Here is a 72,089-nt window from a genome sequence, read left to right on the forward strand (position 1 = left end):
CTTTGCTTGTAACTCTGTCCCTTCAGGATATATAAGGAGGGGCAGGGGTCCCCTAGAGGACAGATCATACTGACATTATCTCAACACAATTCAATACAATCAGACGCAGGACGTAGGTATTACGCCCACACGGCGGCCGAACCTGGATAAAAACCTTGTCCGTGTCTTGCGTCACCATCAAGTTCGTAGCTTGCGCACTGTCTACCGATAAACTACTACCGTGGGTATACCCCAAGGTAGACTGCCGACTAGCTTTCGTCGACATCCTCCTTGAGGTCGCCGTTGAGAAATGCGGACTTAATGTCCATGTGATGGACGCGCCACTCTTCTTGAGCCGCCAGCGTGAGGACTCGAACAGACTTCATGCGCGCCATCGGAGCGAACGCATCGTCGTAGTCGATCCCATCCTGCTGACGAAGTCGTGCGCCACGAGCCTGGCCTTGTGCTTGATCACCGCGCCCAGCTCGTTCTTCTTGGGCCACTTCAGAGAGATGGGGCGGTGGCCAACAGGGAGATTGACCAGCTCCCAGGTGCGGTTCTGCTCCACCGACGCGAGCTCTTGCTCCATTGCAGGGCGCCAGGCGGGGTTATCCTTGGCCTGTGCGTAGCTGGCCGGCTCTCTGGCATTCGTCAGATGAACCTCGGCGAAGAGGCGTGGAGGTGGCTCCGACGTGGGCGCAGACCCAATGAGGTTGCCGACGGCGCGGTACCGCAATGGCTCGTCGTCGCGGTACGCGTCGAGGCGGTCTTCATCGTCGTCAAGTGGAGTGGCGAACTCCACATGATTGCCATCCTCTGCTTCAGCCGGTGACGGAGTTGGCGATGCAGGGGAAGCAGAACCAGCGGAGGCGGGTGGAGTAGGTGCAGGCGGAGTCGAGGACTGCAGCACATGCGTAGGTGATGACGACCCCAGAGCAGAGGACGCTAGCGAGACGGCCGCACTCTGCTCAGGCTCCCCCGGAGCTGGAGGTGACGGCGATGCGGCGCCGCCCATCGACGGTGAGGCGCTTTGCGCTCCCTCTTCACCTCCCGTTGTCCAGTACTCGACGGTGAAGTCGTTGCTTGCCGCCGTCGAACTCCCTGCAGCCGGGGATGACCAATCCCAGCCGCGACTTTCATCAAACACCACATCACGGCTTACCTTGACCCGCTGCGTGGCCGGATCAAGAATCCGGTAGGCCTTCGCCCCTTCTGCGTAGCCGATGAAGATGCCTGACTTGCCGCGATCATCAAGCTTGCGTAGCTGGCCCAAGTCCTTGACATAGGTGACGCAGCCGAAGACCTTGAGGTGGCTCATCGACGGCGCACGCCCGTGCCAGGCCTCGTACGGAGTCTTGCCCAGCAAGCTCTTGGTCGGCGATCGGTTGAGCAGATGCACCGCCGTCACGACCGCTTCTCCCCAGTACTTGGTCGGCATCCTCCTCTGCTTCAACAGCGCGCGGGCGGTGGCAACAACAGTTTGATTGCGGCGCTCGACCACACCGTTCTGCTGCGGCGAGTGAGGCGCACTGAAGTGGCGTCGAACACCTTCGTCGACGCAGTAGTCCGCGAGCTCGGTGACGGTGAACTCCCCGCCGTTGTCGGTGTGCAAAACCTTCAGCGCGTGGCCGCTCTACTTCTCTGCTTCCGCCTTGAGCAGCTTCACGGCGTCAACAACAGCGTCCTTGGTGGGCAGGAGGGCGACTCACATGTAGCGCGAGGCGTCATCAACCATCAGGAGGAAGTACCGGCGCCCGCTAGGGGTCGCTGGCGTCACCGGGTCGCACAGGTCGGCATGGACCAGCTCCAATGGATCCTCAGCGTGGTACTGCGCCTGTTGCGGGAACGGTCGCCAGCGCTGCTTGGTGACGACGCAGGTGTCGCAGACCTGCTCCGCGTGCTTGATGACGGGGAGGCCACGCGCCATGGAATGTTGGCCGAGCTGGTGTAGCGCTTCGAAGTTGAGATGGCCGATCCGCTCGTGCCAGAGCCAGTCGTCGTTGTCCTTCCTTGTCGCGAGGCAGACCGGCTGCGCGGCGTCGAGATGAAGCACGTAGAGGCGGCTGGGCCCGCGGTTCACCTTGACCAGGAGGTGCCCGCGTGGATCCCAGATGCGCAGCACACCATGGTTGATCTCCACCTTGGACCCGCCTTCATCGAGCTAGCCCAAGCTCATGATGGAGTTGCGTAGCGCCAGGATGAAGTAGACGCCTTGCAAGACACGATGTTCACCGTTCTTCACCTGGAGCACGATGGAGCCGACGCCTTGAATCTCCACTCTTGACGCGTCACCGAACCGCACCGAGCCGCGCACAGTCGTGTCGAGGTCGGAGAACAACTCGCGACGGCCGGTCATGTGGTGGGTGGCGCCGCTGTCGAGGTACCAGCCGTTGAGCATGTCTTCATTGTCGTTGTTCAGGAACGCGTGTGCTCTGGCTCGCTGATGTGGACGAAAGCCTTGGAGCAAAATCCACGGTCCGCATCCTCCGTGAGCATGAGCTTGCCGCCGACGGACACAGGCTTGTGCGCAGGCTCGTCGTCGAGATCGTCCACCGTCTTCATCCTCCTGATAACCTCCTCGATGGTGAGGTCCTGGAAGTCGAGTAGCGTCTCGATCGCGATCTTGAGTTGGGCGTACTTCTTGGGCGTAGCTCGAAGAAGCTTCTCCACCGCTCGCTCCTCGTCGAGGTTCCTCTCGCCGTGGAGGATCATCTGCTGCTTCAGCGTGGTGCAGCGTGGCGCGGCGGACGTGGTCGACGCCGATACGTGTCGCGGCAATGGAGTCCCACGCCTCTTTTGTGGAGGGCTTGTCCGCGAGCGACACCTGCATCTCCGGCGGAACTCCGGCGATGATAGCCTCCAACGCACGCCGATCGTCGTGGTACGGGAGGTTGCCGTACTCAACGGCGTCCCAGAGTTGGCGCGCCTACATCTTGAGTCGCATGAGCGTGCTCTATTCGTGGTAGTTGGACTTCGTCAGTTGCGGCCACGGGGTCCCTGCGGCGCCGTCCTTGTACACCGTCTGGATCGCCAGCGACCCGTGACGGCCTCCGCGTCCGCGACGGCGAGGAGGCAACGGGGATTGAGCCCGGCGATGCCTCTCTGGGCTCCGCGACGGGTTCCCGCGGTACGGATCAGGGCTCCTCCACCCATGCGCGCGCAGCTCCCAGTCCATCTCCGCACGGAGAGCCGCGGCCGTGGCAGCCACCTCCTGAGCTGCTGCTGCTGCTGCTGCCTGCCGCGCCGCCTGCGCAGGCAGTGCGGCTGCGGCCTCTGCTGCTGCCAAGCGCCTGGCGCGATTGGCCCCTGGGTTCACCACGGCGCCAGCCTCTGGGTAGGCGTCCACGGCGACGCCGGCGGCGGCTGCAGCAGCAGCTGCTGCTCTGGCTCTCTGGCTTGAGGTAGACATGGCCCCTAGGCTCTCTCACCCTGGCTCTCGATACCAATTGTTGGCATGAACTAATTGCAAATCTTAATCTGAACTGCCTGAGGGCAGCTTGGCCAGAGGCCGTTTGGATTGAATTGAATGCAACAAGAACTCACACAGATACAAGGGAGAGGGGGCTGCTGCATATATAGCCTAGAGGGCAGACAACACCCCCAACATGTCCCTGACAACTTCTAACTGCCTAAAGCAAAACTGTCTAACAGCAACTTGGCTCACAAGGCACCATGTTCAGCTTGGTTGCCAAGGAACCTATTAGGTAAAGTAAAACACAATTACAACAAAGTAAATGGTAACTAGGCTAACACTAGGCTAACCTTGTCACTACCCCTATTGAATTCGGAGGACTTGGAATTCATAATTTGGAGCTTCTGGGCTGGGCACTTAGAATCCATTGGTTGTGGGCGCAAAAGACTCAAGGCCACGGGCTGGCCTCCCAATCCAAGCCCCACAAAATGCCCAGGCTCTTTTTAATGTTTCTGTGGATGCCATAGTTGGCAATGGGGAGAAAATTATGTTTTGGACTGATCGCTGGTTAGATGGCAATATCATGGCAGAGGTGGCTCCCAACCTGTTGGACAGTCTCGAAGCGAACTGCCAAGAGGCGAACTGTAGCCCAAGCTCTCCAAAATAGAAGATGGGTCAGCTCTTACAGTACAAGTTTGGGTTGAATATCTTCAAGTTTGGGACTTGGTGGAAGGTACAGTCTTGCAACAAGATGTACCTGACCAGTTTAAGTGGAAATTGACCCCGTCAGGCTCATACAGCAGCAAGTCCGCTTATTCTGCCTCTTTGTCGGAATGATCAAGTTCAGTCCTTGGAGAAGAATTTGGAAGACTTGGGCTCACCTGCGTTGCAAAATTCTTCATTTGGTTGGTGGCTCATAACCAGTGTTGGACGGCCGACGGCTTAGCAAAACGGGGTATGCCACACCCGGAGGTCTGCTCCCTTTGTGATCAGGCTGAGGAAACGATCAGTGATAATGCTCAAAAAAAAAAACGATCAGTGATCTTTTGGTTGGCTGTGTGTTTGCTCGCCAAGTCTAGGTTTCGATCTCTCTTGGGCATAGTACAATTAGCACCTGATCTTTCAGTGGGTCATTTCTCTGGATGGTGGAGAAAAGTTGTCAAAGCTGTACCAAAAGAAGCGCATAAGGACCTCAACTCCTTAATAATCTTGGTGGCATGGGAGATCTGGAAGCACTGCAATGATCGCGCGTTTGAGAATTCATGGCTGAGTCTTCAGGTGGTGCTGAGGGCTGTGAGCATGGAGGGAGGTCTCTGGTGTTCAGCAGGGGCTTCGAAGCTCCAAGAGCTCATGCCCAGGTTGCTGGCCCTTGGTGCTTAGGCCCTTTGGTCGCTGGTTGTTTCTCTCGTTCTTTGTGACTAGTATCTAGATTAGTTCATGAGGTGTGGTGTGTGTGTTTGTTCTTTGTACTCGGGTTTGGGTCCTTCTGGACTCGTGTACTGTTTTTTTTTCTACCTTAATGAAATGACACACAGCTCTCTTGTGTAGTTCGAGAAAAATAACAAATCTTTATTTGAGCTCCTCCATTGTTTTACCACCTATGGAAAAGATCATGAACATCTTTGGGACGTTGTAAGCCTAAAACCAAGTAAACAGCATGCTAAAGGAATTTAGCATAAATTCAATCAAAGAAGAGGTGATGAATTGTTTCATTCATGTAACAGAGCATACACAACTTGCTGCATTCCAGTTTATTATTGCTCGCTAGCATCTCCTAATCAGAGATTCTGTAAGGAATATGTTTAGCAGAGTTTAAGGCCAAATTGATTTTGAAATTCTGAGACATGTTTTGCTTCCTTTGAAAGGGAAATTGGTCTATAATGGTAATGCTGCTAATGCAAAAAATCTTCTAAACTTATTCAAATTGATGAACAATCTAAAATGCATATTTTCAACAGAATATATGGATTGGATTTCACAAATAGTAATGAGATAGAATGCACGGGCAGTTTAATAAAAAGGGTTCCCATGTAAAAGCACTTTACTCTAAAAGAGATTTCATTGAGAAGTCATTATTATTTTCTTGTGAATTTATGATCTGATTGGTCCAATATTTATTAACAATTACAGGCTTCTGAAGCAAATTCTGTCTTTGATTTCAAAGACTGGCAAATTCCACTTGGGCGACGTTTTAGGTGAAACCCACACTAGACAACTCGATCTATTACCATTTTTCATATGCATTATTAGTTCCTTATGTTCCATCTCATTGTTTCAATATCTTTCTAGAAATTGGAATGCAACCATGCTTCCATTTATTTGGTTACATAATGAGTAACAAGGGGGTTTTTTTTTCTGCTGCCTATACCATTGATTGAATTTATATGCCAGACTGCAGTGGAATTGTCATAAATAAATTGCACTCCTTTTGGTTAGAAATAAGTGATGCTTAGATGTTGTCTTGACTCAGTCGTCCAAATGTTGACTTACAAAATACATTTTGTATATTGGGTTTGAATGTTTGAAAGTGATGTGAGTAGATTTGTCTTGAATAGTTTCATAAAATCATATATATTTTACACACATATTAAAATAAAAGTAGTAGTCGGCACCCTCAAAACATCACTTCTTTGTGATCAGAGATAGTAATACCTCTGATAGGTCATTTTTTTTATTTAGAACTTAGAAGTCCTTCAGCCATGCACAATCAATTTGCACCTTTATGGAGCATTTCCAATCAATAATTTTAGTCAATCAAAAATAAATTTCTTCATATTTTATTTAGTTTATAAGTTGTTTCTTAATAATCTTTTCCCTTCCCATAGCATCCAAAATATGTCACAAATCATATGTTTTTTTTTATGCTGCTTAGCCCATCATATATTTCTATCCTTAATGCAGTGTTTCTGACTCCCTACAATTCTTTCAGATACTATATATTGTGTCAAATTGTATAAATTTCTCTTACCAATTGGTGCTTCCATTTCAGATCACTTAAGTTATGGATGGTCTTGAGGCTTTATGGCGTGGAGAACCTTCAAAGCTACATCAGAAAGCATATAGAGTTAGCCAAAGAGTTCGAACAACTTGTGATCTCTGATTCAAGATTCGAGGTAAAATGAATAAGAAACCAGCTAACTTCTTTTTGGTACTAGTAAACTCATCAGAAATCACAATTTATTTTATTCTCTACCATAACTTGATCTATGTCCAATTCATTATAACAATTCAGGTCGTGACTCCAAGGACCTTTTCACTTGTTTGTTTCCGCCTTGTGCCCCTGGCGTCTGACCAAGATAACGGTCGCAAATTAAACTATGACCTAATGGATGCTGCTAATTCAAGTGGGAAGATCTTCATATCACATACGGTGGGTCTCTAGGAAATCCTTCTGTACTGTTTGTACTCACAAAATGTTTTATCCACTGATAGTGCTTTGGTTTCTCCCTACTTCATTGAACAGGTTCTTTCTGGCAAGTTTGTCTTACGATTTGCAGTAGGAGCACCGCTTACAGAGGGGCAACACATCTTTTCTGCTTGGAAGATTCTACAAGATTTGGCCACCAAACAGCTATTGGAAAGTTCATAGATTAATTAGAAAAATTGTACAGATTAGTACTTATTTTCCTCTGTGACTGACTTCCAAGCATACTACGCGCGCCTACATATGTTTGTTGCCCGAACATGCGTGCTGCACTTGTTTGGAAGCAGATTTGGAGGTCTTCATTCATTGTTATGAAATGCAACACAATCTGTTGCAATAGCTTTTTTTTTTTTGAGAGGAATCTGTTGCAATAGCTAAAGGGCCAAACATGATGATGGGCCAAATTTGTTCACGGAGCAGTGTTGGGCTCCAGATCCGGCACAACGCTCAGCATTCACAGAGATTACTGGACAGCTTCGCTCCATGTCAGCTGCTGTAGCAAATCAGGCGAAGGCAACCAAATAAGATACACCTTTTGACGTCGTTATACTCCGTTTCAAATTGTGTCGCTCTGGTTTTTTTTATAGGTACATAGTTTTTCTTATGCATACTATGTGTAAATACATATGAAAACTATCAAATATAAAAAAACCCAAAACAACTTATAATTTGAAATTTACAAAAGAGTTTATAAAAATCTCCTACATTACACTTTTGGTCCTGGTGTGCAGTCTTCCAGAAAGATACTAAGTAAGGCCTTGTTTAGTTCTCACAAAAAACTTTTTAAGATTATCCGTCACATCGAATCTTACGGCACGTGCATGGAGTATTAAATATAGATGAAAACAAAAACTAATTGCACAGTTTGCCTATAAATCGCGAGATAAATCTTTTAAGTCTAGTTATTCCATAATTGGATAATGTTTGTTAATTAAAAACGAAAGTGCTACAGTAGCGAAATTAAAAAAAATCAAAACTAAACAGGCCTAAGGCCAGGGTTTTACCAGGATGTCATGCACATTTATTAGAACGTCATGTCAGTAAAACTACACTTTTTGTATGAAACAAAGAGGAGAGAGAAGCAAGTAGTTTCACCATGGTGAAATCCTGCGGGTGTTGTTTCCCACGCTGTGAAACAAGAAATCCCCACTAAGGGCTAAATCATTTCACTATCTTGCATGTGATCCAATCATTTTGCAGTAATTAAATATTTTGCCCAGCCTAGGAAACGTCAAGGTGAAACTCATGCATTGTGGAAGTTGTTTCATTATTTCTTTCATTTATGCTTTGTCAACGGATTTGTTTTGGAAACAGTGTATTGAAACGGACCATTCTGCAGGTCGTAGAAAGTCAAGGTTGAACTTCCCTTCATGGAAATCGAGGCGACCCACCATAAATGATGAATCTTATCTTGCTCTCTACCCATTTGGTGCAAGAGTCCATGCATGTGGTGCATTTTATATACTATCTTCGTTCACAGGAAATCGATCCGTTTGTGACCGTACGTGCCAAAACATGATACTTCATTTCCATGAAAAATGAAAAACGTGCAGTGGACAAGTAGTGCATCCTCTTGTATGCATTGTCAATGTCACGGCACATGCGCGCGGGCCGAACTATGGCTGGAATGCACGCTCGTCTTTCTAGGGTTGGCCGTGCACAAGAGGAAAAACAGGACACTATGGTTTCGGTCTATGCATCTAGGAAGACGCAAGGAATGGTGAAATTTTCAATAATTATGTGTGGGAGTCGTCATGGCTTAACTGAAGTTTGGCACACAGTAGTCGGATGGCCTGATACGTGATGTGGATAATTATATTTCTTTGAAGTGTAGTGGAGGTACGGTGGAGTATGGGTGTGTTTGGTTCGTCCAGATGTGGCCAAATCTGCCCTGGGCTAGATTTCACATGTTTGGTTTCTTGTTCTGGGCCTAGGTATGGTCAGGACGGGCCGGCCGTACGACGTTGGTATGGCCAGCCTTGAAAGGCCAATTCGGCCTTCCCAACTGAGCTCCTACCTAGGTTCCCGTCACCGCTCCTTACCTTCTTCTCCGCCTCCTCCCGGTCCCCAACCCCACCTCCTCAGCAACTCACATCCACGCCGGCGGCGGCAGCGTCCGCGAGGGAGGCCAGCGCGGAGACGAGACGCGCGAGGCGACGGCGCCGGGTCGCCACATCAGGTAGCACCCCGCGTCGGCGTCCCCCAGAGGAGCTAGCGGTGGCGGCGCCGGGCGAAGCCAAGCGCGCGGTGGCCGGAGATGCGGATGGGGAATCTCCGGTCAAGGCTCTCGGCGACGGCGCGCATTCGTGGGCGCATCTCGGGGTCGGGCTCCTCGCACCGTGGGGTCGACTCGAGCACGACGTGGAAGACGGCCAGGACCTTCTTCTTGGCGTGCACCTCGCGGAGCAGTGTGGGGTCGACCACCTCCGAGCAGCGTGGGGTCGCCCAGGACCTTCTCCTTGGCGTGCACCTAGCCGTGCATCTCACTCGTGCTCGCGCCCGCTCCGTGCGCCAGGCCATGCTCCGTGCACGCCGCGCCTAGGCCTCCAGGTTTTCACTCGTCCGGTGCTGCTCTCTAGGAAGCTGTATCCGTGTCCATGTGGTGCTCGCCAGGTGTTCATCAGGTGGTCTCCAGGAAGCTATGCAGTCGTAGATGGGCAAGTGCAGGGGAGGACATGATGGACTGCTGCTGGTGCTATGTTCCATGTTTTTTTTGTATGTTCGTGCTGAGCACCTGAGCTGCTGCCCGTCCGATGGCGTTCGTGAGAATTGGCGCACAGCAGGTGTTCGACGAATTATGTCAAAGGTGGTGAACTAACCTGTATAAAAAAGAAATAACTCTATCCAAGCCAAACAACCCAACCAAACACACTAAAAGTTAGACGAACTTAGATAATTCATGCAACCAAACAAGTACATCTTGGCTCACTAGAGACAGGCTTGATCTAGCCTGGCTTATTTCCTAGCCAGGCTAGAAGAGAGACGGGAAACCAAACACACCCTATATATCTTAGGGCACTCACAATACAGACTTTTATCATAGAGTCTAAAGTTATTTATTACCTCGAACAACGTAGACTTAGAGTCTAAATAAGACTTGGTGTCTTATTTTTCTACCTCTTTCTTCAATAAATATGCTGCCACATCAGCAAAATACCATAAATAATTTGTAATTGATTGTTTTGAACTCTGTGATATAGTCTTGCATTGTGAGTACCTCTATCTCACTCACCGACCAAAGGTTTGCTTTGCTCACGCATGTGTAATGCAATTGCTTATATATACTGAGTGTTATTAGTGGCCGGGATCGGAATGGCGAGGTACGGTGGAGTATATATCTAGAAAGATCTTCGGAGTGACACTAGCTTAAAATGTAATGTTACCGGAGATTTTCTCTCTTCACTCAATATATAGGGTGAAATAAGCAGGTTTGCTCGTGCCAATGAGGACGAGGTAGCTAATTTTTTTGCTAGATTTAATTGGATTTGGTCCACAATAAATGCTAATGCAACAAAGGACTAATCTCGTGTAGTAAGTTGACAAAAGATTGAAACAACTTAAATGTGTAGCTATAATATACACATGATGTGAGTTTATAGAAAAAAAAGGTGAAAGACGAGTCTTCTGTATGCGTGTTGAGACAAACATGGACTCAGAGGGTCATACTGTACATGAATGGTGTGACATCACATCAACGAAAAGTTTGTAGCATCAAATTCAATTTTAAAGCAATAAGAGTGAGAGAAGATATCAGTTAGCAAATGTCCCTTTTTTATTACAAAGAAAATTCCAATGCATTCGTGGCGCTATTATATTTTGGACATAACAATAATAGGCACCCGAACAAGACGCCGCGATTATATAAGCGACCACCGGCTCCGTCGCTCCTCGCTCCTTTCCCGCCATACACACCAACAAAACCAGAGCGTCGTTCCTTCCACTGCACACGCACCCCCCCTGATCTTCGTATCTCATCTCCCCCTTCGCCGGCGTGCCATGACGACGACGACGCGCCCTTGCGCCGCCGTGACCGCGTTCCTGCTCCTACTCCTCCTCTCGTCCGCCGCGGTGTCCCTGGCGGCCAAGACCGCCGGCAAAGAGAGCAAGCAGGCGGCCGCGACGAGCGTGTACGTGGTGATGGTGAAGGCCCCCGCCCAGGGCGTCAACTACAAGGCATACCAGATGCGCATCCTCGCCACCGCGCTCGGCAGGTATTTGCGCATGCCATGGCATGGCACCGGCCGGCACCATGCCATGCCACCACCAGCAGCTAATTAAACATTTTTCTTTGGTCGTCTCCGTGTCACCTTGATTGGAGGATCTGATTTCTCTGCCATTGCCATCGAATGAATTGCAAGCGAGGAGAAAGCCAAGCAGGCGCTGATCTACAGCTACAAGGCCGTCGCCAGCGGGTTCGCCGCCAAGCTCACGCCGGAGCAGGTCGCCGCGTTGAAGAGTGAGCTCCATTTTTTTTTATTCGATTTCCCGGTGTTCTTTACTTTTATCGATGATCCTTGCCTGATGTCTCGTGCAATTCATGGCGCAACAGTATCTTCGTCTGATGGTCGCATTTATTCCCAATTTTATCTTGTTATTAAGTAATAATCACCTTAATGTAAACTATAACAATCCCCCACATGGTGTTCACATGATCGATCGTGTCAATCCATGGTCTGCAATTATTAACTACGTGAAGTGGTAAAACTAAAGGTTTGAAGCCCAGTTGACAGAGAGGAGTGGAAGGGAATCCTCTTGGCAATTCCGAGGTCAATGCAACGCGTGCTTCTTCAGTGGTTTTCAACTTTGCTCTGCATATCTACGCTTCTTCATCAGTATATTAGTGTAAAACATTGTCAACATCCATATTTATTTGTTACCTGCGGTCCCGTAGCTTTAACTTTGAACATCGTCAACTTTTCACTTAGTAGTAAAGTGAAAATCTTCCTTGACGGTTTCTGTTTTCCTTTAGCTTTGCGCCTTTCTTGCATTGTCACACAAACAAGACAAGCTTTTACCATTAATTACTTTGTGTTTCCAACTCCGCAAGTCTCTCAAAGTGTAAAGGTAAAGAAGATTAAAGAAGAGGACGACCACCACCATGCAAACAACAGAATTGATAATATTATCCTGATTCCCTCTGGTCGTCCTTGAACATGCTATTAAGGACCTCACCTTATTTGGAATGCTTTCTTTTTTTTGGTTCCTGGAAAACACAAACAACCATTTTCTTGTGTTTCTACAAAATTCATGTAATTTAATTTCACAGTTCACGAACAAGGTCTGGACATTGGAAATGCATACTAACTCTTGTGCTAATTAATTTGTTTCTTGGCCAGAGCATCCTGCCGTTCTGCAGGCGCTGCCTGAAGTGAAGTACAGCCTTCAGGACAACCGCCTCACCTGAACCGAGCGAGTACTTTCAGACCGTCACCAGCAAGATACATACCTACATACTTCAGCACCTGCCATCTTCACCGTGTATTACTATCTCGTAATTATGTGCATATGTTAGCAAGTGTGTGCACACACCATAGGTGTCTGACAGTAGAACAAGTTACATGATCAGAATTTATCCGAGTATACAGCATGTGTGTACTAGTGAAGGCAATTTATCCTCTTCATAAATACTGAATGTTGTACATGTAATTCCAAGCATCAAGTGCCATACATTTATATATACAAACTGGTTGATATCACCATGCTGAATCATTTGTTTACTCTTGGGAGAAAAGCTATGGTTGAAAGCAGTGTTCGCTGATTTGTTGTTAGAGAAAAAAACTGCTGAATGGCTGACAGATTCGGCAGATACGCTCAAGCGAATGTTCATTGTTTGAAATCACCATGGATGCACCAGACTGCACGTGATGGGAGTTAGAGTAGAAGATTTCAGAACATGCGTGTGGCCAACCAACCGAACCAATTGCACATTTCAGGGCTTGCAAACGTGCTGTTCATCTGTGCTTGTGTTTCCCCTTTTCGGAAACGAGAGCACCTTGTACCTTGAGCAGTGTTTCTGAGCACGAATTTAGCCTGAAAATGCAATAATACATCCGTAGAGTTCTTATAGCGGCATATTACACACTGCCTGAAAGTTGAGGTGGCCTCCTTGCACGAGCTGAGGCTGTGAATCCCACATGCACAAGCTTTGCAATAGAGTGAAGGGTTGCTTTCCTTACCTTTTACATGCATGCATGGAAGAATTATCTCGCACAGGCTGTGCTTCAGTGCGTGCTGTGCTGACCGATGCAAGGCATCAGTGTGGACCATGTGTAGCCAACGTGCGGATTCGATCAATTAATCAAACCATGTTTCAGTTGTTCACCTTCAGCATTCGTCACAAAATGTCCAATTGTATTACATTACACAAGCATTTATTTGTGCCGCATTTCGTAATCAACAAAAATCGGGAGCAGCATGCATGGTTAATTTAAGACAAGGAATAAAACAAGTGCTGCCCGGGTTTTTAATCTAATCTGGCCTGCCTGCGCTTCGGTTGAACCGTCCCACTACACATCCTGACTGATGCTGCAGGCAGCATCCAGAGGCCACCGGCCAACTCCGAGAGAGGCTGGCTATGGACAACATACAAGCAGCCGGCGGCTCCAAATCAACGACGCGACAGACCTCATTCATGGAGCCATACATTATCGTTATTCTTGCCTGAACTAACTGCTCTCTTCTCATCATCAAGTCATCATATGCCATGTTGTTTAATTTTGTCATCATTGTGAGGGTGGGAACGCTAGTGAGGGGAAGAGGAGGGATAACGTATTCCATTCAGGCTCTTGGAGGTATGAGCATGCGGCCGGGTTTTAAAACGCCATCCAGTAGCCGTCTCTGTTCCTTTCGGCACACAGCAGCATTTGCAGAGACAACTTTGAGTTTGAGGGTGTCATCAGCTGTACGGAAAAAGGGTCTTCTTCACTGGAATTTTAAAAAAATATACATAGGCTGCTTTTCTTTGGTTGCAACAAATTTCTGCTGTTGCTCTACGTGTGCTTGTAGCTGACTCGCTGTCCGTGACGTCCTGGTAAAACAGAGGGGAGGGGAGGGGAGGGGAGGGGGCCAACTGCGCCACACCAGAATTCTAGCAACGAATTTCAGAACATATGCATATTTATTTAGGGCATGTTTAGATGAGCTAGAGATAGTTATTAGTTGAGTTAAGAATTAGTTCAAATCAGGTTAGCTAGTTGGCTAACAACTAGCTGAAGGCTTGGATAAAAAATTAGTCTTCCTATTTTTTTTTAGAAAGCTAGAAATTAGATGTTGTATCAAACATGCCCTTAATAGAGCACAATAGGATTAGTTAATTTGATGATATACATTTTTCACAAGTATGATCATAGCTAAAAGAAACTTGATCTACAACTGAAGGACCGAAAATGACGACCAAAGGGGAGTGAATGGGAGCCACAAATATTCTCTTGAAATATTTTTGGTTACTGTCCCAAATCACCACAAAACACAAGTGGGTATCAAAAACTAAATTACTCAAGTCAACCGGTGACAAGAGCACTTAGAAAAAATTCTCGCAGCAGTAGAAGATTAATGTAACAGACGGAATACATTTCGGAGCTCAAACAATTAAACTACGCAAGAACCAAGAAAAACGTAGCTGCAAAAAGGACTGAAAAATATCAGAAAATTTAAGCCTAAAGAATACAGAGAAAAACTGCAGGCAGCAATTGACGCACACACTGCAGTGCAGTCAACTTCTAATCAAAACTTAGCAATTTCACTGAAGCAAAAGCACACTCTTGTCCAATCAAAATTAGAGACTCAAAGCAAGTACGTACTACTGCTGCTCTTGCTGGTCAACCAACACCTGATGGGGAGCAACCAGACGAGGACGAACTAGTACCACTGCAGAAGCTTCCTGCTTGCTGAAATAAAAACTACGATTGAAACACAAGCAGTGCTGAAAACTGACGAACAACTCCGGTCAATCACCCAAGGAACAAATCATCACCTGGATGAGCAGCTGGCCACAACAGATGAGCTCAGAAAAAAAAAAAGCAAAGCAAGCAGTACTGGGAGAGCTGAACTCCACGACAGGAAGCAAGAAATAAACTTGACCAACCAGAAAACAGAGGCTCAAGACAGGAACGAACTGCTGCACTTGCGTGAGAGAACAAACGGCCAAATCGGTCTAGGCACCAGGCGCTGATTGAGTGCATCACAGCAGCTCTCTAGCTTGGCCTCCAGAAGACGAACGTCCAAACTGATCCTGATATAAAAAAGAACCTACATGGTAAATAAATAAACCAAGCCTGATCTTTAGATTGAAGCAGCAAAGCAAGCACAGGCAAACTACCAAAAATTCTTCGAAGTGAAACTGCGATCTCGTTTTGTAGGCACCATCAAATCTAATAGATCCAAGCTATGCACACAAACATTTGTAAATTGCAAAAAAAAATATAAACATATCAGGCCTCAAAAAATTTATCATGCATTGAGGCATTCCCTTCACTGTCATTGCTCAGCTGCCGTGCAGCACTTCCTTCGCCGTCACTGCCTTGCGCTCCCAATTCCTGCACCACCGTTGCCACTCTCTAGAGCTGCATACGCACGCCTCTGGCTCCGGTCAACCAGAAGTTGTGCATCTCTAGCAGCCACCGTCTGTCGCGCCATACTCAGTGTAAACAAATAATCTCATGCCAAATTGAAGACTAACAATGTCGTGTCCCCAACAAAGCTTCATATTAACTGAAATTTGAAATTTGAAAGCACATATATATCCCTCATTTAATCCTAGCCATTTATTTCCCTTGCACTATCCCACCGCTTATATCCCAATATCCAAAGAGCACCTAAACATTTAGCAGACAATTATTCAGTTCAAAACTTACTCAAGTTTCTCACGTCAAAGATGCAGCAACACATTAAGAGCTTGTTTGGCACAACTCAACTTCACTAGTAAAGCTGTTTTTTTAGAAAATAGCTTCATGAGTGACTTTCTAGATGAAGCTGAGCTGTTTTGGAGAAAGTGTTTGGCAAAATAGCTTCACCAACTACTTTCATGCATAGTTGAGAGAGAGAAATGAGGGAGAAGCTGCAATAAGAGACTTTTTTCCAGCTTCATCCTAACTTATGTCTTTGTGAGAGGAGGGGAAAAATAGCTTCACCCATAAAGCTGTATTGGAAATAAGTATTTGGCAAAAAAAAAAACAGCTCACAACAGCTTATGAAGCTGTTTTGAGCTGTAGCAAACAGACTCTAAAGTAACCAGCCAGCTGCTCGTCCTCGGGTGCCGCGGGAGCCACAACTCCTGCAGATATCAACGCGGCAAATAAGGGTGAAATCACAAGAACTCACGCATCTAGGAAATGAGCAGACGCCTCACCTCGGTACAACATGGCCGTCTCATTGTGAGAGATGGAGACCACTACATTCCATTTCCTGGATGAGCGACGGTTGCCAATGAACGAATGCCTCACCTCGGTACAGCATGGCATGATCCTGTTCGCGGCGGCTCGACTCTGAATGATGGGCGATGGCGGCGTAGATCGGGGATGGGCAAGGAGGTCGTGCCGGCGCGGTCATCGTGGATCCCCGCGGCTCGGCCATCGTGGGCGCGTTGGCCCAGCCGTTATGGGGCGTGGCTGCAGCGGTGTGTGTGCTGCGGCGTAGGGCGGGATGAGCGATAGGGCGTGCAAGCAGGTAGCATGGCGAGCTTGCGTGTGATGAAGCGTCGGGCTGGGACCATCGCATGGCCATCGATAGAGAGGAGCAGCAGCGAAGATGAGGCGCGGCTCCTCTAGGATCTGCAATGGGTGGTCAGCGGTGTCGGAGCAAGGGCGTGGAGAGGTGCCGGTGTCGGTGCCGGTGTGAAGGCGCAAGGGTGCGGCAGCGTGGGCTAGCGTAGGAAGGGAACGAGTGTGGGTTGCGGTGATTGTGCATCATGGGCGAGCGGCAAGCGAGGCTACGACGATTCCTTTCCTCCCGGGGTGCGGATTGCGCGTCGTGCAGCGGAAGGGGATATGGTCAGCCTCTTCCACCTGAGTTATTCCAACCTATACAACCTGTCAATGCTCCTGTGAGTTTGCCTTCTGTTTATAACGTTTGTTAAGTCCATATATCTGTTGTTAGACAACACTTCTATTTATAACCTTTGTCTAACACATGCAACATATTTAACTTTGTGTAGAATCAATCGGCGGCGTCAAACGATCCACCTCCTAGGCAACAAGGAGGATCGGGGTGGGACGCATGGAGTGGGCCGAGGTAGGTGGACTGTGATTCATGATATGGGACGCATGGAGTGAGACTTGTGATGATTATGAACATTATGTGATGTTTGTGGGTTTATATGTGTTCATGGAGTTTATGTGTTGTTTGTGGCCTACATGAGATGGACATGGAGTTTATGTGATGGATTTGTCGTATTTATGATATATATGATCTATGATGCTTACGAATGTATATGTGTGATCTGTGATATATATCTGTTTGTTTTGATGGCGAAGCAACTACAAGCAAAAAAAAATTAACCATAGAGGCCGTGCGTTGCACACAACAAAGAGCTTGTTTGCCGTGTGCTGTATCCTAAGGCACACGGTAAAGATGGTGGCCAGAGCCACCTGGGACTGGCTTTGCCGTGTGCCTGGCCAGGCAGCACACGACAAAGCCTCTCATTTTTGCCATGCTCCTAGTCAGGCAGCACATAGCAAAGCCTCTCATTTTGCCGTGTGCCTGGTCAGGCAGCACACGGCAAAGCCTCCCATTTTGTCGTGGGCCTGGTCAGGCAGCACACGACAAAGCATCTTTTCGTGGTTTTTAAAAATAATTACTTTGCTGTGAGCCATATGACGTGGCGCACGGCAAAGCTGGCCGTTACTGCGATGGCGGACGTTACGTTGCTTTTGTGTGCCGAGTGGCAAAAAGATACACGGCATTAGGTTTTGCCGTGTGCCCGGCGGCTGGCGCACAACAAAGATAGTCCTCACCGTCAGCTACTGTGTCGTGCACTCCGTGTGCAGCGCACAGCAAAGTCTTTGCCGTGTGCTTTGGGCATTTTGCCGTGTGCTTGAGGCACACGGCAAAGCTCCTGAGTCCGGTAGTGAGAGGCGGAGCAACGTGATGAAAAGTCGCACCAAAAGAGAGTCATAGTTTTATTCTTTTTAGTTGTAGAAGATAGGAGATACTACATACGTACGTCGTGCATATCTGTTGAGATTAATTAATTATTTAAATTACTGACATCATATTTTCCTATATGTAACATTTTTATACAGTAGAGGACGAGGACCTGATGTATAAGTAAGTACCCATAGTAACTCTATATATCTATATACCAAATTAGTATATGCACATATATACTTGTTGATCAATTAATAAATCATTTTCCCTGCGCGCGTCACACATTATTTGCAGTTGGCTGGTTTATCTGTTGGTTGCTACATGCATACTCTGTTTTTCAAACTTGTGTTAGTATATTTGAGATTTCGCATGTAAAGAGTATGTGTATGTACGCGGCTTGTGCAGTATGTGTGCGCACATGTTCAGTGGAAGTACGTCTACATACATGGGTAAGAGGAGTATGCAGATATACATGCGAAGGACCGAAAGCGGCGACCAGAGAGGGTGAATGGGAGCCGTAAATTTTCTTTCGAAATAATTTTGGCCACTGTCCCAAATCCCGCCAAATACAAATAAGTACCCGAAACTGAATTACTCAAGTCAACTAGTGACAAGAGCAATTAGATAAATTCCTTATAACGATAGAAGACGAATGCAACTAACGGAAATCAAATCGGAGCTCGAACGACCAAAATACGAACGAAACAGGAAATCAAAGAAGAATAAATTGGACAGAAAAACACCTAAAAAGACAGACAAGAACATCACTTAAAAACATAAGCCTACAGGCAGGAAATTTTATGGCCACTCACGGCCACGAACGAGACTCTCAAATAAACCAAAATGATGGCTCTAGGTAATCACGAACTGCTGCAATTTCTAACTAACCAACACCTGATGAGAATCAACCAAAAACCTGTACGAGCATGAACTAGTATCCTCACAAGAGGCTGCCTGCAACCTGCATCGGAGCTCCCACTGGATGCCATCGGCAGGGCACTGACTATCCAAATCGATGACCAATCACAAAAATCAAGAGAACAAGCTGCTGTGATTGGCTCCAGAACAGAAGCACTGCTAGAGAACTACACCAGTCAATCACGCAAGGAACAAAACAACACCTGGATGAGCAGCTGGCCACAACGACCCACGGCAAACACTGCTTGAACGAGCGGACACGGTGCCTGAACACCGGTGTTGGTAGTGCTGCCACGAACTCGATTCTGAGCGCAAGAAGCTGAGGCGCTGCTGCTCTGCAAAAACTGACTAGTACTGAGAAAAGAACAGAGGCAAGAACGAACTGCACTTCACAGATAGAACACACAAGCAAGCCGGCGTACGGGAGAGCGAGCAGACAAGCACTTGAACTAGTGATGGGCGCCGCTCACCTGAGCACTCGCAGTGCTTGAGCACCAGAGCTGATGGCGCTCAGACCGATTCCATACAGGACTTCCTGAGCACGAACAGAAACTTCCAGGGAAGGAACAGACGGCCAAAGAATCGATGAAATCAGACTCAAAACTCCATGAATCACTTCCAAACTTGACATAGATGAAATTCACCTAGGCACGAAACAACTCCCCAAAAATCATCGCTTGCAATCAAACCAAACTCCGGGAAAATCAAATCGTAGACAAGCACGAAAATGAGAAAAACTCAGCACAGTGAACAACAAAAATCACAGACAAATTTGCTGAATCCCAGCGGACATGTGGAGGATTCGGGCCTCCATTCCCAACTCGAAAATTTCAGTTGCTTACACAAAGTAAAAATCTATAGACCTAAACATGAACACTACGGGGGGAGGAAAAGGCTAGGGGAAAAAATTGAGAGAGAAGGGAGAGGTGGAAAAAGAAGATAGAGGAGACGGGGGACTCTTATTTGCATATTACATATTTCCCAAATGCTCGTAGATATTTTTCGGAGCGAACCACCTAGCCATAGGCACTATGGTCTAACTCGAGTTTTTCTGATCCGACGGCCACCGCGCCTCCTCATCGGTAGCCTCGCTCCGAAGCGATCTCACCGATGCCGCCACGTGTCATCCGTCCGCATCGGGACCTTCGCTCGGGTTTTGAGACCCAAACCCGCGAAACCCGCCGCGAGTTGCGTAGCCCGTACGCGTCCCCCGCCGTGTACACTTGCGCTTATCGATGTCCCAAATGTCAGCCACCGCAGCTGGCCACCCGGTCGTCTGGTCCGTCAGTCCAAGCCTCATGTCCGCCCTTCACCGCAACCGGTCCGTCAGCACGGCACGCCCTACTTGACCTTCACCCGACCGCTGCCACCGCATCCAGACCCCACACCTGCACATCACGAAGCCAAGAGACACCGTTTCGATACATAACCCTGTGCCAGGATATCAGTAGAACCACCGAACCAACAACCCACCAAAATGTTGATAATCGCTCATCACACAACAAGGGTACTCCACAATGGTTATGTAAAAACCATGTGTTCGCAATCTCCCCCTTGATGAGTGCATTGTCAACACCAACACAAGGCCAGAGAAAACCAACTCAAGTGTAAGCTCGAAACAGGTCACTCACAATGAGTGAAGCAAAGCCAACAACTTGGTCCCCAAAGACATGGGCAACAGCTCGACACAACCAAGTAAAACACAGCTAGCCCTCAAGAAGAGGCAAACAGGCTCAACACCGCTAGCAAAACTTGAAAAGCCAGAAAACAACTAGACCCTCTAGAAGAGGCAAAGGCTCAACACATCTAGCAAAAGCAACTCAAATGCAACTCCCCCTGAGCAAATGCAATCTCTCTCAAATGAATGCATGTCTCTCTTTTTTGTGTGTAACTTTCTCCTCCTTGTTGACACATGCACTTATCAAGATTTGCCCAAGGAGTGCAACTCCCCCTCAAAACATGCTATGAATGCAAAAAATGCACATATATAAAAGCTTCAGGAGTATAGCAATCAGATTGAAAAGATGCTCTAGGTGGTGTTGTCATGTGTGTATAGCAATAAGTACAAGTGCTAGCAAATGCTCAAACTGATCAAGTGAAACGAAATATGACATTTAAGCATTTTTGATCAATTTTAAGCCATTATAAGAAGGAGTTCACCACTGAAAGTAGCACATAGCAGGTATAAGTAGGAAATCAACCTAGTGCTAACAAGTGTATACAAGGTGAACTACCCCAAACAACATTCATACATCATGTCAAAGACTAACCTTAGACTTGTGTTTTCATCAAATTTTCATTTTATCGGAGTTTGCAGCATATCACAAGGTTTAGTCAAAAACATGTGTGAGTGCGAGAGGTTACCTGTACCATCAAACCAACTTATCGACCATGCCAAGCCTATGTCAAAGACAATCGCAAGCTTAAGACAATGATCTCGGCATCCACTACAAGGCTCAAGTTCATCCATAAGTGCAATTGGAAGCAGTCTCGATACCTTGACGTAGGACAGCACAGACCCATCTCGATCTTTTCTTTTCACTTAGCTTGATTTTCAATTTTTAGTATAAGAATTTACAAGTTGTCAAAGCAAGTGTATAACTCAAAGAATGAGACATAGCAACCTAGCATATAAATGATAGCTCAAGTGATCTCAACACATCCTACACATGCTAGTTGCCAATCACAATGGTGAACAATTGTCAGGTTTCAGCAAGTTTATGTCAAGTTCACAAGTTATAAAACATGCTTAGCTCATAACATGCATCAAGTGATCAAAAAGATCCTAAGCGACAAGCACCATCATGTACATACAAGACATATCACAAAGAGCATAATCTCAATCTAACAACTATAATCATGAAGCTCAAAATGCTCTAATATACATGATGAGATGAAATGCAATGCAATATGATACAAAAATAAAATAAAAGCTAAACTAAAAGAAAACAAAACTAGTGTACAAAAAACCAAAGTTCCCCTCAACTAAAAAGGGAAACAAACTCCAAGCTCCCCTCGCAAGCGAGCAAACTGGGCTTGGTCAAGGGGTTTGGTAAAGATGTCTACAAGCTGATTTTGGGTATCAACATGGTGTAGGTCAATATCTCCTTTCTCATAGTGGTCACGCAGGAAGTGAAAGCGGACATCTATATGCTTGGTTTTTGAGTGGAGAACTAGGTTTTTAGCAACGCTTATGCCACTGGTGCTATCACAAAGCAGAGGCACTCACCTAAACTCTAACCTAAAATCTCTCAAAGTAGCTATCATCCAAAGCAACTGGGAGCAGCAAGCAGCAGCAACAACATACTCGGCTTCTGTGGTGGATTGGGCAACTGAGGATTGCTTGCGAGAGGACCAAGACACAAGAGAAGTCCCAAGAAACTGGCAAGTCCCCGACATGGACTTGCGCTCGACACGGCAGCCGGCATAATCCGCATCAGAATAGCCGCAAAGAGAAAGAGAGGAGGAAGCTGAAAACCAAAGACCGAACTCAGGTGTGAAACGGAGGTACCTCAAGATTCGTTTGACAGCTTGACAATGAGATGTGTGTGACGAAGACTGAAAGCGCGCACACAAGCAGACCGCGAACTGGATGTCCGGTCTTGTCGCCGTCAGGTACAGTAGCGATCCGATCATGCTTCGGTACTCCTTCTGGTCCACAACTTCTCCTTCTTCATCTGCATCCAGGGCCGTCATGGTCGACATGGGTGTCGAGAGAGGCTTGGCCTCGCCCATATCGAATTTCTTGAGTACGTCCTTGGTGTACTTGCCTTGGTGCACAAACGTCCCTTCTCTAGTTTGCTTGATTTGCAAACCAAGAAAGAACGTCATCTCACCCATCATGCTCATCTCAAATTCCCTACTCATAGTTTCTGCAAACTTGCCAACAAGTGCATGAGAAGAGCCACCGAAAATGATATCATCCACGTATATCTGAACCAAAAGAGTGTCAGTGCCTTGCTTGAGGAGAAACAAAGTTTTATCAACAGAACCCAATTTAAAATCCTTTGCAAGCAAGAAGGCTTTCAAACGCTCATACTAGGCTCTCGGGGCTTGTTTTAGACCATACAAGGCTTTATGGAGTTTAGAAACATGGTTAGGAAACTTAGGATTTTCAAAGCCAGGGGGTTGTCTCACATAGACCTCTTCCTCTATATACCCATTTAAGAAAGCACTCTTGACATCCATCTGATACAGCTTGAACCCTTTTGAAGCTGCAAAGGCTAAAAGGATCCTAATGGCTTCTAGACGGGCAACAGGAGCAATGGTTTCCTCATAGTCTATCCCCTCTTTCTGACAAAACCCTGAGCTACCAACCTAGCCTTGTTCCTCACTACCACCCCATCTTCACTCTGTTTGTTTTTGAAAACCCACTTGGTACCTATGGGATGGCAATCTGGTGGAAGCGGTACTAAAACCCAAACCTTGTTTCTCTCAAAGTTTTCTAACTCCTCATGCATAGCATTAACCCAATCGGAATTAGATAGTGCGTGTCCAACATCTCGAGGCTCAAAAGAAGCAACAAAAGCAGAATAAGCGAAGTGTGAGATGTGATATGACCTGGACCGCGTGATTTGCTGGTCAATTTCACCAATCATGGTCTAAGGTGGATGGCGACGCTGAATGTGTCGAGGTGCTTCCCTTGAAGAAGTCACCTCCCCCTCGACTGCAGCTAGGGCCTCCTCAGGGACAGCCGGTGTAGGCTGAGGAGGCTGCTCGATCGGACCCCAAGTAGTGGAAGAAGAAGGATTGGGGCCATCAGGCGAAGTAGTTGTCGAAGACTCGAGAGGGGCAGCCAGTGGTGTTGGCTCGGGATCACCCCAATCGGCATCTTCTGCATCATCCTCAACAAAGATGCTCTCACCAATCTCCTGATCACCTGCACATTCAAAGACAAGAGAAGAACAAGGCATAGTCTCATCGAATGTGACCTCACAGGTCTCCACGACTCGGTTAGTTTCAAGGTTAAGTACACGATATGCTTGAGAATGAGAAGCATAACCAAGAAAAATACCGTCGGAGGACCTAGACTCAAATTTGTCTAAATTACCTTGCTTTAGGATGAAACACTTGCAACCAAATACCCTGAAGTGACTTACCTTGGGTAGTCTACCAAATCGCAACTCATAAGAAGTCTTTTTCAAGAAGGCTCGAAGAAAAATGCGATTGGAGACATGACAGACGGTGTTGATCGCCCCGGCCCAATATCTCTTAGGAGTCCTATGCTCATCGAGCATCGTCCTGGCCATCTCAACAAGGGTCCGATTTTTGCGCTCAACAACACCATTTTGCTGGGGAACATAAGGAGAGGAAAACTGGTGCTCGAGACCCAAGGAAGCACAGAAGGTATCAAACTAAGTGTTTTTGAATTCTGTGCCATTGTCACTGCGTATAGCTCTCATGGCATTCTTAGGCAACTCAGTTTGTAACCGAAGAATCAAATCTTGAACATGAGAAAAAGCCTCATCCTTACCCTCCATGAAAAACACCCAAGAGTAGCGAGAAAAGTCATCCACAATCACTAGAACATACCACTTCCCTCCCTCTGACCGAACTCGAGCCGGACCAACTGTGTCCATATGAAGTAGCTCACCGGGTTCCTTGGTCATGACCTGAGTCACAGGAGGGTGAGAAGCGGCAACCATCTTCCCATGACGACAAGGGTGACAAACCAAATCCTTCTCAAATTTCAATTTAGGCAATCCTCGGATTAAGTCAAGTGAGCTCAACCTAGCTAGTAAGTCAAAGCTCAAATGACCAAGTCTCCTATGCCACTTCCAAAGATGAGAAGAGGATCCAGCCACAAGACAACGAGAAGAGCCAAAAGAGTGATAAAAATCAGCTCGAAAGACATGACCAAAAGGGACAATCTGGCAAACAAGATTTCTCTGAGAATCAAGAACTCGAGACAAGCCAGTCTTAAAGCGCACCTCAAAACCATCCTGAAGGAGTTGCGAAACCGAAAGCAAATTGAAATGCAAATTTGAAACCAAAGCAACATCCTTCAAGACAAAACTCTCATTGACCCGAATGGTCCCACGAGAAAGCACCTTACCTTTGCTATTGTCCCCGAATGTGATGTACTCCTTACATTGCACGGGGTCGAGGCTGGAGAACCATTTTGAACTTCCGGCCATGTGGCGCGAACAACCGTAATCAACAAGCCACGTATTCTCCAGGCCTCCGATCTGCATCAATAGAAAGACATGGGGTGAGCAAATGGCGCAACACTGGGGTTTGTAAACTGTGAAAGATACCAGTGTTGGGTCATTTGCCCTGGAAAAGTGTTAGGAAAAACACCAAGCATGCCATGTCCCATTTGAGGAAAGCGATCACCACGAAAGGGAAAACGTGGTCCGCTAGAGCTGTGGGACTGAGAAGCAAAGCCACCGCCATGAGGTTCAAAGTCATATTGATCATGACCTGAACCACGTCGGGCACGACCACCACATGGTCTCGCAAGCTGAGGCCTAGAACCTTGAGGCATTGCACCTCTAGGCCTAGCACTGCGCCTCTGTACAGGCGGCACATGTACGCCATGGGGTGGGCGGTACATGTTCCGGTTGTTCAACTCGTACTCTCGCTGCTCATCTCTCTTCCTCCTAAAGCAAAACTCAGCAAGGTGACCATCCCTATGGCAATACTAACAGTGATACCTTACCTCTCTCTTGGGTGGTTGTTGGTTCACTCTCTTGTGGGTATGATTCACTCTTGGTGGCTTTTTGGCTTTAGGAAGGGGATCCTCAGAGATGTTTGGTAGAGTGTCAAGTGGGTTCCTGAGATGGTTAGGTTTTGGAATCCACACTTGTTTCTGAGGTGGGGATTTTGGAGGTTCTTCAAACACTCCATCTTTTACAGTGGGTTTGGAAGGCTCAGGTGGAGTGAATTTGATCAACTTGGGAGTAGTGGATGGTTTCTCACTTGGGCTCAAACCACTAAACTCACCAACCTTGCCATAAAGATTTTCACCCTTCCCACCTATTGCAAAGCCTACACCCGATGTGCAAGTTCCCCGCCTGAACTGGCTCACCACCATGCCCAACTGTGGCTCACTGCTAGACACCCAGCTCAAGATGGACTGAAGGTATGTGTTGTCTTCCTCGGATCTCATCTTATCGTGCCTGCAAGACTCAAGCTCTAGCACCAAGCTCTCACAACGTGCACACTTAGCAGCGGCGCTATCTAAACTGGCCTTCTCAAGATCACAAATCTTGGCATTCTTCTCTGCCAGCTCAGATTGCAAGCCCGAGCAGGACTTGCACGCATCCAACAAGACAGGCCTAGCCTTCAGCTCACCATACTCATCAAGCAAAGTAGCATACTTAGATTGCAATTCAGAGAAGTTAGACATATGAACAGCACACTCATCGCACTCTACTTCATCTGACACAACCACAACACACTTCTTAGCAACCTCAAGCTCCTTAAGCGCCAACTCTAGCTTGTCCTTAAACTCTTTCCTCTCATGGACAACACGCTTAAGCAATTTATCTTGACTAATCAAGGTGATATTCATGCTATCAAGCTCAGTGACAAGGTCATCGACAGAAGGAGGTACCTCGGAGGTGTCGTCGTTGAAGGAGACCTCATCCTTGCTGGCCTTCACCTCTTCATCAATCGCCATGGTGCAGAAGCCTCCGTGAGTGGAGTCGACGATGAAGCAAAGACCGGTCAGCTTCTCCATCTTCCTCTCGGACTCATCGTCACTCGAGGGAGAAGAGGAGCGGTCATCGCCAGAGTCATTGTCGAGGTCGCTGAGGGAAGCAAGAAAGGCACGCTCTTGCGCCTTGGCTTTCTTGCGGTACATCTTCTTGAGCACCTCCTTGTCGAAGCCCTTCTTTGACTTGTGCTTCTTGGAGGTGTAGTCGTGCTTGTCCTTGCGCTTGCCGGAGTCGTACTTGTCGAAGGAGTGCTTGTTCTTCTTGGGGCAGTGGGCGACGAAGTGGTCGAGATCTCCACAGTTGTAGCAGCACACCTTTTGATCACCGCCGCGGCGGCGGTTCAAGCGGTTGTTGTGGAACCGCGAGAACCGGCTAATGATCAACGCCAGCTCGTCATCCCCAAGGGTCTCCAACTGCTCCTCTGAAATAGACACCAAGGAAGACAAGGCGAACGACATCTGTGAAGGGTTAGCTGAAGAACTTGAACGGTTACCTGAGACTAAAGCCATAGTCGGTGCAGAGGGATTCTTGAGTTTGGCTTGAGTCTGGTAGTCGATCTCGGTGGACTTGAGCTTGCTGAACAGCTCGTCCACAGTGATGGTGTCGTAGTTCGAAGACTCGATAATGGCGGATACCTTCACATCCCAAACCTTCCGATCTAGGGCATATAGAAGCTTGAGAGCCCTCTCATGATCATCATAAGGTAGCTGTGCCGTGTTTGCTCGCATCTTGTTAATGATCGTCTGAAAACGAGAAAATATGGCATCGATGGACTCGCCATCAAGCTGAGTGAAGTTCTCATACTCTCTCTTGTACGTCTCATAAAGTCTGGTTTTGACATGGGCTGTACCCTCGTGATAGCTCTGAAGCCTCACCCAGATCTCTCGAGCAGTAGCACAATCAGAGATACGCTCGAACTCAGGAAGCGAAAGACTCGAGAAAAGAACAGATCTTGCTCTGCTATTTGTGTTGTGCCAATCTTTTTGATCTTGCGTGGTTCGAGCACGAGGTTCAAGCACAACGAAAGTAGCATCCTCGCAAATTTCCCAAACTAGCCAATCAATCCCCTGGAGATGAGCAGACATGCGTATTTTACAATAGGGATAATTTGTTCCATCGAAGAACGGTGGTTTAACGGAACCACGCTCCATGTCGCATTCGTGGATCACGGACCGATTAAGGTGGAATGATCCTTAACTGGCTCTGATACTAATTGAAAGACCAAAAGCGGCGACCAGAGGGGGGGTGAATGGGAGCCGTAAATTTTCTTTCGAAATAATTTTAGCCACTGTCCCAAATCACCGCCAAACACAAATAAGTACCCGAAACTAAATTACTCAAGTCAACTGGTGACAAGAGCAATTAGATAAAATTCCTTACAACGATAGAAGACGAACGCAACTAACGGAAATCAAATCGGAGCTCGAACAACCAAAATACGAACAAAACAGGAAATCAAAGAAGAATAAATTGGACAGAAAAACACCTAAAAAGACTGACAAGAAAATCACTTAAAAACACAAGCCAGTAGGCAGGAAATTTTATGGCCACTCACGGGCAGGAACGAGACTCTCAAATAAACCAAAATGATGGCTCTAGGTAATCACGAACTTCTGCAATTTCTAACTAACCAACACCTGATGAGAATCAACCAAAAACCTATACGAGCATGAACTAGTATCCTCACAGAGAGGCTGCCTGCAACCCGCATCGGAGCTCCCACTGGATGCCATCGGCAGGGCACTGACTATCCAAATCGATGACCAATCACAAAATCAAGAGAACAAGCTGCTGTGATTGGCTCCAGAACAGAAGCACTGCTAGAGAACTACACCAGTCAATCACGCAAGGAACAAAACAACACCTGGATGAGCAGCTGGCCACAACGACCCACGGCAAACACTGCTTGAACGAGCGGACACGGTGCCTGAACACCGGTGTTGGTAGTGCTGCCACGAACTCGATTCTGAGCGCAAGAAGCTGAGGCGCTGCTGCTCTGCAAAAACTGACTAGTACTGAGAAAAGAACAGAGGCAAGAACGAACTGCACTTCACAGATAGAACACACAAGCAAGCCGGCGTACGGGAGAGCGAGCAGACAAGCACTTGAACTAGTGATGGGCGCCGCTCACCTGAGCACTCGCAGTGCTTGAGCACCAGAGCTGATGGCGCTCAGACCGATTCCATACAGGACTTCCTGAGTACGAACAGAAACTTCCAAGGAAGGAACAGACGGCGCAAGAATCGATGAAATCAGACTCAAAACTCCATGAATCACTTCCAAACTTGACATAGATGAAATTCACCTAGGCACGAAACAACTCCCCAAAAATCATCGCTTGCAATCAAACCAAACTCCGGGAAAATCAAATCGTAGACAAGCACGAAAATGGGAAAAACTCAGCACAGTGAACAACAAAAATCACAGATAAATTTGTTGAATCCCAGCGGACATGTGGAAGATTCGGGCCTCTATTTCCAACTCGAAAATTTCAGTTGCTTACACAAAGTAAAAATCTATATGAACACTAGGGGGAGGATAAGGCTACAGGGAAAAACTGAGAGAGAAGGGAGAGGTGGAAAAAGAAGATAGAGGAGATGAGGTACTCCTCCGGCTTATTTATCAGGCATATTATATATTCTCCAAAAGCCCGTAGATATTTTTCAGAGTGAACCACCTAGTCATGAGCACTATGGTCCAACTCGAGTTTTTCTGATCCGACGGCCACCGCGCCTCCTCATCGGTAGCCTCGCTCCGAAGCGATCTCACCGATGCCGCCACGTGTCATCCGTCCGCATCGGGACCTCCGCCCGGGTTTTGAGGCCCAAACCCGCGAAACCCGCCGCAAGTAGCGTAGCCCATTGTTGGGTATTCTTAACATCACTATCAAAAGTAGATATAGTTTTCTAATTCTGATAACGGTGCCAAAAATGCCAAACCTATCCCTCATACCACTTAAGCCAAGTTGTCATCCCCAGCATGACATGAGAGACGCAGTATTGAAATATGCAATTGCTCTTCTAAATAAATAATGAATGGGATCTGCAAGCGCACAGATTAATACCGATGTGGCATTTTAACCGGGAAGTATTCCACGTATCGTTATTTATATTTTTACCACTGGAAAGAGATTAACAATCATCAATATTGATTATAGAATAGAATATGAGATTGAGTATCTATCATTGCATGTATAATTGAGAACATTTATCTAACTCTTTCATACAGGGGTAAGTGTCACATAAAAGATATATGAAGTAATAAATAGTGACAAAGATAATTGATCTGATCAGCATAACTTAGCCACATATAAATATGATAAGCACCTCAATTAGATATTCTAGAAAGTCATTAGCATGGTATTAGAACGAACTACAAGAATATTTCCTAAGTTATTCTCAACTATATAATCTAGCATTATCATAGTTAGTGCAAGCATACTTAGCAATCATTGCGAGACAGGACTACGCCCATGCATAGTGATATTATCAAGGTAAATGAGAAACATAGCAATCACTTTCCTGTAATAATGTTGCTCTGCCAGCCCAATACACGAGAGGGGGACTATATAAGAATAAATAAAGTTGTCACTATCACGAACTACCTCGCGATCTGGCATATTGGGTACAATCGCAGATAAATACGGTATAAGCACCACGCCTACACAATATCTATCTGTTGACACCGTTTTTCGACACGTGCACGGGGACCAGTAGAGTACAGATCGGCAGGCGGAGCAACGGTAACTAGACTGCAGAAGAGTTGCCGATGAGGAGAGCTGCCGATGAAGAGACGAATGAATATGACTAAGTCCAGGGGTGACGTGTTCTTGCCGATGATCCATATTGGTGCTTGCCGATGGCCATAACAGGGAGACTGCCGATGACTTTGAAAGGAAGCGTGGAGGTTGCCGATTGATCTGTGGCGGTGTCCCGGTCGGTTACGAGGGGATGGTTCTATGTTTTCCTTAGTTATTTAAAATCGTTTTGTATACGGATTCTGTTTAGTTTGGAATTCGAGTCCTAGTCGTGTCTGATTATAGCTCTTTGAGCAGGGTATAATTGTAGACCCAAGGGCCTTGTAATGAATGATCGATCAATCAATCAAACACAAGTTTTTACTCAAATTCCAGCATCTACTTTTTTGACGACTTCGTCATATTTTCCTTTTTCACTACGAGTTCTTAGGAGTTCGTCGACTTAAGTGTTGACGGTCCTTAAGTATCAAATTTAATTATCAAATAAATAAAGAAAAGGATCCAAATGAAATCAACATCTAGACTTAGGGTTTTATCTGACAGAATTCCACGAGTTCTGGTGTTTGTCTATTTCTGCAGGGGGTTATCAGGAAATATGGAAGAAAGGCCCACATGTCAGGATTACGTAAAGATATTAACGTGCTGCGCAATTATCTTACATCTAGAAGACTCCAGAAGCCACGAGACCGAAGCGGAGGCGAAACGGGGCCAGAGACAGGGCGCCCGCCCTGTCCTACTGGGCGCCCGCCCTGCCCCTGAGTCCAATCAGGACTCTGCTTTGCGGGAGATCTCCACCGACCTAAAGGATGAATCTAAACCATACAATCTATGTCGGTTTGATCCAACGGCCCATATTCACTTGGAAGGACTATAAAACCAGACCCCCTGGCCCCTGGAGGAGAGAGCCTCTCAACCCTAATTCATTGTTCCATCAAGGGAGAAGAAGCCTCTGATCAAGATTAGAGCCACCACATCAATTAGACATCTAGATTAGCATAGCTACATAGGATTAGAACTAGAAGGAGTCAATCTTCGATTGGTTTCCGGATCTGTGAGAAGGATTCTTGGTAATTCTCTAATTGTGCTTCTAATTGCTTTCTAATTATCTTTGTTCTTCAATATTATGAATATGACTTTGTTCTACTTCAATATATTGCTTATGACTTTGCTATACTTGCTTATATTTAAGATTATATTGTTCTTAGTTTATCATAGTTATGTACTTGGCTTAGTTAGATTCGATCTATATACATGCTTAGGATCGTATAGCGTTTATCCATCGGATCCATGGGTAAATGATAGATATTGTGTAGGCGTGGTGCTTATACCGTATTTATCTGCGATTGTACCCAATATGCCAGATCGTGGGGTGGTTCGTGATAGTGACAGCTTCATTGATTCTTATATAGTCCCCCTCTCGTGTATTGGGCTGGCAGAGCAACATTATTACAGGGGAGTGATTGCTATGTTTCTCATATTCCTTGCTAATATCACTATGCATGGGCGTAGTCTTGTCTCGCAATGATTGCTAAGTATGCTTGCACTAACTATGATATGCTAGACTATATAGTTAAGAATAACTTAGGGAATATTCTTGTAGTTCGTTCTAATACCATGCTAATGACTTTCTAGAGTATCTAATTGAGGTGCTTATCATATTTATTATGTGGCTAGATCAGATTAGTTATCCTTGTCACTATTATTATTTCATATATCTTTTATGTGACACTTATCCCTGTATGAAGAGTTAGATATAATGTTCTCAATTATACATGCAATGATAGATGCTCAATCTCATATTCTATTCTGTAATCAATAGTGATGATCGCTAATCCCTTCCCAGTGGTAAAAATATAAATAACGATACCTGGAATACTTCCCGGTTAAAATGCTGCATCGGTATTAATCTGTGCGCTTGCAGATCCCATTCATTATTTATTTAGAAGAGCAATTGCATATTTCAATACCGCGTCTCTTATATCATGCTGGGGATGACAACTTGGCTTAAGTGGTGTGAGGGATAGGTTTGGCATTTTTGGCTCCGTTACTAGATTTAGAGAACTTAGTCTACTTTTGGTAATGATGTTAAGAATACCCAACAAGCATTTTTGGCGCCGTTGCCGGGGAAGGTTGATTACCAATCAGGAATGGAATAAAAGATTTTGAGTTATCATTCGCATCACTAATATGATTGAGCTTATCTATTCTCTCATACAGTTTTACCCCGATATTTTTCTATTTTATCTTATGCAGGAGAATGTATGAATAGAAGACATCTTCCAGGAAATTTTGTTGACAATCCCGAAGCATTATTCAAGAAGACGAGAGCCAAGAAGAAATCATCAACACTTCACGAAGAAGCTTCATCCAATCAAGAAGATCACCGAAACTTGTCTTCAGAGTTCGAAGCCATGGCGAACAAATCGATCCCTGAGTTCTCAGCTCCCACTACGGACAACATCCGTACTGGACCTGCTGCAGAGATCGATGGCAACTTTGAGCTCAAGCCTGGACTTATCAACATGGTGCAATCCAACCAGTTCTGTGGGAAGGCACACGAAGATGCTAGTGCTCATTTACAACACTTCCTGGAGATTTGCAACACATTCACCATAGCAGGAGTTTCCAAAGACGCTATACTACTTCGCCTCTTCCCATTCTCACTGTTAGGAAGAGCGAAGCAGTGGTTCTACGCTACAAAGGAGAAGAATACTACGTGGGCACTCTGCTCAACAAACTTCCTGGCTAAGTTCTTTCCCATGGGCAAGACCAATGCTCTCCGTGAGAAGATTACGAGTTTTCAGCAACAAAATGATGAATCTGTTCTAGAAGCATGGGAGCGCTTTCAAGACTACATCCTAGAATGTCCCCATCATGGAATGGAGAGTTGGCTATTGATGCAGACATTCTATCATGGGCTCAGCAACAGTGCCCGAGAGACTATGGATGCTGCAGCTGGAGGAGCATTCTTATCACTTACTATACCACAAGCCACAACTCTTGTGGAGAATATGGCGTCCAACCAAAGCTGGAATGAAGAGAGGACCCAGACACGCAAGAGAGGTGGAGGTATGCATCAGCTGAAGGAGGTAGACATGCTGTCTGCAAAGCTAGACCTGCTCATGAAGAAGCTCGATGATAGAGCTGGAGACAAGAAAGAAGTTATGCACATCTACGACTCTCACATGACTTGTGAGGAGTGTGGAGATACTGGACACTCAGGCAACCACTGCCCTGAGATGCTTGAGGATGTGAACTACATCAACAACAACAACAACAACTACTACAACCGTCCTCAACAAAATCAAGGTTGGAATTAACAGAGGCCTAACTACTCAGGTAATTATCAAGGTAACAATTCTTACAACAATAATAATAATTTTCCACCTTTGAGAGAGTTAGTGTCTAATCAAAGCAAGCTAATGGATAATCTATCTAAGAAATTGGCATCTAATGATAAAATTCTAGAAAATATAAATAATAGAATGGATAATTTCTCTACTGCCATCAAGAATCAAATTAGCTTTAATAAAATGATTGAATCTCAGTTAAATCAAATAGCTGCTGCTGTTCCTACTACTAACCCCGGTATACCATCACAACCGGGAGGATTAGAATCTGCAAATCTTGTAGACGTGTTTGATGCAGGTAATTGGAGTAACCCCGTCACTGAATTTTCTACTGACCGTCTGCCGGTCGAGAGAGGCGATCCAGGACGCCCCGTCATCCCGATCTCCATCGGCATGGTGGACTTCCCAGAAGCACTCTGCGACTTTGGCTCTAGTGTCAACATTATACCCAGGGTACTCTATAAAAAATTCTTTACATATCCTTTATTAGAGACAACCATGTGTTTGCAGTTTGCAGATCAGACGATAACTTTCCCAAAAGGAATAGTGAAGAATCTTTGTGTCCGAGTTGGTACCTTATATGCCCCAGCAGACTTCGTAGTGGTAGAGACCGGAAATGATGAGAGAGCACCTATCATCCTAGGGAGGCCATTCTTGAACACCACAGGAGCTATCATCTACGCTAGTGCTGCCAAGATCAGTTTCTACGTCAAAGGGAAGAAGGAGACATTTTTCTTCAAGAACAAGACTACACAAATGCAAGATCAATCCAGACGTAAATCAAGGAAGAGGACCAATAGGAGGAACAAGAACAAGCAAGTGTGGACCGAGTCAGCTAAGATGGTCACTGTAGTCCATGGAGGCCAAGATCATCAACTTAAGTCACCGTTTTTGACCAAGAAGGACGACCCAGGAATGCCAAGCATCTACTGCTCCATAAATGGATACAACTTCTACAAGACGATTTGTGACACCGGATCGGGCGTCAACATAATGGCCACAGTCACCTATCGGCTCTTGTTCGGGACCATGCCACTAAGACCAACATACATTCAGCTCCAGATGGCAGATCAGACATTTCGAGAAGTTAAAGGAATAGTATCTGATGTCCCAGTCAAAATAGACGATCACTTTGTCTACACAGACTTTCAAGTTATTGACATGGGAGAAGACGAGTATGATCCACCCATCATCCTTGGAAGACCGTTCCTCAGCACCGTTAAAGCAATTATCTACATTGGAACCGACGAAGTCCATATGCACTTCCCCTCAGAGAAGGTACGCCGTTATTTTACTGACTCTAACTATATCGTTGAAGAATCTAAGCAGGTCAGAAAGAGACGCAACCGCAACCCGAGGAGGCAGATCATCAAGGACGGATGGACAGACTATGAAGGAGAAGTTGTAAGGTCAGAAGACGTAGAGTTTAAACAGAATTATCCAGAGGAGATTGAAGCACCGAGTCAGGTATGGAAAATGAAGATAACTATACATGAAGAGGAGGCGCTGCCGGAAGTACCGACTACACCATCCAACGAACCTCAGGACGATTAAGAAAATGGAGAGTCCCGTTCGGAGGACTTAAAAACACCGAACGCCTTGCCAAGAGGTAACTTGGTAGTTATCCTTTCCCTTTCAATTATTTCAATTATTTTACTTAGTTAATCATATTCATACTATCTTAAAAATAAAAGAAAATAAAAATGTGAAAAAAACAATAAGCCCCATGTGAGTATACGAGTGGCATAAAACCCATAAGTACATTCACTGTGGTGGCATAAAAATAAAATAAATATTTTTTCTGCTTTATAAAAACAAATAAATATAAAAACAGGGAGTAATATTTATTAAGGAGTCTCAACATAAAAAAGGCTAGATATTTATGCTAACACTTAACCAGTTCCACAAGCTTTGTTGTCTATTTGAGCTCCACAGAATTTAAGAATCAAGAAGACTAGCAGACGGAGGACATTCTAATCGCTGTCAGAATGCTGCTTTCAAATACACCTCTGCCACCTGCTAGCTACATCAAGAGAAATTACGTCAAAATTCAGCTTGGGGGAGAGCACCCCCATTTATATCGATAAGTATTTCTATCTATCTATCTTTATACTTATATTATTTTAGAATATAAATACACATAAACTATGGAAAACCAAATAAAGAGTTTATGCTTATATATATATTTTACTTAGTGTGTTTAATAAATAAATAAAGTGGCTATGCTAATCTGTATCTAAATAAAACTTAAGCATGGATATGATAAATAGTTGCTCTGCCTAATTTGCAAATTTTAAGTTCTCTCTCTCAAGTTTAGATATAACTGTTATAATTTAAATCTTGCTCTAGACCTAAACTTGTGGGACGAAAACTTGATCTGAAGTCTAAGTTGTTAACGGATATGATATAGGAAGGTTGAGCTGCTGTTATTCTGGAGAATTTTATCTTTAAAAATCTTTAAAATGTTGCATGATGAGTTTCTGTATGATGAGAGTTTAAATTCCTACCACAGCCATATATACATGCTTGCTAGACTTTGAGCCACACATTTACTATTTACTACTTATGAGCATTGAGTGTGGTCAAGCTGTGTAGACCCTTAGGAGCTTGTCATGTGGTTAAATCAAGATTTCACTTGCACGTTCACTCATATATGCTACTTCTACTCCGGAAGTACCATTCACATATATCCATACATTCCATCTCCAGAATCACCCAAAAATATTCTACTCCTAATCCGGGAGAGAATAACAAAAAAATATTTCTGTTTTCCCCTTGTGAAATAAATGCTCAAGTTATCTTGTTACTACCACTTGCTATATTATCTCAAGAGATGAATGCTTTAAAAAAAAAGAGAGATACGAGGAAATAAAAAGGAGCAAGTGCTCGGAACCTCGAAAGAAAGAAAAAAAAGAAAAGAAGAAGTGAGACGAGAGGTAAAAATGGACAAGTGTCCGACAATAGAATTAGGGGTACAATATACCCACCTGAGAGGAAAGAAAAAGAAGAGCATCTCATTCTCATCATAAAGTTTCAAAAGCAAGGAAGGTATGTATCCCCTCAAAGAGCAAAAGTAAAATTAGACTTCCACCACCATTGTTTTCACCATTGTTATCATCATCATCACCATACACCATTCATTCGCCACACATGCACATCTTGATTTGGCTTATTGATTTGTTTCTTTGGATCCATAGTTTGACTATACAATAAATGTCTTGTAAGTATGTATACTTTATCTCCCACCTATGAGCTCCAGATATTAAAGCCTTATTAGAGTAGGGTGAGAGAGAAGGCAATGTCACTATGCCTCATACCACAGATACCACATATATTGAGAGAAGGCATATACCATCATTGCCTTGGTAAGGATCCAAAAATACCACCAAAAAGAGACCTGAGAGAATCATACAGGGAATCTCTGAGTTTTATTTGAAAATCTGCAAAAACCCCAGAGCTATAGCTGATCAAGAATAAGAGACATGGCACTTGGCTAGACTGTTCTATCTTTTAACCACTCAAGACAGAAGTGACAGTTACAAGTCCCATGGTGAAGGTAAAGTAAGTAAGTTTTAAGTCTTGACAGTTTACTCTTACTCAGAGATGAGATCTTATTTAAAAGCATGTGTACCGTCAAATTTTTAAAGATATTGCAACTACTTATGATCCATAGCTGAGTCTATCTTTGCTCAGGGACGAGCAAGAGGTAAGCTTGGCGGAGTTTGTTGACGGTCCTTAAGTATCAAATTTAATTATCAAATAAATAAAGAAAAGGATCCAAATGAAATCAACATCTAGACTTAGGGTTTTATCTGACAGAATTCCACGAGTTCTGGTGTTTGTCTATTTCTGCAGGGGGTTATCAGGAAATATGGAAGAAAGGCCCACATGTCAGGATTACGTAAAGATATTAACGTGCTGCGCAATTATCTTACATCTATAAGACTCCAGAAGCCACGAGACCGAAGCGGAGGCGAAACGGGGCCAAAGACAGGGCGCCCGCCCTACCCCTGAGTCCAATCAGGACTCTGTTTTGCGGGAGATCTCCACCGACCTAAAGGATGAATCTAAACCATACAATCTATGTCGGTTTGATCCAACGGCCCATATTCACTTGGAAGGACTATAAAACCAGACCCCCTGGCCCCTGGAGGAGAGAGCCTCTCAACCCTAATTCATTGTTCCATCAAGGGAGAAGAAGCCTCTGATCAAGATTAGAGCCACCACATCAATTAGACATCTAGATTAGCATAGCTACATAGGATTAGAACTAGAAGGAGTCAATCTTCGATTGGTTTCCGGATCTGTCAGGAGGATTCTTGGTAATTCTCTAATTGTGCTTCTAATTGCTTTCTAATTCTCTTTGTTCTTCAATATTATGAATATGACTTTGTTCTACTTCAATATATTGCTTATGACTTTGCTCTACTTGCTTATATTCAAGATTATATTGTTCTTAGTTTATCATAGTTATGTACTTGGCTTAGTTAGATTCGATCTATATACATGCTTAGGATCGTATAGCGTTTATCCATCGGATCCATGGGTAAATGATAGATATTGTGTAGGCGTGGTGCTTATACCGTATTTATCTGCGATTGTACCCAATATGCCAGATCGTGGGGTAGTTCGTGATAGTGACAGCTTCATTGATTCTTATATAGTCCCCCTCTCGTGTATTGGGCTGGCAGAGCAATATTATTACAGGGGAGTGATTGCTATGTTTCTCATATTCCTTGCTAATATCACTATGCATGGGTGTAGTCTTGTCTCGCAATGATTGCTAAGTATGCTTGCACTAACTATGATATGCTAGACTATATAGTTAAGAATAACTTAGGGAATATTCTTATAGTTCGTTCTAATACCATGCTAATGACTTTCTAGAGTATCTAATTGAGGTGCTTATCATATTTATTATGTGGCTAGATCAGATTAGTTATCCTTGTCACTATTATTATTTCATATATCTTTTATGTGACACTTATCCCTATATGAAGAGTTAGATATAATGTTCTCAATTATACATGCAATGATAGATGCTCAATCTCATATTCTATTCTGTAATCAATAGTGATGATCGCTAATCCCTTCCCAGTGGTAAAAATATAAATAACGATACCTGGAATACTTCCCGGTTAAAATGCTGCATCGGTATTAATCTGTGCGCTTGCAGATCCCATTCATTATTTATTTAGAAGAGCAATTGCATATTTCAATACCGCGTCTCTTATATCATGCTGGGGATGACAACTTGGCTTAAGTGGTGTGAGGGATAGGTTTGGCATTTTTGGCACCGTTACTAGATTTAGAGAACTTAGTCTACTTTTGGTAATGATGTTAAGAATACCCAACATTAAGCTCGGCGTATTCTCGAGTTCTGCGTGAATACCTCTTGGCCGTGACATCCGGGCGCATCGCTGTTGTCGGGACCAAAGTATTCGAGTTATCACCTTTGCCTATAGTAAGGTCAAATCGGCTGGCACGCCTTAACGTTTAAATCGGGTATTAACCCTTTGTGTTTGCAGATCAGCTTTTGCATCAACACATCTTTTGGCACGCCCAGTGGGACCATCTCAAGATCAAGATCAACATGTCGACTACCGAGTTCGACTTGGAGAACGTCATCCTCATGACGGAAGCCAATCTCAGAGATGAGCAGAAGCAAGCTATTGTAAAAGCCATGGAGGACTACAAGCAGCAATGTTTGAAGTCTTTCAGCATCAACAGGAGTGGCGAGGTGATCAAGAAAGAATCACTGCCTGCACCTCGACAGGTTACTTTTGAAGCCAATCCTGGTAAACTTCAAGACATGGTTGATGGTGTTGTTAACCGTGCCTTGATCAATCAAGCTGGTGTGCTGTCCAATACGGTTTTCAATGCCGTGGTTAGAACTTTCAAAGAAGGACAATTACCACCAAATTATGTGGGCCCTTTTCATCATCAGCCAGGGTCACCGGTGGTCACGGCTCCATCGGCTGCAGCAGCCGCTGCGGGCACAGAAACTACTGTTCCTTCAAGCACGTTAGGAGTCACTAACGCGCAATCTACGCCGATGACGACCAATCCATCGACTTTAGATGAGCGGATCAAGCTTGCTACAGATCTATTGGCATCGGCGATGTCGGGATCGGTCCCTCCTCCTAACAGGTGGGGTTATGGTATGCCTCCAGAGATGACGTTGAAGACACCTGGCATATCTCAGACATCTGATGTGAGAGGCAAGGCTCCTATGACATCGGCACCTCCAAATATGCCGATGAATCAGAATCCCCAGTATACTACAACTACTACTGCAAGACCTTACACTAGGAATTCTCAAGCTCCAACATTCCAAATGCCTAATGCATCGGCAAATTCAATACCGACGCAACAGAGGTTTATGACTCAGCCAGAGTATGTCAATTCAATGATGATGCCCAATTACCAGTCATCGGCAGGACCTATGCCGATGAATGCTAATCGTGGATGGCCTGGGCAGCAAGTCTTTCCACAAATGCTCCAACAGAATCATCAAGCTACAGGGTTTCAACAAGGCCAGATCCACCCCGGGTTCCAGAATCAAGGGTTGCCCAACCAGCCGATGAATCTTGGTCAATAGTTTGGTGGTCAGACAATCAACCCCATGTTCCATGCAGATCGTGCGCCTCAACGACACGTGGAAGTGTATCAGCAGGCGCCAGATCCACAACCACCTCATCGGCAAGATGCCGATGCTTATTGGGCCGATAAGATTGCTGAAGTAATGAGAGACCAACTTGGGATAAAACCCAAAGTCAACACTTACTCTTATCGGACACCGTATCCTCCTGCATATGATTTGATTCCACTTCCAAATCGGTACAAGGTACCAGATTTCACTAAGTTTTCTGGACAGGATGACACATCAACCATGGAACATGTCAACAGGTTCATCATCCAATGTGGAGAAGCTGCTAACAGGGACGAGTTAAGGGTTCGCTTGTTCTCGTCATCATTGTCTGGATCGGCATTTACTTGGTTTATATCATTACCTCCTAACTCAGTGATTACTTGGGCCGATCTAGAGAAGCAATTCCATAAGTACTTCTTTTCTGGAGTCCATGAGAAGAAAATCACCGATTTGGTCAAATTGAAGCAACGTAACGATGAATCGGTTGAATGTTTTGTGCAGAGACTGCGGGAGGTCAAGAACAAATGCTATAGTCTGGTTTTGGACGATCGGCAGCTGGCCGATTTAGCTTTCCAAGGTTTGTTACCGCATGTCAGGGACAAGTATGCCTCTCAGGAGTTCGAAAGCTTAAGTCATTTGGTGCAGAGAATTTCTGATCTGGATATCAGGCCTTTTGAGCCCAAGAGAGCATGGAACAAAAAGGTGTCATTTGTTGATGAAGCAACAAGCTCGGATTCTGATGAGGAGCCAGTCATCGGCTTGGCAGAATGGGTAAAGAATAAGAAGCCGATGTCTTGCCCTTTTGGGCATAAAGAGCTAGAGAAGTTCGCATTTGATATCACTAAAGCCGATAGGATATTTGACTTTCTACTTCAGGAAGGGCAAATCAAGTTGTCACCCAATCATGTGATCCCATCAGTTGAGGAGTTCAAGAAGATGAAATATTGCAAGTGGCACAACGCAACTTCTCACAGCACCAATGAGTGCAAAGTTTTTAGACAACAACTGCAATCGGCTATAGAATCTGGGAGAATCAAATTTGATAGTTTCAAAGCCCAGAAGCCGATGAAGATTGATCAACATCCTTTCTCAACAAATATGTTGGATGCTAAGGGAAAAACCAAGGTCTTGACATCGGAAGCAGCTGAGAAGAGTGCATCGGTAGATCCCCAGCATCAAATTACTGCTGCCGATGCCAAAGGAAAAGGCTTAATCCAAGAGGGAACTAACTCAGGAAGGCCTCCCCGATCTGGTATTGTGATAACTCATAGAAGGCCTCGGGAAACTTGGCAGCAGCGTGAGGATCGGTATCGGCGCCAGCAAGAGGACTTTCGTCGGGAAGTAGAAAGACGCCGTTAAGAATAGAATCGACACAAGGATCACTGGAACTGCCCATTCTTTATCCATTGCTGGGAGCAGAACATCAAGTTACCTACTGTTAGAGATTGCCCTGAATGCAATGGTTATGATCGGTATGACAGATCCGATCGCCGCTATCACGATGATGATCGGCTATTTAATGGGCCGATTAGGGGGAGCATCCGTTCATGATCGTCTGGGGGCAGACTCAGTGTGCATGATAGGCTTGGTGATCGTGTTGAATATTTTCCCAGAAACCAAGAAGAGCTAGAAGAAATGGCTAATGCACGGGTTCCTGATGAATTCATATTTTGTAGAGATGCTAATACTCATCGGGTGGAGTCAAGGGAATATCGTCGTCCATCGGCAAGACAGTTACCACTTCCCCCATGGTGTCCAGAAGGGTTAACCAAGACGTAGAAAAGGAGACTGCAATGTGAAAGACGAGAAGAGCTAGGCAAGGGTGAGAACTCTGGTCAGTCTGGGGATCAGCAACAATCAGATCCTAAGGGGAAAGGGCCATCGGCAGATGTTAACATGATATTTATGTTGCCGATGGAATTCCTAGCGCCATCCGGTGATGACGAGGAGTTGGAGTTTTCCGACCAGATAGCTCAGTTGGCTCTGGATTCGATGACAGCCATCTTTGAAAAACCTGTCGACAATGAAAGGCAGCATCTTAAGGCTCTGTTTGTCAAAGGGAGAGTTGATGGTCAGCCGATGACCAAGATATTAATTGATGGTGGAGCTGCAATCAATATCATGCCATATGCAGTCTATCGCAAGCTTGGAAAAGGAGATCAAGATCTGACCAAGACCGATATGATGCTAAAAGACTTTGAGGGAAATGTGTCTCTGGTTAAGGGAGCAATATGCGTCGAGTTGACCATCGGCAGTAAAACCTTGCCGACAACTTTCTTTGTGATCAGTGGAAAGGGTGCTTATAATTTGCTACTAGGGAGAGATTGGATTCATGCTAATTGTTGCATCCCATCTACAATGCACCAATGCTTGGTTCAGTGGGTAGGTGACAAGATTGAAATTGTTCCGGGAGATTCTTCTTATGTCATTGCATCGGCAGAAGCAGATACCTATGAAAGAACTAGGTGTATCTCGGGAGAGATTTGGGAGAAGGATTTCCTCAAAGTTGCCGATTATGAAATTTTACCTATCCAAACAGTCGGTTCTGATGAGGAGTTTTAATGGATAGGTTCGCCGATGATGGAAAATTAGGCCAGGGATTCACATCGGCTGATGATTTGATAGAAGTAGATATAGGTAGTGGTGATAAACCTAGACCTACTTTTATTAGTGCTAAGTTAAATTCTGAGTGTAAGCAGCATTTAACCGATTTGTTAAAGGAATATAAAGATTGCTTTGCTTGGGATTATACTGAGATGCCTGGTTTAGACCAATCAATTGTTGAACATCGGTTGCCTATCAAGTCTGGATTTTGGCCAGATCAGCAGCCAGCTCGCCGATGTAGTCCTAATATCCTTCCTGATATTAAGGCCGAAATAACCAAGCTTATTGAAGCTAAATTTATTCGGCAATGTCGGCATGCCGAAAGGATTTCCAATGTTGTTCCAGTCTACAAGAAAAATGGGAAGATTCGGGTTTGCATTGATTTCAGGAATCTTAATAAAGCTACACCGATGGATGGCTATCCAATGCCGGTTGCCGATCTGCTAGTTGATGCTGCGGCTGGGCATCGGATCATCAGCTTTATGGATGGCAATGCAGGATACAATCAAATATTCATGGCCGAAAAAGATATTCCGAAGACAGCATTTAGGTGTCCTGGTCATGTTGGGTAGTTTGAATAGATAGTCATGACCTTTCGTTTGAGAAATGCTGGTGCTAAGGGCCATGAATTTTATCTTTCATGAGTTCATCGGCAAGCTGGTGGAAATTTATATTGACGATGTGGTGGTTAAGTCTGGAGATTTTACAAAACATCTTGCAGATTTGCGAAAGGTGTTGGAATGCACAAGGAAGCATGGTTTGAAGATGAATCCTAACAAGTGTGCATTTGGTGTATCGGCAGGACAGTTCCTTGGTTTCATGGTGCATCAAAGGGGGATTGAAATTAATAGGAGATCCATTGATGCTATCAACAAAATAGTTGCTCCTACCAACAAAACTGAGCTCCAGTCCTTGATCGGCAAAGTAAATTTTATCAGGAGATTTATATCTAACTTGTCTGGTAAAATTCATGCTTTCAGTCCTTTACTCAAATTGAAAGCCGATCAAGAGTTCGTATGGGGGAAAGGGCAACAGTTGGCCTTAGATGAAATCAAGAATTATTTGGTAAATCCTCCAGTTCTAATTCCACCTCAGCAAGGAAAGCCCTTCAGATTGTATTTATCTACCGATGGGATGGTCATCGGTTCGGCTTTGATTCAAGAATTTGAAGGGAAGGAGCGTGTAATTTACTATTTAAGTAGAAAGTTGATTGATGCTGAGACCTAGTATTTGGCTATTGAGAAATTATGCTTATGTTTGTATTTCTCCTATATTAAGTTAAGACATTATTTGCTATCGGCTGAATGCACTGTTGTTTGCAAAGATGATGTGGTCCGATACATGCTATCTATGCCGATCATGAGTGGTAGAATCGGTAAGTGGATTTTGGCACTGTCAGAATTCGATCTGCGTTACGAATCAGCTAAAGCGGTTAAAGGACAGATTATGGCCGATTTTGTGACTCAACATTGTGGTGCAGTGGAGACTTTGGAAATTGTACCTTGGACGCTCTTCTTTGATGGATCCACGTGTGACCGGGGGGCAGGAATCAGCATAGTGCTAATTTCCCCTCGGGGAAGGAAATATGAGTTCTCCTTGCCGATTGTTGCCACATCAACAAATAATCAATCCGAATATCAAGCTTTGATAAAAGGGTTGGAATTATTAAGAGAAGTTCATGCTGATGCTGTTGAAGTCTTCGGGGATTCTATGCTGGTTATAAATTAATTGGCTGGAAGCTATGAATGCCGCAGCGAAGTCCTCATAACTTATCACGAAAGGAGTATGCGGTTATTAAAGGAATTCAAGGATTTCCGATTAGAGCATGTTCCTCGGTTGCATAATGAAGAGGCCAATCTGTTGGCTCAGCATGCCTCGGGATATCAGCCCATGATAAACGCGGTATCGGCAATCAATGCCGATGATTGGAGAAAAGAAATCATTGATTATTTAAAAGATCCATCCAAGAAAGTTGAGAGACGTGTTTGGTTTCAAGCTACCAAGTATGTGCTCCTTGAAGATGAGTTATATTATCAAACTATTGATGGGATTCTTCTCAGGTGCTTAGGTGATGATGGGGCTAAAAGTTTAATGGGAGAAATCCATGAAGGAGTATGTGGAGCACATCAGTCGGCTTTTAAGATGAAGTGGATGATCAAGAGAAATGGATATTATTGGCCAGCCATACTTGAAGATTGCTTTAAATATTTCAAGGGGTGTCAAGGATGTCAGAAATTTGGCAATGTTCAAAGAGCATCCGCATCGGCCATGAATCCTATTATCAAACCTTGGCTGTTCCGAGGATGGGCTATTGATTTGATCGGCCAGATTTATCCGCCATCTAGCAAAGGACATAAGTTTATCTTGGTTGCCACCGATTATTTCACCAAATGGGTTGAAGCTATTCCTTTGAAGAATGTTACGTCGGCTAATATGATTGATTTTGTGAAAGAGCATATTATTTACCGATTTGGAATTCCTCAAACAATTACTACTGATCAGGGTACTATGTTCACATCAGGGGAGTTTGATGAATTTGCAATTAGTATGGGAATTAAAGTATTAAATTCTTCTCCTTATTATGCTCAAGCTAATGGGCAGGCCGATGCATGTAACAAAGGAATTATCAAGCTTATTAAACGGAAGATTGAAGATAATCCTAGGAGGTGGCACACATTGTTAAATGAAGCTTTATGGTCGTATCGGATGGCTTGTCATGGGTCGACCAAAGTTTCACCTTATCAGTTGGTGTATGGACATGATGCAGTGTTACCTTAGGAAATTAAGACTGGGTCTAGGCGATTATCTTTTCAAGATCAATTGGCTGCTGATGATTATGCTACTTTGATGACAGATGAGTTGGATGATCTAGCAGGGCATCGAATAAGAGCTTTGATGAGTATAGAAGAGAATAAGAAGAGAGTTGCCAGATGGTATGATAAGAAGGTAAAAGCTAAGGAGTTTGCCGATGGAGACTTAGTATGGAAACTAATCTTACCGATCGGGACTAAAAGTTCAAAATTTGGGAAGTGGTCTCCCAATTGGGAAGGTCCCTATCAGGTAAATCGGTCTGCTCCTGGCAATGCCTATATCTTAGAAACTCTCGAAGGAGTTGAATTTCCCAAAGCATTGAATGGCAAGTATTTAAAGAAATATCACCCAAGCATATGGGTTGATGCATAAGAGTTTAAAGTGCCGATAACATTCCTATCGGCTAGATCAAAGTGTGTCTGGGGCTAAGCTCAATGTTTTAAAAGGTGCCGATAACAGTCCTATCAACTAGACCAAAATATCAGGAGGATTGGAAAGAAGAGAGCAGGGTATGTCGCCGATGAAGAATTCACATGTTCAACAGCGCCTGGATCGTCGATATGGCGCGCCGACGGATCTGGTTGGCTTCTTCTATTTCCTTCACGTCATCATCGGCAGAACCTTCCACTCGTTTCAGCTTCTTCTTCATCTCCAATGCTTTGCGGGCTTGGATATTTCGCTCTTGTTCAAGAAGCTTGATCGTTTCAGGCAGCTGGCTTTCTTCTTGTTGGTCTTGAGACAAGGCTTCTTATACTTGTTTGAGTTCTGCTAACAGGGCTTCCCTTCTCGCTGATAGATCAGAAATCTTTTGCTTCAATACATCTCCTGAGGATGTCAGAATGCCGATGCTCTTGTGCTTCTCATCGGCAAGGAGCTTCACTTCCATCATTTCTTCTGAGAGTTTAGCATGAGCAGCTCTATCGGCAAGGCGCCGAGCAGCTTTTTGGTACTGCAGCTGACGGCTCTCTAGGTGTGCAGCTTGAAAAAGGATCTCTTTGGCATCGGCGGGAATTTGGCCTCTGAGGGTCTTGAACAAGGCCTTGGACGGATCGGAGTCGTTGACCAATTGGGCCGTGTCTTGATGAAGGAGGGCCGATAATTCTTCTAACTTTGCCATGATTTCTGCCGATGTGATTCCGATTGCTCGAGAAGAACTTGCCTCCTCGCCTTCATCCTCAGAGATGTCGATGGCAAAGGAGAACAAGCTATCAGGAGAGTCTTGTTCCTAAAAAAGAAAATAAAATAAGTTATTCTATGATCAAGCACTGGTAAACAATACAGGTAGAGATCAGGTAACTTACTTGTTTCAGAGCTATCTCTCGCCTCTGACCGATTGAAGCCGATGGAATCACGGGCTGATCGGCTGGAGTTGCCGATGAGATTATGTCAGCTGAAAGAGTAACAGAGGTAATTATAAGACAGAAAAGTAGGTTCATCAGCAATAATTTCATAGAGAGTATGTTACCTTGAGGGGGAGCAGTACTTGTTTGGATTGAGGAAACTACCGATGCTATGATTGAACTTGCTAGATCGGCAGTTTGCTCGTGCACGTCAGCCGATGTGTCTTCTGGCTGAGGTTCCTCTGGCTGGGGTTCTTCTGCGTGAGGTTCTTCTTGTGGCTGAGGAGAAGGTATCTGCTGTGTCTGAGCTTCTAGAGAAGAAGGGGATGATTCTACTGGGATCAGAGATACTGGGGGAAGAGGAGGCGTTGTTGTTTTCTAGCGCTTTGCTTGTGATCTGGTACTCTTGGAGCCTTTCCTCTTCGGTTGACTGGACTGAGGGGCATCGGCAGTCGAACTTTTGGTCTTTGCCGATGTACTGGTATGCTGGTACGACAATAAGAAGTTTGTGAGTACAAGTATGATAAGTATAAGAATGAAATCGGTGTGAATAAAAGAATTCGAAAGTTTACCTTGAAGGCTTGTGCCAAAGTAGAGGCAGCTACTGATGGGGATGTTTTCGTCCACTTAGTGGTAACTTTCTTGAGGCGCACACCTCGATGCATTATAGCAGCCAAGGTGGGAGCGTTGTTGCCGATTGAGGAGATCGGACCTGATGGCAAAAGCTCAATCGGCTTGCCACTCCTGCTGACCGATGGTGGTGTGTCGTCAACCAGTATGTGACAAAGAAAGGGGGTTACCGATTGAAAAGGACAGTGAAGAAATTAAAACATCGGTATTGAGATACTTACAACATTATCAGGGACTTTGTACTGGGGATCGATCATGCCACGGTATGTGAGAGCCGATCTGCAGAACAGATGTTCTTTCCATTCTTCCCACCATTGTTTATATGCCTGAGTGATGAAGAGAGCTGGAACCCAAGCCGATAGATCAACATCTGTATCGGCATTCGGTGGGAGTTGGGCTACTCTGATCCACTCGAGATAGTTGGTGATGGTCTCCCTTGGCTTTATCACATTGGCGTAGCAGAGTGCAATCGGCAGTTGGCCAAAAGCTAGTTGACGAGCTAGTGCCGATGGGTTGTAGAATTCGTAGGTCTGGATAGAAGCTTTTCCACCACCAAAGAAGTTAACTGGTATGGCTCTTGGGGTGATGATTGCCATCATCACATTGTGATCCTTGTTGAGAGCATCATTGAACGGATGGAAGACCAAAGGAAATCTGGTGTTCGGATCTTCATAAGGCATCCATGCTCGCTGTTCTCTGGTCAGGCCCTCGTACAGAGTCTGAAAGAATCGGCTAACCTGGTCTGCGTTACCACCTGTGCCAGGCAAAACTATGGTAGCCTCACCAAAGTTCAGAGGAGGACGAGTTGCCGATTCTTCTTCATCCAGTTCATAATCCTCGGCTATATCCCTAGGGAAGCGTTGTGCGAAGAGGTCGAACTCAAGATGCTTGTGCATATGGAGGCTAAGCCACATATTGATGAACCACCAGAGACCCCCTAAGTTGCCGATGGGTTGGCCGAGCAGGAGTTTCCTGGCTACTTGATGGAGGAGGTGGTAAGCCGAGCCGAGCAAGTATCGGCCAAGGGGAAATCGGCCACCATTAGCTAATCTTTCTGCTGCTGCTAAGTAGACAGAAGTTGGTCCTGCCGATCGACCACAAAATACAAATTTGTCCAACCACATGTTCAGGAAGGTGGTCTGTTCCTTTATATTGACAGGGCCTGTTCGTTGGTATTTCTGGATGTACCCTGACCAACCGCCGATGGAACGAGTTTCTACCTTAGCACTGGGTTTGGTGTCAAACAGGTGGGCGCTATCGGCAGAAGATACATCTAAGCCGGTGAGCATAAGCACATCGGCAAGTGTGGGGGAAGCAGGACCATGGCCAAACATAAAAGCATTGAGTGTGTCTGACCAAAAATACGATGCAACAATCAACAATGATTCATTTCTATCCATATCGGCAAGGGACAACCTGATGCATTGATCCAGTTTTCGCTCACCCCACTGAACCTCATTTGAATGGCTGACTCTTAAGAACCAATCCTGCCATCCCTTGGTAGGACTGGGCCAGGAACAGAAGGCATCTTTCCACAGATCTAGAGAAAAAATCTCGGCTCTAAAGGGGATTCTGTTTGTCTCTGCGTTGATCAGATCGGTAGGATCTGGGTTCCCTAGCGGACCGAGACATTGGAGGTGTGGTTGATCGGTAGGGATGACGATTCTATTGGACAGATCCTATAAGTTTTTGGGGGTAAAAAGAAGAGCAAAAGAAAGAAAAAAAGTATTCAGTAAGATGAACTGCGGATGAACAGGAGTGCAGTGAAAATACAGGAGAGAAGTAGAACTGACCTCAGGCATGATGAAGTTGATGGCCATTTTCTCGTAGGGAAGAAGATCGAAAACTCGAGGGTTGTTGGAGGAAGTTCTTGCTAGAATTCTTGGAGTCCTCGAACGGTGCCGCCGCCAAGGAAGTGGATTTTGGGGTTCTAGAATGACAGATGAAGGAGTACCCGAGAAGGAAGTATTTATAGGACAAAACGAGCAGGGGCAGATCTGACTTATCTCTTTGCCGCATCCGTGAAACCCGAGGGTGCTTAGGTAGATATGGTAACTGTTCGCACGGTAATCAAGGGATTGTGCAGGTGATTTGACAACAAGCGATCATGATTTTGGAAATATTTCACTGTGCAAAGATTTCCTAGTCGATCCATCGGCAGCTCTTCCTAACGGTTATATTACCGATGGACGAATAAAGTGGGGTGTCCAGTTTGGGAGGTTGAGAAATTCGAGGAATCTGTGAAAGAATCGGGCCAGGGTTGTTCGACTTTAACGGTCGGTTGCCAAATTGGGAGAATTAACTGCAGAAAGGCGTCATTAATGGAGAGAATTTTGGAGCATTAAGAATTTCATACTCCAAAACTAGGGGGCATGTGTTGACACCGTTTTTGGACACGTGCACGGGGACCAGTAGAGTACAGATCGGCAGGCGGAGCAACGGTAACTAGACTGCAGAAGAGTTGCTGATGAGGGGAGCTGCCGATGAAGAGACGAATGAATATGACTATGTCCAGGGGTGGTGACGTGTTCTTGCCGATGATCAATATTGGTGCTTGCCGATGGCCATAACAGGGAGACTGCCGATGACTCTGAAAGGAAGCGTGGAGGTTGCCGATTGATCTGTGGCGGTGTCCCGGTCGGTTACGAGGGGATGGTTCTATGTTTTCCTTAGTTATTTAAAATCGTTTTGTATACGGATTCTGTTTAGTTTGGAATTCGAGTCCTAGTCGTGTCTGATTGTAGCTCTTTGAGCAGGGTATAAATGTAGACCCTAGGCCTTGTAATGAATAATCGATCAATCAATCAAACACAAGTTTTACTCATATTCCAGCATCTACTTTTTTTACGACTTCGTCATATTTTCCTTTTTTACTATGAGTTCTTAGGAGTTCATCGACTTAAGCTCGGCGTATTCTCGAGTTCCAACTGAATACCTCTTAGCCGTGACATCCGGGCGCATCGCTGTTGTCGGGACCAAAGTATTCGAGTTATCACTTAAGCCAAGTTTTCTAATTCTGATAATGGTGCCAAAAATGCCAAACCTATCCCTCATACCACTTAAGCCAAGTTGTCATCCCCAGCATGACATGAGAGACACGGTATTGAAATATGCAATTGCTCTTCTAAATAAATAATGAATGGGATCTGCAAGCACACAGATTAATACCGATGTAGCATTTTAACTGGGAAGTATTACAGGTATCATTATTTATATTTTTACCACTGGGAAGGGATTAACAATCATCAATATTGATTATAGAATAGAATATGAGATTGAGTATCTATCATTGCATGTATAATTGAGAACATTTATCTAACGCTTTCATACAGGGGTAAGTGTCACATAAAAGATATATGAAGTAATGAATAGTGACAAAGATAATTGATCTGATCAGCATAACTTAGCCACATATAAATATGATAAGCACCTTAATTAGATATTCTAGAAAGTCATTAGCATGGTATTAGAACGAACTACAAGAATATTTCCTAAGTTATTCTCAACTATATAGTCTAGCATTATCATAGTTAGTGCAAGCATACTTAGCAATCATTGCGAGACAGGACTACGCTCATGCATAGTGATATTATCAAGGTAAATGAGAAACATAGTAACAATATTGCTCTGCCAGCCCAATACACGAGAGGGGGACTATATAAGAATCAATGAAGCTGTCACTATCACGAACTACCCCGCGATCCGGCATATTGGGTACAATCGTAGATAAATACGGTATAAGCACCACGCCTACACAATATCTATCATTTACCCATGGATCCGATGGATAAACGCTATACGATCCTAAACATGTATATAGATCCAATCTAACTAAGCCAAGTATATAACTATGATAAACTAAGAACAATATAATCTTGAATATAAACAAGTAGAGCAAAGTCATAAGCAATATATTGAAGTAGAACAAAGTCATATTCATAATATTGAAGAACAAAGATGATTTGAAGAACAATTAGAAGCACAATTAGAGAATTACCAAGAATCCTCTTGACAGATCTGGAAACCAATCGAAGATTGACTCCTTCTAGTTCTAATCCTATGTAGCTATGCTAATCTAGATGTCTAATTGATGTGGTGGCTCTAGGCTTGATCAGGGGCTTCTTCTCCCTTGAGGAATAATGAATTAGGGTTGAGAGGCTCTCTCCTCCAGGGGCCAGGGGGTATGGTTTTATAGTCCCTTCAAGTGAATATGGGCCGTTGGATCAAACCGACATTGATTGAACGGTTATCCTTGATCCTTTAGGTCGGTGGAGATCTTTCCCGAAAGAGTGTCCTAATTGGAGTCCAACAGGGGGCGGGCGCCCAGTGCCTGGCCCCGTTCGGCATCCGCTTCCTTCCCGTGGCTTCTGGAGTCTTCTAGATATAAGATAATTGCACGACATGTTAATATCTCTATGTAATCCCGACGTGTGGGCCTTTCTTCCGTATTTCCTGATAACCCCCTGCAGAAATAGACAAACACCAAAACTCGTGGAATTTTGTCAGATAAAACCCTAAGTCTAGATGTTGATTTCATTTGGATCCTTTTCTTTGTTTATTTGATAATTAAATTTGATACTTAAGGACCGTCAACAAACTCCCCCAAGCTTACCTCTTGCTCGTCCCTGAGCAAGGATAGATTAGAAGTTGCTGCAATACTTTTAAAAATTGACGGTACACATGCTTTTAAATAAGGTCTCATCTCTGAGTTAGAGTAAACTGTCAAGACTTAAAACTTATTCATTTTACCTTTCACCATGGGATTTGTAACCGTCACTTCTGTCTTGAGTAGTTAAAAGATAGAATAGTCTAGCCAAGTGCCATGTCTCTTATTCTTGATCAGCTATAGCTCTGGAGTTTTTGCAGATTTTCAAATAAAACTCAGAAATTCCTTGTATGACTCTCTCAAATCTCTCTTTTGTGGTATTTCTGGATCCTTACCAAGGCAGTGATGGTATATGCCTTCTCTCAAGATATGTGGTATTTATGGTATAAAGCATAGTGACATTGTCCTCTCTCTCACCCTACTCTAATAAGGCTTTAATATCTAGAGCTCATAGGTGGGAGATAAAGTATACATACTTACAAGACATTTATTGTATAGTCAAACCATGGATCCAAAGAAACAAATCAATAAGTCAAATCAAGATGTGCATGTGTGGCGAAATGAATGGTGTATGGTGATGATGGTGATAACAATGGTGAAAGCCTAATTCTACTTTTGCTCTTTTGAGGGGATACATACCTTCCTTGCTTTTAAAATTTTGTGAGGAGAATGAGATGCTGTTCTTTTTTCTTTTTCTTTCCTCTCAGGTGGGTATCTTGTACCCCTAATTCTACTGTCGGACACTTGTCCATTTTTACCTCTCGTCTTATTTTTTCTTTTCTTTTCATTCGAGGTTCCGGGCACTTGCCCCTTTTTATTTCCTCGTTTTTTTCTCTTTTTCTTTTTTTATTAGAGCACTCATCTCTTGAGATAATATAGCAAGTGGTAGTAACAAGATAACTCGAGCATTTATTTGACAAGGGAAACCAGAAATATTTTTGGGTATTCTCTCCCGGATTAGGAGCAGAATATTTTTGGGTGGTTCTGGAGATGGAAATAGGTGGATATATGTGGATAGTACTTCCGGAGTAGAAGTAGCATGTATGAATGAACGTGCAAATGAATCTTGATTTAACCACATGACAAGCTTCTAGGGGTCCACACAGCTTGACCACACTCAATGCTCATAAGTAGTAGAAGTAAATGTGTGGCTCAAAATCTAACAAGCATGTATATATGGCTGTGGTAGGAATTTAAACTCTCATCATACAGGAACTCATCATGCATTATTTTAAAGATTTTAAAAGATAAAATTCTCCAGAATTTCTAGCATCTCTAGGAATAGATAAACAGCAGCTCAACCTTCCCATATCGTATCCGTTAACAACTTAGACTTCAGATCAAGTTTTCATCCCACAAGTTTAGGTTTAGAGCAAGCTTTAAATTATAACAGTTATATCTAAACTAGTGAGAGAACTTCAAATTTGCAAATCAGGCACAACAACTATTCATCATATCCATGCTAGAGTTTTATTTATTACCGCTAGAGTTTTATTTATTAGAATCCAGTTTAGCATAGCCACTTTATTTATTTATTAAACACACTAAGCAAAAGACATATATTTATATATAAGCACAAAATCTTTATTTGGGTTTTCATAGTTATGTATATTTATATTTTAATATAGTATAAGATAGATATAAATACTTATCAGGATAAATGGGGGTGCTCTCCTCCAAGCTGAATTTTGACGTAATTTCTCTTGACGTAGCTAGCAGGTGGCAGAGGTGTATTTGAAAGTCAGCAGTATCTTGATAGCAATTAGAATGTCCTCCGTCTGCTAGTCTTCTTGATTCTTAAATTCTTCTCGAATAGACAACAAGGCTTGTGGAACTGATTAAGTGTTAGCATAAATATCTAGCCTTCATCATGTTGAGACTCCTCAATAAATGTTACTCCCTGTTTTTTTTTATATTTTTATTTTATAAAGCTGAAAAAAAATATTTATTTTATTTTTATGCCACCACAGTGAATGTACTTATGGGTTTCATGCCACTCGTATAGTCACATGGGGCTTACTATTTTTTTAACAGTATTTGAAATAATTGAAAGGGAAAGGATAACTACCAAGTTTACCTCTTGGCAAGGCGTTCGGTGTTTTTAAGTCCTCTGAACGGGACTCTCCATTTTCTCATTCGTTCTGGGATTCGTTGGATGGCGGAGTCGGTTCTTCCGGCGGCGCCTCTTCTTCATGTATGGTTATCTTTTCTCTCCACACCTGACTCGGTGCTACGGTCTCCTCAGGATAGTCTGTTTAAACTGTATGTCTTCTGACCTTACAACTTCTCCTTCATAGTCTGCCCATCCGTCCTTGATGATCTACCTCCTCTGGTTGCGGTTGCGTCGCTTTCTAACCTGCTTAGATTCTTCAACGATATATTTAGGGTCAGTAAAATAGTGGCGTACCTTCTCTGAGAGGATGTGCATATGGACTTCTCCAGTTCCAATGTAGATGATTGCTTTAACGGTGCTGAGGAATGGTCTTCCAAGGATGATGGGTGGATCGTATTCGTCTTCTCCCATGTCAATAACCTGAAAGTCTGTGTAGACAAAATGATCGTCTATTTTGACAGGGACATCAGTTACTGTTCCTTTAACTACTCAAAACGTCTGATCTGCCATCTGGAGCTGAATGTATGTTGGTTTTAAGGGCATGGTTCCGAACAAGAGCCGATAGGTGACTGCGGCCATTATGTTGACGCCCGATCCGGTGTGGCAAGTCGTCTTGTAGAAGTTGTATCCATTTATGGAGCAATAGATGCTTGGCATTCCTGGGTCGTCCTTCTTTGTCAAAAACGGTGACTTAAGTTGATGATCTTGACCTCCATGAACTGCAGTGACCATCTTAGCTGACTCGGTCCACACTTGCTTGTTCCTGTTCCTCCTGTTGGTCCTCTTCCTTGGTTCATGTCTGGATTGTTCTGGGATTTGTGTAGTCTTGTTCTTGAAGGAAAACGTCTCCTTTCTCCCTTTGATGTAGAAACTGATCTTGGCAGCACTAGCGTAGATGACAGCTCCCGAGGTGTTGAAGAATGGCCTCCCTAAGATGATGGGTGCTCTCTCATCATTACCGGTCTCTATCACCACGAAGTCTGCTAGGGCATACAAGGTACCAACTCGGACACAAAGGTTCTACAATATTCCTTTTGGAAAACTTATCGTCTAATCTGCAAACTGCAAACACATGGTTGTTTCTAATAAAGGATATGTAAAGAATTTTTCATAGAGTACCCTGGGTATAATGTTGACGCTGGAGCCAAAGTCGCAAAGTGCTTCTGGGACGTCCACCATGCCGATGGAGATCGGGATGACGGGGCGTCCTGGATCGCCTCTCTTGACCGGCAGAAGGTTAGTAGTAACTTCAGTGACGGGGTTACTCCAATTATTACCTGCATCAAACATGTCTACAAGATTTGCAGATTCTAATCCTTTCGGTTGTGATGGTATACCGGGGTTAGTAGCAGGAACAGCAGCAGCTATTTGATTTAACTGAGATTCAATCATTTTATTAAAGCTAATTTGATTCTTGATGGCAGTAGAGAAATTATCCATTCTATTATTTATATTTTCTAGCATTTTATCATTAGATGCCAATTTCTTAGATAGGTTATCCATTAGCTTTCCTTGATTAGACACTAACTCTCTCAGAGGTGGAAAATTATTATTATTGTTGTAAGAATTGTTACCTTGATAATTACCTGAGTAGTTAGGCCTTTGTTGATTCCAACCTTGATTTTGTTGAGGACGGTTGTAGTAGTAGTTGTTGTTGTTGTTGATGTAGTTCACATCCTCAAGCATCTCAGGGCAGTGGTTGCCTGAGTGTCTAGTATCTCCACACTCCTCACAAGTCATGTGAGAGTCGTAGATGTGCATAACTTCTTTCTTGTCTCCAGCTCTATCATCGAGCTTCTTCATGAGCAGGTCTAGCTTTGCAGACAGCATGTCTACCTCCTTCAGCTGATGCATACCTCCACCTCTCTTGCGTGTCTGGGTCCTCTCTTCATTCCAGCTTTGGTTGGACGCCATATTCTCCACAAGAGCTGTGGCTTGTGGTATAGTAAGTGATAAGAATGCTCCTCCAGCTGCAGCATCCATAGTCTCTCGGGCACTGTTGCTGAGCCCATGATAGAATGTCTGCATCAATAGCCAACTCTCCATTCCATGATGGGGACATTCTAGGATGTAGTCTTAAAAGCGCTCCCATGCTTCTAGAACAGATTCATCATTTTGTTGCTGAAAACTCGTAATCTTCTCACGGAGAGCATTGGTCTTGCCCATGGGAAAGAACTTAGCCAGGAAGTTTGTTGAGCAGAGTGCCCACGTAGTATTCTTCTCCTTTGTAGCGTAGAACCACTGCTTCGCTCTTCCTAAGAGTGAGAATGGGAAAAGGCGAAGTAGTATAGCATCTCTAGGGACTCCTGATATGGTAAATGTGTTCCAAATCTCCAGGAAGTGTTGGAGATGAGCACTAGCATCTTCGTGTGCCTTCCCACAGAATTGGTTGGATTGCACCATGTTGATAAGTCTAGGCTTGAGCTCAAAGTTGCCATCGATCTCTGCAGCAGGTCCAGTGCGGATGTCGTCCGTAGTGGGAGCTGAGAATTCACGGATCGATTTGTTCGCCATGGCTTCGAACTCTGAAGATAACTTCACTCTACAGGATCCAACTGACTGGTTGATCACAAGCCCAATACTTCTCCTAAGGTGCGGGGGAGATAGCAAGGGTGAGTCCAAGACGAACTTCGCAAGTATAACAACTAGATAGTATAGATCCCACGGTCTCATGATCCATGTGACATAAATAATATAGTGCATTAAACAATACACAATGAGTTTCTTAACACAACAAGATTCATCACCCTTAATGTAAGAATCCCCAAGGCCGCTCGTGACCGTGAGCACGGCTAGTATACCAGTTTTAACACTCTGCAGAGGTTGTACATCTTTACCCATGAGTCATGATTTATCCTTTCGCCCGAGGTGATCAGCCTCGTAACCCACTACCAAGGTAGGTCAGCAGGGATCACTATGAAGTCTTTCAAAGGTTCGTCTAACAAGTTAGGGCCGCTTGGTTTCGGTAGTAAGTCCGTGTGATTCTACCCCGCAAGGGATCCACGGTCTGCTATCCCCTATTTGCGCCACACGGGTAACCTCTAACAAGCTATAAAAGTTACTCATACTTGACTAAAGCCAAAGCCATTATAGCCCTCATGGTTGCACTTTCATCCCGGTTATCACTTACGAATAAATCCTCTGTTGTTAAAAAGTCATTATTATCATTTGTTGCTTTATATTAATCTAGTCACAAGATCATGGTCATAGAATTAAAACCCAAGTGCTGATCTTACTTGCTTCCAAGACTCTGATCTTGATCACCGAAGTAACGCCCTCTGTCTAATCTCGATCATCGATTATCAACACACAAGCATTCAAGGCCACACATACACAAAGCAAACAAAATTACAATTAGAACAGTACACCAGTAGTAAATAAATTTAAATAAAAGTTTTCCAAAATCATCTACACGCTGCTACGATCACGTCAACGGGAAATTCACGGAAAACGAAGTTACGACGCGAAATCTACGCATTAAACGGGACTGCAAAGGCTATCTATGGACTTGTAGTTATCTAGGAAACCTAACAGTGGTGAACCTAGACAACAATGGTACCAACGTGAAGCTTATGAAATTATGAAACTAACGCAACTTGAACGGATCGAAACGGAGCTAAAACAGAGAAGATATGAATTTTCTAAGATTTTATATAGAAAAGTAATTAATTAAATAGGGTCACAAAATTAAAATGTTTCAAACTGAGAAAACCGTATTACTAATATGTATATCTTTCAAATACGAACTTAACGCAATTTGAATGGGTCAAATCGGAGTTAAAATGAATATTTTATAGCCAAAACAAGTTCAGTGGCAATTTAGTAAATACTGAAAATGTATTTTGAAGCAAGCTGCGATAGTTTACGTTTTCAACACAGCAAGGCGTATTTTTTTCGAATGCGCCAGGGACCGCGGGTTTTATATTTAAAAAGTTGAGGGGCTCTTTAACAAAATTTCAGGCCGAAAGGGTATTGGCCATCGTGAGCCGTTGGATCTCACGCGGATGGCTCGGATTAAATCAGGATGAAATGAGGGGGAGTCCGGCTGACCGCCGACGGTCTGGGCGGCGGCGCCATGGCCGGAAGGCCACGCCCCTCGCCGGAGTTCGGCAATCACGCGATTTAAAGCACGATTCGTTGAACCAAAAGCACGGGAAGCAAGAGGGGAACAAAGGGAACTCACACAGGGAGTTTACGAGGCCGGGGAAGGCTCGGTGTAGGCGTGTGTCGCGAGATGGCGGGCGGCGCTTCCCTGCACGAGTTCAACGGTGTTTAGGGCAACCCAGAGACCAGGAAACAGAGGGAAAAGTGCACCTACGGCTTCGTGATCACGCTGCGGAGCTCGGCAAACAGTCTTTGATGGCCCCAGACGAGCATCGGGCGCTAATGGCGACGGCGGGTGGCTTGGCGATATGCAAAGTGTCAGGAGAGAGAGGGAGCGGGGTCTGGGAGGGAGAAATGAACGTGGGGCAACGGTGCGGGCTCGGGCACGGCTCAAAGGGAGCAAGGCACGGGGAGAACGTGGGAGATTGGGAGCGGGGTGCGGTTACGGCTCCGGCGTCCGAGCGAGAGAGAAAGGGGCGGTTAGGGGGGGGGGAGGAAGGGGATGACAGGCGGGCTCGGTCTGTCAGCGGGTGAGAGAGGAGAAGGGGGGAGAGGGTGGCCGGCTGGGCCGCGGACCAGGAAGGGAGAAGGGGGTGCGCGGGGTGGGTTTGGGCCTAGCAGGCCGAGAGAAGGAGAGAGGGGAAGAAAAGGAATTCCATTTTTCTTTTTCCAAAACAATTTTTTTCAAACTCATTTTTCAAATGAAAATTGAATTCAAAACTCTTTACAAATTCAACACATCACATAAATAAATAAATGTTGCAGCATGAATGCATCAACATGTTTCTAAACTTATATTAAATTTTAATTTCTCTAAAATTATTATTATTTTTTCTTATATTTTGATGCTCACAAAACTGACACAATAAATCAAATTTGAACTATTTTAAAGAAGGGAATTTTCAGGGTGTTACAATTCTACCCCCTTAAAATGAATCTCGTCCTCGAGATTCGGACGAGGCTTAGATCCTCTGAGAGAAATAGGAAAATCTCTTGATAATCCTTTCAACTTTGCAACTTGCATACCAAATGCAAACACTTATACCTCAAGGTCACACCTCGTTAACATAATTTCCATTTAATAACTATTATTCATAACTGACCAAAGTCCATCTTGACTACTAATTTCTTTTAGCTTACAACTCCAAGAGACACGAAAATTTAATATGCATTTGCCTCCTCACGTAGCAGTGGACCACCATGATACTCAATTCTTTTTCCTCACGGTGCTGTTAAAAGCATTTTGTACTGCGTACCGTGGATCACTCCTTTGTGTGCACACAACCATCCATTACCAAGGACTAAAGGAATCTCAAGTGACTCTATCACAATGAGGTTTGCAGTGACGTTTTCCTCACTTATGACAAGATTGACATTTGAGCAAACCTGATCTGCTTGTATTTCTCCCATTGGGGTATGCACTGACAAGGGCTTCCTCGTTGGGCACTTCACCCGCTCGATCGTCTTTACGAAGTCGGCAGAAATGAAAGAATGCGAAGCACCCGGGTCAAACAGAGCAAAAACTTGCACTGAGTCTACTTGAATATAGCCGCCAACCACTTTGGTAGCTCCATGAATGTTATGCCTATCCACATTGCTCAGTCTTCCATTGATATAGTCTCGTTGCACCTTATTTCCATGAGTAGGCTTCTTTTAACTTTTCCTTTTTCTCTTTCGCCGTTGTGGATTCTGATTTGATTCACTTCCAACTTGCTCTTCAGTATCATTATTTTGATAGTACTCAGTTTCATCATACTCATAACATCCTTCAAAGGCAGGATCATCATTCTCTTCCCACGTATCAGTAAGAGGCATCATATAGGGCTCCTATTCCATGGGATACTACACTCCCTGTCATCAGGTGACCAACGTCAGTAGCACGAGAAGGAGGGATGATCATAATCATAGAATATCTTAAGAGACAACTCTCACTTCAAGATGAGTTGAAAATGCATCAACCCGTGATATCAAGGTTCTACCCCCCTTAAGAAAGGTCGACTAGGAGGCACAAGGAAGGTATCTTGCACTTCTTCTTGACAAGTTATCTTGCATTGAGACATTTTGACATCCCAAGGAACTTATGTGCAAGGAAGAATTAAATATCTTGAAATTTCTTCACGATATGAAAATCACCAGTGCAGTAAAATAGACATAACTCTTATTCTGTTAATCCAAAAGGGTTATAGCTTATACCGTTAGAAAGCTTGGCAACATATCTAAAACTTTGCTATAGAACACTTTTCCAAATTCCATAGTTACATTTGTCCCAAATAGTAAGCAACCAAAACTGGTCCAGATTCTTGACAACACATCTGTTGACACCGTTTTTGGGCACGTGTCCATGATTGGTGAAGTATAGGCCGGCAAGATAAGATGGTGGTGTTTGATCTACAGGATGAGTTGCCGATGAAGGTGGTTGCCGATGGAGGAAGGGTTGAACGTGACTAAGTCCATAGGTGATGATGTGTCTGTGCCGATGGTTACGACAGGGGAGTCTGCCGATGGCTATGACAAGGGAGTCTACCGATGATATGGAGGGAGAGTCTGGAAGCTGCCGATCGGTTTGTGGAGGTGTCCCAGTTTGTCACGAGGAGTAGTTTTATGCTTTCCTTAGTTATTTAAATCGTTTTGTATACGGATTATGTGTAATTTAAAATTTGAGTTCTAGTCATATCTGGTTGTAGCTCTTCGAGCAGGGTATCAATATGGACCTTAGGGCTTTGTAATCGATATCTATCAATCAATCAAACATAAGTCTTTACTCATATTCCAGCATCTACTATTTCGACGACTTCGTCATACTTTTTCCTTTTTACTACGAGTTCTTAGGAACCCGTCGACTTAAGCTCGGCGTGTTCTCAAGTTTCGTGTGAATACCTCTTGGCCGTGACATCCGGGCGCATCGCTGTTGTCGGGACCAAAGTATTCGAGTTATCTCTCTTGCCGATAGTAAGATCAAATCGGCTGACACGCCTTAACGTTTAAATCGGGTATTAGCCCTTTGTGTTTGCAGATCAGTTTTTGCATCAACACATCTTTTGGCACGCCCGGTGGGACCAGATTCAAGATCAAGATCAACATGTCGACTTTTGAGTTTGATCAGGAGAACGTCATCCCCGTGACGGAAGCCAATCTCAAGGATGAGCAGAAGCAAGTTATTGCTAAAGCCATGGAGGATTACAAGCAACAATGCCTGAGGTCCTCCAGCATGAACAGGAGCGGCAAAGTGATCTAGAAAGATGCACTGCCGGCACCTCAGCAGGTTACTTTTGAAGCCAATCCTGGTAAACTTCAAGAGATGGTTGATAGTGCTATCAATCGTGCTTTCATCAACCAAGCTGGTGTGCTATCGAATACGGTTTTCAACGCCGTGGCTAGAACTTTCAAGGAAGGACAATTGCCACCAGATTATGTGGGCCCCTCTCATCATCAGCCAGGGTCACCAGTGGTCACAGCTCCATTGGCTGCTACAGCCGCTGCGGGCATGGAGATCCCCGTTCCGCCAAGTACGCTGGGAATTACTAATGCACAATCTACGCCGATGACAACTAATCCACCGAGTTCAGATGAGCAGATCAAGCTTGCCACAGATCTATTGGCATCGGCAATGTCAGGACCAGTTCCTCCTCCCAACTGGTGGGGTTATGGTATGCCCCCGAAATACTTGAAGACACCTGGCACATCTCAGGCAACCGATATGAGAGGCAAGGCTCCTATGGCATTGGCACCCCCAAACATGCCGATGAATCCGAGTCCCCAGTATACTACAACTACTACTGCAAGACCTTACACTGGGAATTCTCAAGCTCCAACGTTCCAAATGCCTAACGCATCGGCAGACTCAATGCTGATGCAACAGAGGTTTATGACTCAACCTGGGTATGTCAATTCGATGATGATGCCCAATTACCAGTCATCGGCAGGACCTATGCAGATGAATGCTAATAATGGATGGCTTGGACAGCAAGTTTTTCCGCAAATGCCCCAACAGAGTCATCAGGCTACAGGGTTCCAGCAAGGCCAGATCTATCCTGGGTTTCAGAATCAGGGGATTCCCAACCAGCCAATGAATCTTGGGCACCAGGTCGGCAGACAACAGATTGGCGGGCAACAGCTTGGTGGCCCACAGATTGGAGGCCAGATGATCAACCCGATATTCCATGCAGATCGTGCGCCGCATCGACACGTGGAAGCTTACCAGCAGGCGCCCGATCCGCAACCGCCTCATCGGCAAGATGCCAATGCGTATTGGGTCGATAAGATCGCTGAAGTGATGAGGGACCAATTTGGGATAAAACCCAAAGTCAACACTTACTCTTATCGGACACTGTATCCTCCCGCATATGATTTGATCCCGCTTCCAAATCGGTACAAGGTACCGGATTTTACTAAGTTTTCTGGGCAGGATGACACGTCAACCATGGAGCACGTCAACAGGTTCATCATCCAATGCGGGGAAGCTGGTAACAGGGATGAGTTAAGGGTTCGTTTATTCTCATCATCATTATCTAGATCGGCTTTCACTTGGTTTATATCATTACCTCCCAACTCAGTGATTACCTGGGCCGATCTGGAGAAACAATTCCACAAGTACTTCTTTTCTGGGGTCCATGAGAAGAAGATCACCGATTTGGTCAAGCTGAGGCAACGTAATGATAAATCGGTTGAAAGTTTTGTGCAGAGGATACGGGAGGTCAAGAACAAATGCTATAGCCTAGTTCTGGATGATCGGCAGCTAGCCGATTTAGCTTTCCAGGGTTTGTTGCCACACATCAGGGATAAGTATGCATCTCAGGAGTTTGAAAGCTTAAGTCATTTGGTGCAGAGAATTTCTGATCAAGATATCAAGCCTTTCGAGCCCAAGAGAGCATGGAACAAAAAGGTGTCGTTCGTTGACGAAGCAACAAGCTCGGACTCTAATGAAGAACCAGTCATCGGCTTGGCAGAATGGGTGAAAAATAAGAAGCCGATGTCTTGCCGTTTTGGGCACAAGGAACCAGAAAAGTTCGCATTCGACACCACTAAGGCCGATAGGATATTTGACTTTCTACTCCAGGAAGGTCAGATCAAGCTGTCACCTAATCATGTGATCCCATCGGCTGAAGAATTAAAGAGGATGAAATATTGTAAGTGGCACAATGTGACTTCTCATGACACTAATGAGTGCAAGGTCTTCAGACAGCAGCTGCAGTCGGCTATAGAATCTGGAAGGATCAAATTTGACAGCTCTAAGACTCAGAAGCCGATGAAGATTGACCAACATCCTTTCCCGACAAACATGCTGGATGCTAAGGGAAAGGCCAAGGTCTTAACATCAGAAGCAGCTGAAAGGAGTGCATCGGTGGATCCTCAGCATCAAGTCACTACTGCCGATGCGAAAGGGAAAGGTTTAATCCAGGAAGGAGCTAACTCGGGAAGGCCTCCCCGATCCGGCATTGTGATAACTCATAGGAGGCCCCGGGAGACTTGGCAGCAACGTGAAGATCGATATCGGCGCCAGCAAGAGGATTATCGTTGGGAAGAGGAAAGACGCCGACAGGAGTGGAATTGGCATAGGGATCACTGGAATTGCCCGTTCTTCATTCATTGTTGGGAGGAAAACATCAAACTTCCCACTGTCAGAGATTGTCCCGAGTGCAACGGTTATGACCGGTATGACAGGTCCGATCGGTACTACCGCGATGATGATCGGCGATTTAATGGGCCGATTAGGGGGAGAGCATCCGTTCTTGATCGGCTGGGGGGCAGGCTCAGTGTGCATGACAAGCTTGGGGATCGTGTTGAATATTTTCCCAGGAACCAAGAGGAACTCGAAGAGATGGCTAATGCACGGGTTCCCGATGAGTTCATCTTCTGCCGAGATGCCAACACTTACCGAATAGAGTCAGGAGAAAATCGCCGCCCATCGGTAAGGCAGCAGCAACTTCCTCCATAGTGTCCGGAGGGTTTGACCAGGACTCAGAAGAGAAGACTGCAGCGCGAAAGGCGAGAAGAGTTGAACCAGGGGGAGAACTCTGCACAGTCTGGGAATCAGCAACAACCAGATCCTAAGGGGAAAGGTCCATCGGCAGATGTCAACATGGTCTTTATGTTGCCAATGGAGTTCCTCGCGCCATCTAGTGATGATGAGGTAGAATTCTCTGACCAAATAGCTCAACTGGCTCTGGATCCGATGACAGCTATTTTTGAGAAGCCTGCCGATGATGAAAGGCAACATCTTAAGGCTCTGTTTGTCAAAGGAAGGGTTGATGGTCAGCCGATGACTAAGATTTTAGTTGATGGTGGGGCTGCTATCAACATCATGCCGTATGCAGTGTATCAGAAGCTTGGAAAAGGAGATCAGGACCTGACCAAGACCGATATGATGCTCAAAGACTTTGAAGGGAATGTGTCTCCAGTCAAGGGGGCGATATGCGTAGAGTTGACCATCGGCAGTAAAACCTTGCCGACAACCTTCTTCGTGATCAGTGGAAAGGGTGCTTACAATTTACTGTTGGGAAGAGATTGGATTCATGCTAATTGTTGCATCCCGTCTACAATGCACCAATGCTTGGTCCAGTGGGTAGGTGACAAGATTGAGATTGTCCCAGGAGATTCTTCTTATGTCATCGCATCGGCAGAGGCAGACACCTATGAAAGGACTAGGTGTATTTCAGGAGAAGCTTGGGAAAAGGATTTTCTCAAGGTTGCCGATTACGAAATTCCACCGATCTAAGCAGTCGGTTCTGAAGATGGTTTTTAACGGATAGGTTCGCCGATGATGGAAAATTAGGCCAGGGGTTCACATCGGCCGATGATTTGGTAGAAGTAGATATAGGTAGTGGTGATAAACCTAGACCTACTTTTATTAGTGCTAAGTTAAGTCCCAAGTGTAAGCAACAGTTGACTGATTTGTTAAAGGAATATAAAGATTGCTTTGCTTGGGATTATACTGAGATGCCTGGTCTGGACCGATCGATTGTCGAACATCGGTTGCCTATCAAGTCTGGATTTCGGCCACATCAGCAGCCAGCTCGCCGATGTAATCCTAATATTCTTCCCGATATCAAGGCCAAAATAACTAAACTCATTGAAGCCAAATTTATTCGGCAATGTCGATATGCCGAGTGGATTTCCAATTTGTTTCGGTTTACAAGAAGAACGGGAAGCTTCGAGTCTGCATTGATTTCAGGAATCTTAACAAAGCTACACCGATGGATGGCTACCCAATGCCAGTTGCTGATCTGCTAGTTGATGCTGCGGCTGGGCATCAGATCATTAGCTTTATGGATGGAAATGCAGGATACAATCAAATATTCATGGCAGAAGAGGATATTCCAAAAACTGCATTTAGATGTCCTGGTCATGTCGGGTTGTTTGAATGGATAGTCATGACCTTTGGCTTGAAAAATGCTGGTGCTACTTATCAGAGGGCCATGAATTTCATCTTCCACGAGTTCATCGGTAAGCTGGTAGAAATTTATATTGATGATGTGGTGGTTAAGTCTGGGGACTTCACAAAGCATCTTGCCGATCTACGGAAGGTGTTGGAGTGCACGAAGAAGCATGGTTTGAAAATGAATCCCAATAAGTGTGCATTCGGTGTATCGCCAGGGCAGTTTCTTGGTTTCATGGTGCATCAAAGGGGGATTGAAATCAGTCGAAGATCTATTGAGGCTATCAACAAAATAGTTGCCCCTACCAACAAGACTGAGCTCCAGTCCTTGATCGGCAAGGTAAATTTTATGAGGAGATTTATATCTAATTTGTCTGGTAAAATTCGTGCTTTCAGTCCTCTTCTTAAACTAAAAGCCGATCAAGAATTTCTTTGGGGGAAAGAACAGCAGTTGGCTCTGGATGAAATCAAGAATTATTTAGTGAATCCTCCAGTTCTAATTCCACCTCAGTAAGGGAAGCCCTTCAGATTGTATTTGTCTACCGATGGGATGGTCATCGGTTCGGCTTTAATTCAAGAGTTTGAAGGGAAAGAGCGTGTAATTTATTATCTAAGCAGAAGGTTGATTGATGCTGAAACTAGATATTCGGCTATTGAAAAGCTATGTTTGTGCCTGTATTTCTCTTGTACCAAGTTAAGACACTACCTGCTATCGGCCGAATGCACGGTTATTTGCAAAGATGACGTGGTTCGGTACATGCTGTCTATGCCGATCATGAGTGGCAGGATCAGTAAATGGATTTTGGCGCTATCGGAATTCGATCTGCGTTACGAATCGGCTAAGGCAGTTAAGGGGCAGGTTATGGCCGATTTTGTAACTCAACATTGCGCTACGGTGGAGGCTTTGGAAATTGTGCCTTGGACGCTCTTCTTTGATGGATCCACATGTGACCGGGGGGCAGGAATCGGCATAGTATTAATTTCCCCTCGGGGGAGGAGGTATGAGTTTTCCTTGCCGATTGTTGCCACGTCAACGAATAATCAGGCTGAGTATCAAGCTTTAATAAAGGGATTAGAGTTGTTAAGAGGAGTTCATGTTGATGCTGTTGAGGTCTTCGGAGATTCTATTCTAGTTATAAATCAATTAGCTGGAAGCTATGAATGCCGAAGTGAAGTTCTTATAACCTATTACGAAAGGAGTATGCAGCTGTTAAAGGAATTCAAAGACTTCCGATTAGAGTATGTTCCTCGATTGCATAATGAAGAAGCCAATCGGTTGGCTCAGCATGCCTCGGGATATCAGCCTATGATTGGTACGATATCGGCAATTAGTGCCGATGGTTGGAGAAAAGAAATAATTGATTATTTGAAGGATCCATCTAAGAAAGTTGAAAGGCGGATTCGGTTTCAAGCTACCAAGTATGTGCTCCTCGAAGAGGAATTGTATTACCGAACTATTGATGGGATTCTTCTCCGATGCTTGGGTGATGATGAAGGGCGCCTGCATCGGCTATGAACCCTATTATAAAGCCTTGGCCGTTCCGAGGATGGGCTATCGATTTGATCGGCCAGATTTATCCACCATCTAGCAAAGGGCATAAGTTTATTCTAGTTGCCACCGATTATTTCACCAAGTGGGTTGAAGCTATTCCTTTGAAGGAAGTCACATCGGCCAGTATGATTGATTTTGTAAAAGAGCATATTATTTACCGATTTGGGATTCCTCAAACAATTACAACCGATCAAGGCACTATGTTTACATCAGGGGAGTTTGATGAATTCGCAATTGGTATGGGGATTAAAGTATTGAATTCTTCTCCTTACTATGCTCAAGCCAATGGGCAGGCCGAGGCTTCTAACAAAGGAATTATTAAGCTTATTAAACTGAAGATTGAAGAAAATCCTAGAAGGTGGCACACGTTGTTAAATGAGGCTTTATGGTCATACCGGATGGCTTGTCATGGATCGACCAAAGTTTCACCCTATCAGTTGGTGTATGGGCATGATGCAGTATTACCTTGGGAGATTAAGGCTGGGTCTAGGCGATTATCTTTTCAAGATCAGTTGGCTGCCGATGATTATGCTACTTTGATGACAGACGAGTTGGATGATCTAGCAGGGCATCGGCTGAGGGCTTTGATGAGTATAGAAGAGAATAAGAAAAGAGTTGCTAGATGGTATGATAAGAAGGTAAAGGCTAAAGAATTTGCCAATGGAGACTTAGTATGGAAGTTGATCTTACCGATCGGGACTAAAAGTTCAAAGTTTGGGAAGTGGTCTCCCAATTGGGAGGGTCCCTATCGGATAAGTCGATCGTTTCCTGGCAATGCCTACATTTTAGAAACTCTCGAAGGAGTTGAATTTCCCAGAGCACTAAATGGCAAATATCTAAACAAGTATTACCCAAGTATATGGATCGATGCATAGGAGTTTAAATGTCGATAACACTCCTATCGGCTGGATTGAAATGTATCTGGGACCGGGCTTAATGTTTCAAAAGATGCCGATAACAGTCCTATCGGCTAGACTAAATATCAAGAAGGTTGGGAAGCAGAGAGAAGCGAGTATCTTGCCAATGAAGGGCTCACATGTTTAGCAATGCTTGGATGGCCGATATGGCACGTAGGAGGATTTGGTTGGCTGCTTCTATCTCTTTGACGTCCTCATCGGCAGAACCTTCTATCGGCTTCAACTTCTTCTTCAGTTGTAGTGCTTTGCGACCATGGGCATTTCGCTCTTGCTCAAGGAGTTTGATGGTCTCTGGCAGTTGACTCTCTTCCTGTTGGGCTTGGGATAGGGCATCCTCCACTTGCTTGAGTTCTGCCAACAGGGCTTCTCTTTTTGCCGATAGATCAGAGATCTTCTGCTTCAGTACGTCTCCTGAGGACTTCAAGATGCCGATGTTCTTGTGCTTCTCATCGGTCAGGATCTTCTCTTTCATCATCTCCTCAGAAAGTCGGGTCTGAGCGGCTCTGTCGGCAAGGCGCTGGGCAGCCCTTTGGTACTGCAGTTGACGGCTCTCCAGGTGAGCTGCTTGAAAGAGATCTTCTTCGGCATCGGCAGGGATTTGGCCTCTTAGAGTCTTGAATAAAGCCTTGGCCAGATCAGAATCATTGACTAACTGGGCTGTGTCTTGGTGGAGGAGAGCCGATAATTTTCCAGCTTTGCCCTGACTTCTGCCGATGTAATCCTGACTACATGAGAAGAGCTTGCTTCTTCACCCTCATCTTCGGAGATGTCGATGGCGAAAGAGAACAAGGTGTCAGGAGAATCCTACTCCTGAAAAAGAAATAAAACAAGTTATTCTATGGTCAGGTGTTGAAAAATGATGCAAACAGGGGGATGGATAACTTACTTGTTTTAGGGCGATCTCTCGCCTCTGACTCGCAGATGCCGATGGAGCTACGGGTTGATCGGCCAGAGTTGCCGATGGAACTATATCAGCTAAAAGATTAACATAAATGGTTATAAGCCGGGAAAAATAGGATCATCGGTGATAATTTTATAAAAGTATGTTACCTTGAGGAAGAGAAGTACTTGTCTGGATGGAAGAGACCACCGATACTATAACGGAACCTGCTGGATCGATAATTGGCCCATGCACATCAGCCGATGTTCCTGCTGGCTGAGGTACTTCTGGTTGAGATTCTTCTAGTTGGGGTTCTTCCACTTGTGGTGCTTCTTGCATTGGAGGAGGAGATGGCACTTGTTGCATCTGGGCTTCTGGAGAAGAAGGAGAAGATTCCACCGGAATTGGAGATACCGGAGGAGGAGGGGGATTTGCCACTTTCTGGCGCTTTGTTTGTGCCCTGGTACTCTTGGCACCTTTTCTCTTTTGCTGGCTGGACTGGGGGGCATCGGCGCCTTTACCTTTGGTCCTTGCCGATGCACTGGTTTGCTGATATAGAAAGGAGAATTTGTGAGTACCAGTGCGGCAGATGCAAAAGTAAAATCGGTATGAATGAAAAGGTTTGATAATTACCTTGAAAGCTTGTGCTAGGGTGGAAGCAGCTACCGATGGAGATGTCTGAGTCCTCCTGGTGGTGACTTTCTTGAGGCGTATGCCTCGATGCACGATGGCGGCCAGAGTAGGAGCGTTGTGGCCGATTGAAGAGATTGGACCCGATGCAAACAGGTCAATCGGCTTGCCACTCCTGCTGACCGATGGAGGGGTGTTGTCAACCTGCAAAACGATACAAAAGTAAATCACCGATGGAAGTGAAATCGAGAGAATTGGAACATCGGTTCAAAGATACTTACAACATCATCAGGGACTTCGTACTCAGGATCGATCATACCGCGGTACGAGAGGGCCGATCTGCAGAACAGATGCTCCTTCCATTCTGCCCACCATTGCTTGTATGCCTGAGTGATAAAGGCGGCTGGAACCCACTCTCACAAATCTACATCTGTGTCGGCACTTGACGGCAGTTGGGCTACTCGAATCCATTCAAGGAGGCTGGTGATGGTTTCCCTCGGTTTTATCATATCGGCGTAACAGAGTGCAATCGGCAGCTGGCCGAAAGCTAATTGACGAGCTAATGCCGATGGGTTATAAAATTCATAAGTTTGGGGGGAGGTTTTCCCACTGCTAAAGAAATTCACTGGTATAGCTCGGGGAGTGACCAGTGCCATCATCACTTCGTGATCCTTGTCGAGAGCATCATTGAATGGGTTGAAAACCAGGGGGAACATAGTGTCTGGGTCGTCATAGGCCAACCATGCTCGCTCATCTCTGGCCAAACCTTTGTACAAAGTTTGGAAGAATCGGCTAACCTGATCTGGATTACCTCCTGTACCAGGCAGAGCTATGACAACCTCACCGAAGTTTAGGGGAGGACGTGTTGCCGATTCTTCTTCATCCAGTACATAGTCCTCAGCTATATCCTTTGGAAAGCGCTGTACGAAGAGGTTGAACTCAAGGCGCTTGTGCATGTGGAGGCTGAGCCACATGTTGATGAACCACCAAGGACCTCCCAAGTTACCGATAGACTGGCCGAGTAAGAGTTTCCTGGTTACTTGGTGAAGGAGGTGGCAGGCTGCCCCGAGCAGATATCGGCCGAGAGGGAATCGGCCACCATTAGCCAGGTTTTCTGCTGCTGCTAGGTAGACGGAAGTTGGTCCTGCCGATCGGCCGCAGAACACGAATTTATCTAACCACATGTTCAGGAAGCAAGTCTGCTCTTTTATGTTGACAGGGCCTGTTTTGCTGTATTTTTGGATGTACCCCGACCAACCGCCGATGGCACGAGTTTCTACCTTAGCCTTGGGTTTGGTATCGAAGAAATGGGTGCTATCGGCAGAGGATACATCTAGGCCAGTAAGCATGGCTACATCAGCAAGTGTAGGAGAAGCAGGGCCGTGGCCAAAGACAAAAGCATTGAGCGTGTCTGACCAGAAATATGATGCAGCTATCAGCAGTGATTCATTCCTATGCATATCGGCAATAGACAACCTAATGCATTGGTCTAGCTTTATCTCGCCCCACTGGACTTCATTGGAGTTGCTGACCCTCAAGAACCAATCCTTCCACCCCACGGTAGGGCTGGGCCAGGAACGGAAAGTATCCTTCCATAGATCCAAAGAAAAGTTCTCGGCTCTAAAAGGGATCCTGTTGGTTTCTGCGTTAATGAGGTCGGTTGGATCTGGATCCCCTAACGGGCCAAGGCATTGGAGGTGTGGTTGATCGGTGGGGATGACAATTTTGTTGGACAAATTCTAATGGTTTTGAAGGTAAGAGGAAAAACAAAGAAAGAAAAGGGAAATATTCAGTAAAATGGATTGTGGATGAACAGGGGTGTGAGGAAAAGTGCAAGAGATGGAGTGAAGAACTGACCTCAGGAACGATGAAGTTGACGGCCATCTTATCACGGGGAGGTTGATCGAGAGCTTCGGAGTTGGTAAAGAAGGGACTTCGTCGGAGATCTTGGAGTTCTTGAAAAGCGCCGCCACCGGGAAAGTGAAGTTGGAGTTGTGGAATGATGTGATGGAGAAGGAGTACCCGAGAAGGAACTATTTATAGGACAAAACGGGCAGGGGAAAATTTGACTTATCTTTTCGCCATATCCGTGAAATCCGAGGGTACTTAGGCAGATATGGTAACAGTTCGCACGGTAATCAAGGGATTGCGCAGGTGATTTGACAGGAAGCGGTCATTTTCTAGAGATATTTTACTGTGTGGGATATCCAGGTCGGTCCATCGACAGCGCCTTGTAACGGTCATATTGCCGATGGGCGAATGAAGTGGAGATAGCCGTTTGGGAGGATAAGA

General features: G+C 44.9%; 3 protein-coding genes and 1 long non-coding RNA gene across 9 annotated transcripts in view; 2 read left to right on the forward strand and 2 right to left on the reverse strand.

Annotated features, from left to right (window-relative positions):
* Positions 1-7,376, forward strand: part of LOC8057946 (tyrosine decarboxylase 1) — a 21,135-nt gene extending 13,759 nt beyond the window's left edge. The window contains exons 10-13 of the mRNA XM_002459733.2: positions 5,522-5,586; positions 6,381-6,504; positions 6,624-6,761; positions 6,855-7,376. Coding sequence (XP_002459778.2) covers positions 5,522-5,586; positions 6,381-6,504; positions 6,624-6,761; positions 6,855-6,980 — 453 coding nt within the window. The 3' untranslated portion in view covers positions 6,981-7,376. The remainder of the gene's footprint in view (positions 1-5,521; positions 5,587-6,380; positions 6,505-6,623; positions 6,762-6,854) is intronic.
* On the forward strand, positions 10,712-12,521 carry LOC8057947 (subtilisin-like protease SBT3.17). Its single transcript, XM_002459734.2, has 3 exons — positions 10,712-11,026; positions 11,174-11,271; positions 12,152-12,521. The coding sequence occupies exons 1-3, from the start codon at positions 10,812-10,814 to the stop codon at positions 12,217-12,219; spliced, it is 381 nt and encodes a 126-aa protein (XP_002459779.1). The 5' UTR covers positions 10,712-10,811; the 3' UTR covers positions 12,220-12,521.
* LOC110433105 lies at positions 14,243-16,363 on the reverse strand. 4 transcript variants are annotated; one of them, XR_002450505.1, is made up of 5 exons: positions 16,162-16,363; positions 15,133-16,086; positions 14,899-15,045; positions 14,788-14,799; positions 14,243-14,701 (listed from the first exon to the last, which is right to left on the reverse strand). It is a non-coding gene; the product is annotated as an uncharacterized LOC110433105 (long non-coding RNA). The 4 variants fall into 4 exon arrangements; XR_002450503.1 differs by having other exon boundaries at positions 14,243-14,799; XR_002450504.1 differs by having other exon boundaries at positions 14,788-15,045.
* LOC110433089 lies at positions 19,563-29,060 on the reverse strand. 3 transcript variants are annotated; one of them, XR_002450476.1, is made up of 3 exons: positions 26,374-29,060; positions 22,327-25,003; positions 19,563-20,203 (listed from the first exon to the last, which is right to left on the reverse strand). XR_002450476.1 is itself a non-coding variant. In XM_021454719.1 (2 exons), the coding sequence occupies exon 2, from the start codon at positions 27,625-27,627 to the stop codon at positions 25,459-25,461; it is 2,169 nt and encodes a 722-aa protein (XP_021310394.1). In that variant the 5' UTR covers positions 27,628-28,467; positions 28,608-29,060; the 3' UTR covers positions 24,871-25,458. The 3 variants fall into 3 exon arrangements, 2 of the variants coding, with proteins under 2 accessions (XP_021310394.1, XP_021310393.1); XM_021454719.1 differs by lacking the exon at positions 19,563-20,203 and having other exon boundaries at positions 24,871-28,467; positions 28,608-29,060; XM_021454718.1 differs by lacking the exon at positions 19,563-20,203 and having other exon boundaries at positions 24,871-28,472; positions 28,608-29,060.

This window comes from Sorghum bicolor, chromosome 2 (genome assembly GCF_000003195.3).
Source record: "Sorghum bicolor cultivar BTx623 chromosome 2, Sorghum_bicolor_NCBIv3, whole genome shotgun sequence".
In the NCBI taxonomy this organism is placed as follows: Eukaryota; Viridiplantae; Streptophyta; class Magnoliopsida; order Poales; family Poaceae; genus Sorghum; species Sorghum bicolor.

Bases quoted from the DNA above. Each gene is read 5' to 3' on its own strand.
- LOC110433089 (XM_021454719.1), bottom strand. From the start codon at position 27,627: ATGGAGCGTGGTTCCGTTAAACCACCGTTCTTCGATGGAACAAATTAT.
- LOC8057947 (XM_002459734.2), top strand. From the start codon at position 10,812: ATGACGACGACGACGCGCCCTTGCGCCGCCGTGACCGCGTTCCTGCTC. The intron at 11,027-11,173 runs GTATTTGCGCAT...ATGAATTGCAAG, and splicing joins CTCGCCACCGCGCTCGGCAG to CGAGGAGAAAGCCAAGCAGG. The intron at 11,272-12,151 runs GTGAGCTCCATT...TTTCTTGGCCAG, and splicing joins GCAGGTCGCCGCGTTGAAGA to AGCATCCTGCCGTTCTGCAG.